The sequence below is a fragment of the Mauremys reevesii genome, linkage group 1 (genome assembly GCF_016161935.1).
Source record: "Mauremys reevesii isolate NIE-2019 linkage group 1, ASM1616193v1, whole genome shotgun sequence".
In the NCBI taxonomy this organism is placed as follows: Eukaryota; Metazoa; Chordata; order Testudines; family Geoemydidae; genus Mauremys; species Mauremys reevesii.
Window position 1 is genome coordinate 338301429 of NC_052623.1, and position 72089 is coordinate 338373517.

A 72089-nucleotide genomic window follows, 5' to 3' on the forward strand; every position below is an offset into this window, starting at 1 on the left:
GGGTTCATAAACATAAACCATGAGTAAAGACCACCTCAAGTAGGTTGGGCAGCGTCCTTTCCCCTCAAGTTCTTAAGTCCAGCAACCCAAAAGTCCCCTTCACATGCCCAACCCTTCCATGCACCCTACTCAAAGTTGCTGCCCCGGTCAGTGCAGACCCAGAGTTCACAGGTGCATCTGCAGAGTTCACTTCCCACCCTGGGTGAGGGGTAAAGTGTGGGGTAAGAGGCATCTTACTCCCTAGTCATGCCTTTCCACTGCCACTCTGCTGTCCGCACGTCACATCTCTCTGCACCAGCCACCTGCTCGCTGCTCCCGCCGGCCAGTCTCTTAGTGATTTTGGCACTGTGCAGGCCAGGCAGAAACATAATCCTGCCACAAGTGAGTTCAGCTGTGGTTAGAAACACAGTCTCACCAAAACCAGTTTCAGTTCCCAGTGAGCTATTTAACATAACAAAAGCAGTTCCTAATAAAGCCTATTTAGCTCTATTCTTTGAACAGTGGGGAGAAATTGCTTGAGCTAGTCTTACAGAAAACCCTGGTTAAGCATATACAGGCCCTTGACAGGGAAGATCTAGCCTCCTGTTCTTACTTTCACAGGGCTCTGACATTCGAGCTCTTAGCTTACTGAGGTTCTTTAAAGTGAAAGTGACTCCCTCCTTTGGGACAGGTTAAGCACAGTCCTTCTTTTCTGTATTCCCACAATAATTACAAACACTGGTAACCATATTTCACTACCCCTGCATTCAATATGAACATAATTTGTGACCCAACACCAACCAAGTTGATTATAATGAACAAAACACGCCTCCATCTGCTGAATATCTAGCAAATCTAAGCAAAGTAGGAGCAAACTGTATTTACATAAACACACCCAGGATCTCTTCCCCCATCCCAGCTAGCTGACAGGGAAGCATTCATTCAGACCCCGCTTACACCTGCATTGTCCATACTTATCATCTTACATTGTGCACACTCACAATCTTATGGAGACCATTAGGAACAAAGATAGAAGGAACAGTCAGTGGAGCTCCCCACAAAAGGAAGGCACTGGGCTAGGCTTCCTAACCAGTTCCCCATATTGCCATCCTGGTGTCCCCATCTTGAGCTGATTTATCACCCTTTTATATACCTTTTTCCATTTCACCCACATACATCCAGGACTACATCTGATGAAGTCTCAGCCACTGTTTTGATTTGGTATTCTGGGAGACCAATTTTAGGGTTTTGGTTGTCCATATTGGTATTCTGGTTGAACATAATCACATTTCTGACTGTTAACCCAACCATTTGTGTCAGTCCCTTTCTCAGTAGTTTTGGTACATCCATGCAGTTATCTCTCATTGGAAAAAGCCCCTAAGAGGCTACCATATGTTTGTGGCTTACCTATTTAGTACATGATGCATTGCTAAACGATCACAAAATACATATTGCTACATTTTGTAACATTAGGTTAGGCACATATCATTTCATAACTCTTGGTCAAGAACATAATATTCATGCTAACTTATACAAATGACCAAATTCTACTAGGCCTCACTCTAAGCCCTGTCCACTTAATGATTAAAACCAAAAGCCAACCCTATTTTTAATATATTGAATTTTGTTACAGCTTCAATAACTTCCATTATTATTCTATAAAAAAGCTTAACAGATAGATTATAATCTACCCCAAGGTATAGACCCTTCAAGATTTGGTCAGGAGTCAACGGTCAACAGGACCCAGGACTAGATCAGGCCTTACAGCCAGATACAACACTCACCCAATGCAAAGACCTCCACTGATATGAGTGGGTATTGGTAATGAATTCTGTTATTCACCAGATGGAATTGTGTTTCTGGAATTTTACTGCCCCACATTTGAAAAACGAGATATCAGTACTATACTTTTCCTGGAAATTCAGAGTAAAGTAAAAGGAGCATGTTGCTAAAACACCCAGTCTTACAATATAGACTAGTGAAGGTACTCACTGAAAGATCACTCAGAAGTAGGTTTCTAATTAGCTGCACCCAGGAAGGTTATATTTATAGGGTCAAATACTGAGGTTCTTACTCAGTAATTACTCTGGCAACACTCTTATTAACTTCCAGGGGGCTTCTAAGATTTGGCCCAGAGGTAAGAAAAATAAATATTGCTGACCAGTGGTTAAGCAACCACAGTGAAAATCACCTGATCTTAACTGGGGGCTTGTTTTCTCTAATGTCAGTGTCAGTAATTAATGAGATGGATGTTAATTATATTTTAAAACAATGTGCTTGACATACAAAAAGGTGGGGCAAGCACACAAATGTTGATCAGAGCTGTCAATTTTATATAACCTTGCTTTAACCCTAAATCTATCCATTACAAAATTTAGCACAAGCAAGGAGACAATAAATCACTTATGAATAGTATTATCTTTGTTAGAGCTGCTGTACAGGAACCTCATGAGTCCAAAATACTAATTTACTGCAATGAAGGCCAATGTGTATCATTGGCATTTTTTAAATGAGGTTTGTACAACTTTTCTTCTTCTCACTGTTGATTCTTCCTTCATCTGCTCAAAGTGGTGGTAGTACCTGGTCATCTGAACAAATAGGTACAGCTGTTTCACAGATGGAGCATGTCATAAACAGATAGTTAAGGGTTAATGCCTCTTTTACCTGTAAAGGGTTAAGAAGTTCGCCTAGCCTAGCTGACATCTGACTAGAGGAACCAATGTGGGAACAAGATGTTTCAAAAGGAAGGAGGGAAGTTCCTTTGTTTAAGTTTCAGTTTCAGCTGGAGTGGAAAAGATCAATTAACCAGCCTCTTATCAGAGTAGTAAGTTTTAGAAAAGAATAAATAGGTTTATGTTTATTTTCTTTTGTACCTTGTCTTTGTGCAATTAGGGGAATTATCAAATTGGGTATTCTTGTGTATATTAAGGTTTTTGCCCAGGGGAACATCCTGTGTTTTAAATCTGTTGTCCGTGAGATCAGCTTTATGCTGTCTCCCAGAGGTTTTTTCTTTTACCTTTCTTTTCTTTAATTAAAAGCCTTCTTTTTAAGAACCTGAATTGATTTTTCCTTGTTTTAAGATCCAAGGGGATTGGATCTGGACTCACCAGGAATTGGTGGGGGAAAGGAGCGGGGATGGTTAAATTCTCCTTGTTTTAAGATCCAAGGGATTTGGATCAGTGTTCACCGGGGACTTGGTGGAGGAGTCTCTCAAGGCTACCCGGGGAGGGGAAGGTTTTGTGGGGGAAGAGAGTTTTCCAGGTAACTCAAAAATCTGGAGGGTGGTAGCAAGACCAGATCTAAGCTGGTAGTTAAGCTTAGAGGTGTTCATGCAGGTCCCCACATCCGTACCCTAAAGTTCAGAGTTGGGGTGAGACCTATGACAGAGCATAATACTATCTAAAAGGGAGAGAGATTCTTCGGAACTGGCTGTCTGGAGAACTTGGATCTAGTCTCTGCTCTGCTACGACTTGGGGAGTGATGTTGGACAAGTCATTTAACCTCTTTGTGCATCAGTTTCCCCATTTGTAAAATGGGGATAGTTATAGTTATACTTACCTACCTTTCTAAAGTACTTTGAAATCTTTGGCTTGGAAGTTCAAAGTATTCTCTGCTTAGAAGAGTCAGGCAGTGAGAGATGCATTCCCAGCAAGGTAGCATGGTCTCTAACCAACCCCTACTTTAATAATGGATTGCACAAACTATATTCAGGAATTACTTTGTCCGCCACTGAATGCAGCCACTGCTGAAGCAGGAGTGAGCATGTCTAGACTGGAAGCTAGTGAATCAGATGCTCCACTGTGTCAGAGTGGCAGCCTTGGAGGCCCAAAGGGAATTATTTCTTGTCACTCTGCCATGGGGAGCAGATGGGGGTGTGAGAATATGCAGGATAACTCTGAGTGGCAGCGGGAGGAAGAAGGTATAGAAAAGGCTCAAAGGTACTAGGAGAGGGTTGGGCCTTGTGGGAATCCACTGGAGCTTGGGGGAAACAACTAGTTTGGAAGGTTCTGAAGGTTCCCTTTAGGGGAATAACAACTTGACATTTGCAGTACTAGGTGGAGGGAGGACTAAGGCAAATTGGAACTCTGATACTACTGCCATGGGAGAATGGTTAGTGGCAGTAAGCCAGGTGGTGCAGCCTGCAGAAAAGGAGTGTCCTCTTCCATCTTTTCATCACCCACCAATCACCCTCCTTCCCCTTCTCCTCAATCTTTCTCCCCATCCTTTTTCTCTGCAGAATCCACTCCCTGCTCCCCATCCATCTTCACCTTTGACCACCAGCTCTCCCAGCTATTGATCCCCCAGCAACATTACCCACACATGTCTCCTAAATCTTACTCTATTTCCAGGTCTCCCAAGATCTTCAAGATCAATGACAATTAATGGGGTTCCATCCATGACTGGGCCATGGGCTGTACCTAAGGGACAAAAAGTTGGGATGCAATGCAGGATAGGGCAGAGCCCTCCTCCACCCCAGCTAATGCTGGGGGGGGGGCTGAGGGGGGATGAATGACTCCTTATCTCTGATGCTTTCTACCATATATTTATGGGGTTTTCTTTTGTCTTGTGATATTTTGCTGCTGTTGTTTCCCTGACATTGTGGTTCCCTTTAGCTGGCAGGACTGATTTGTAGCAGAGAATTGGTTATGCTCTTGATTATCAGCACCCAGACTCCATGGCCCCGATTTGAGCTTCATCTGAGTCTCCCAGGGAAGAGGGGCGATTAATAGTGTCTGTGTCTGTTCTAACAGGAACTAGTTGGGAATTTTTTGACAGAACATTTTTTTTCTTTGGAAAATGCCAATTTGTCGAAAAGGTTTCTCCAGTCCAGGTTGGAATTTCAGCGAAACCTGCCCCAGAGTGGTCAATTGTCTGGTGGTTTGGGCACACCCCTGGGCTGCAGCAAACCCAGGTTCATGCTCCTGCTCTTCCTGAGTTGCAGCAAGTACGTAATGTCCTGTATCCCAGGTGAGTATCCTCGCTACTGGGCTGCAGAGTCAGTCTCTCATATTGGAACTGGTCCACTTTTGTATAAATAATTAACTATTCATTAGGCCAGAGAGAACACACATTGACTCTGTAGTCCAGGGGCTAAGGCACTCATGTGGGAGACCCAGACTCAAGACCCTGTTCCAAATCAGGTAGAGGCGGGACTTCAACCTGTATCTTCCACATCCCAGATGAGTGGCCTAACTTCCCTCTTGTTTTGTCATTAACATTTTCAAAAAGGCCTCATTTTCATCCCGACGTGGAATGAAAATGAACGTCTACCCCTCCAATTTTTTCACAAGACAGAATCATTGTTTTCTAGCCAGCCCTGCACCTCGCTGTCCATGGCCACAAAGAACTGGTCTAACAGCCTGGAACACTTGCATTGCATAGGGGTATCTGTCATTGCCCAGCCATGTTCCCAGTGTCTGGCTCTACACCACCTCCAGATTACCATGTAGCTGGTTAAGTCAGTGTACTGGCTGCTTTGTGCCGCTGGAGTGACCCCCAGGAGTGCACTGATATTATGGGGGAGGGTGCTATGAAAGTGCAGATTATAGAGAAGGAATATCCTTGTGAACAAACATTTTTATATAAGGGATCTTTCCTGCTTGGAGCCTCAGATTGGAGTTTGCCTAGTGGACAGGCTTTGTTGATTCTGTTGAGTGAGTTTGCAATTCTTGTTTGCACTTAATTGTCTTGCTAATTTATTTGTTTTCATTTGTCGGTTTCTTGCTATTTGTATTTGGTTATTAATTGTAAGGTTTTGTGGTTCAATTGTATTATAGTAAAAGAAGCTCTGGAGTGGAATGTGGAAGCTGTTTAACAGTGCACAGCAACAGTGTATAACAGCTGAGGATGGGAAAATTTGAGTAGGCAAAATATAATGTCCTTATTTCAGCTAGGACATTAGGGTTGTAGCAACCCTAGTTTTATAAAAAGTGCCATAGAATCTGTAACGGCACTTACTGACCCATGGCTTTACAGATCTAAAAGACGGCACCTCCTGAAACTGTCTGTTAGCACTGTGATGAGGCCTGGGTTCAGTACTGGCTCAAAGAGAAGAGCATAATAACTTGAAATTTCCCTTGAGGTTTCTCATCCAAGCACTGGCCTGGCAAGATGCTGCCTGGCTTATGAGATCTGACCAGATCACAGCCTGTCCTGGTTTACTTTCACTTCCCACACACACAGTACAGTCATTTAAGTCACTGAACCAGTTACAAATTATTGGCCCTGCAATGTCATGCATCTGTGAAAATGTATTACACTACAATTCCCTGCATTTGCGCTAATGAAAAAGTTTGGCACTTTCTCTAGTAAGTCTTATGAGGACAAAGACTGAGAGGGATCACTGTAACTATTTCAAATGAGAATAATACATTTGATTTTTATCAAATTAAAATGAATAAAACTCTCTGTAGTAATTTGATTTTGTACTGGTCAATGTCCAGTGTGGCTGTTGGAATTCTGAAAATTACTATTCTCGGTAGGTTATAGAGAAATATTTTTAAAAGCATTCTCAAGTAAGCTGGAATTGTCAAAGTAAAAATATAGATTTACATCTTGGTACTAGTCTTGAGAAATTTGAGTCTGAGGGAATTGTTATAAAAGCAATCTAACTGAAGTGTAATAGGCAAGTTTAATTAATATTTGCGCTGCTTATCAGGCACTTAAGTTTTGATTTATGACAAAGGGTATTGTGTGGCCCCAAAAGTGCACCTGTAGTCAGCAAAGGGATAGGGGCCATGTCATACTAGCAGTGTACGTAGTTACAAAACTGTGATGCCTTTGTTTTCCATATACTTCACTTTTACATTTCTAAGAACTACACCTGTTTGCCAAGATGGCAGCCATGTTGTTCTCAGAGTTGCTCCATGCAGGTACAGAGGAGACATATACACTGTGCTCACTATACAAACTGACTTTCTACTTTTACATATGCTAAACTGGAAGTCATTTTACAGTGAAAGTATATAGTTATTCTTTCTATCTGGAATACAAAACACTCTTCTCCACAGATGAGGCCGGAAGGGTCTGAGAAATATGAAGAGTTAGGCTAAAACTGGCCTTGTGAAATTCAGATGCATCATAAACTCCAATAGTGCATCTCAAGTTGTCCAGTGGAGTAGGATGCACAGCCAGAAAACTCATTGTTGTGAGAACCACTGGGGACCCTGCGTTGGTGCATGTCCCTAATTATGGATCTGTATGCAGATAGGTGGTCAGGCAGCTGAAGGCTTTCTGCTGAGCAGACTGCTCAGCACTAGTAACAGCTCATTTTGCTCCTATGCTCTCCTATTTTTATGGAAGCACAGAAATGGAGCAGTTCGATAACAGCAGCAGATTTACACACCTGGATTTTGCAGCACAGGCTGCCCTCTGTAGGCTGGATCTTGTCAACCCACATGGAGGTTGGTGAACCACAGGAAACACATAGCCACATCCTAGGGATCTCAGACACCTCCAGTACCAGCAGAATAGCTTTTTCATGTTATACTGCCATTGGCCAAGCAATTGCTGTGGTTCTTTTAGTTTCTTTTGCAGGGAGCTGTGGCAAGCAGCAAGAAAGTTTGCTATCTTACTTAATCATGCTAACTTTTAACTCTCTTCTAGTTTTTGGTGCAGAGTTGCTCCATGGGAATTGGGCACAGGTGTTTGGGCTGAGATTCCTGAAAGATGGGATTGCCTGCATGCTGTTTGTGACCACCTCTCATCAAGGATTAGCATATATAAGGCAAATAAACAATTTACACAGAGAAAATACCCACACTCCATGTCACTTGATTTCTCCTTGAATAGGAAACTGACCTTCAAGGCCCTGAAATCTGCTGCCATTTGATATGGGGCAACACTGTAATAGATCATGCATTATAGTGTTTGTCAGGGATAATAGGCATATATATATATATATATATATATATATATATATATATATATATATACAGCTCTACCTCGATATAATGCTGTCCTTGGGAGCCAAAAAATCTTACCGTGTTATAGGTGAAACCATGTTATATTTAACTTGCTTTGATCCACCGGACTGTGTTCCCCCCCCCCTCCCCCCCCCCCGGAGCACTGCTTTACCGCGTTATATCTGAATTCACGTTATATCGGGTCGCATTATATCGAAGTAGAGGTGTATATTGTGATACATGTCATGGAAATGCCTACAGATAATTCTTTAGTCAACTCCTGTTCTTATCTTTTCTTTCTGCAGTGGACTTTCATTTTCACCATAGAACTTTTGCTTTACAGTCATCAGTTACTATATTAAAAGACTGTACCCTGTGATCATTTCATCAGTAAGGGAGACAGCAAAGGCCTGAAGGAGAGGATCTGCATGTAGTTGACTGATTTGTATTGGGCCAAACAGGAAACCTAAACTAGACAATATGTTTGTAGCATGAGCTAGTTCTAGGATCCCCCCACCCCCAGCTCTATCTGCTATACATCTTTGTAATTTGCCTAGCACACAGACTCAACCACACATAATTCTTTCATTAAGTGCATCTCAGATATAAATATTTCAATGAGAAATATAGAGGAGGGGAAAATAATTTTGCAAGAAAACAAGCTTACTGCTGTTTTTCTTTGTGAGATTTATGAGACAGCAGACCCTCTTGAATGGCTTTTTAACCAAACGTGCAATTGGTTGTTTGCCCAGAAGCCAGCACACAATAGCTATCAAATATCTACCACAAATTAGTACATTGTTCAATTTTCATTCTAAGTCCCTGACAGTCTCTGGATGAAGCAGCTCAGTAACTATTAACATCATTTGAGGTTTGCTAATGCAAACCGGAGAGATACGGCTAGATGACTCTTTCTGCTCTGCACAGAAGTTTGATTTGTTTACAGCCTTGAGGCAGATGGAACTGGGCAATGGCTAATCCCCTTTGTGAGATTAGGGATGTACAGAAGATATTATCCTCTGAAAATATATTGAGTTAATTTGCAAATAACAACCCAAATACTGCAAGATTTATTTTCTAAAGCTTATTGTTTTAAACCCATCCAGTCCCTTTAAAACTACAAATCCTATGCAGTGATGCTTACTGGCCTTTGACATAGCAATATGTATTAGTGAACAGTATAGTAATGTAGATTGAATAGACCACATACCTTCTTAGGCGATGTATCAAATTTTGTTATTGAGAATTATAAATATATTATATGGATACACCCTTACAAATAATGAAAAGCAGCCCAAAAAAGCTCTGTTACAGCAGTCTTGCATCACCAATATGGTCCATCAGATTAATGTGACCATGTGGTACAGCCTTGGCACCGAATCTCAGATAAAATAAAAATAGGTTGCCTTGAATTCATAAATGAGCATTGCTATTTTTCATGTAAGATGGTGAATTGCTATTTTTCTTTATCATTATAAACCTGATGGATGTTTTAACTGGCAATCAATATGGTGGGCGAGGGACTTTGTTCCAACATAATTTAGGCAGCGTTCAAAGGCATGGAGGCTCTTGCTTGCACCACTCCTGCACCTGCCCCGGGAGAGAGTACTGGCAAGCAATCTGATCATCACGGTCAATTACTTTAGCAGTATGTCATCAAACATGAGAAACTGTGAAGATAATGTCCACTTTCACTGAAGCTTTGCAAAAATAGGAGAATGCTTTTAAAAATATTTCCATTTAACCTACATAAAATAGCAATACATTAAATGGCCTGATTGCTAGAGATGCTGGGCAACCTAACTCCAACTAAAGTCAATAGGAACTGCAGGTGATCCAGGCCTCTAATGCTCAATAAGACCAACTAACTCCCAAGTAGTTCACTATGCAGAAAAAAATCCCATGCATCGGACTGGAAACTCCACAGGTTCCTTTCACAGCCTGGGATGGTGGGGTAGATCCTCTCCGCACACACAAAGAAAGAAAAGTAACCAACCCCAGAGTGCTCCCACTGACCTCAGTGGGAACAGAATCAGTCCTTGCAAATGCAGCATGGTGAAAACTTCCCTTCTCACCCACAGATGTGGTCCCTTCCAGGTCAGGACTCAGGTCTGTTGGCAGGGCTCTGTGGACAGTTTGCGAGGCTGTAGCCAGCCTGTAGAATAAAGAACTAATTTAAAAAATAATAAGAGATAATGAATTGTGTGTATTACTGAGAAGGATACACATGTACACACATTTCATTTGCTTATTTTATTTCTCTTTTTAAATTTTGCCAGGTCTACAGGTGCCATTAGAGTATTGCTTTGTATAGTATCAATCTGAAAGTATTTTTAATAAATGTCTTTGTGGAATACTCATAAAGTTTTGAGTCGTGGGCTCAGGGCCGCCCAGAGGATTCCGGGGGCCCGGGGTCTTCGGCAGCGGGGGGCCCTTCCGTTCCGGGACCCGCCGCCAAAGTGCCCCGAAGACCCGCGGCGGGGACCCCCCCCCCGCGGGTCTTCGGGGCATTTTGGCGGCGGGTCCCGGAACGGAAGGGGCCCCCCGCCGCCGACGACCGGGCTGCGCTTCGGCGGCGGGTCCCGCTCCCCCCCGCCCCCTTACCCGAGCACCGTCTCCGGCGGGGCCTGAGCTTCGTCCCGCTCAGAGCCGCGTGGTGAGGGGGCGGGGCTGTGAGCTCCACGCCGAGCGGAGGCAGTTGCCCCGCCCCCTCCCCACGCCGCTCTGAGTGTGGCGGGGCTCAGAGGCTCGGCCGGAGGCTGAGGCTCCAGGAGAGGGGCGGAGGCGGGAGCCTCCGCTCTTCTCTTGGGGGCCCCTCCGGAGCCCGGGGCCCGGGGCAAATTGCCCCCTTTGCCCCCCCCTCTGGGCGGCCCTGCGTGGGCTAGGAAACACACTGGCGTGACCTATTTGTAATAGTGCTTGTCACCCATCTTTTAGCTTTAAATCAATCTGTCATTTTTTTAAAAGCTTCTCTGTCACACTCTTAAAGTGAAATGTAACTGCCATTGTGTTAGTCTCTATGGGCCAATTCAGGAAAGCACTTAAGCATGTGTTTTATCACCCTTTTTTAACAGGACTGCCTTCCTGAGTTCTCATTCCCTCTTGACAGAGCAGTGTATCTGCACACACACTCATGATGCTCACGTGCCATTAAAGAGGAAATCCGAGTCTTGCATTCTAACTAGGATTGACTTGCTTTTATGATGAATCTCCTAGCAAATATTTCCTCAGGTATAACTTTTAAAATCCCTTCCATTTGAACAATTATGAAAATGCTCTCCAGGTATATTACAACTAGAGCTGGTTGGCAAATGTGGAGTTTTCAAAACATTGAAACCATAAACTTTTGGCTGAAAACCAAAAATTTTAATTCAGAAATGCCATTACAGTATCTCATGGGAGTTGTATTTCAAATGCCTGGTATCCCCATTCTCCTCTACAGGCAAAACGTCCTGGTCAGACTACATCTTCCATGATGCACCATGTTCCCCCTCTTCCCCCCCTCCCCGAGCTACCATTGTGTATCATGGGAGTCCCCAGCTGTGATGCATCATGGGAGATGTAGCCCAGCTGGAGAAACTGTTCATCTCAAATGAGTGTCGATATAACCATTGTAACAAAACACACCACATGTATTTTTGCATTTGCTACAGAAAAAAGTTATTCTAAGAATGTTTGAGAGTTTAAAAAAAGTTTATTGGAACAGTTATTTTTATCACTCCTTGTATAGAGGCAAATGTCTTACCTACAAGGAATTCGGCTGACAAGACAGCATCTAAAAAGGACCTAAAATAGTTCTGAAGTGTCACATATTTAATGCCCATTCCCAAGGCCTTCCACGGCCAAAAGTGGGAAACTGGGAATCTACCTGCTGTCATGGAATAAAGCTCCCATTTCTGTTCCTATAGGGCAGCAAAATATTAGTCTTTAGAGCTAGGACATTTTTATGTAGAGAACATCTTCCATGGTTGCAGGACTAGGTCATGTCCATCCTAGGTCTTGGACAGATATAATTTTGGGGGGAAATTCCACATTTAAGTTGGAGAAGGATTTCTTTGGCAAGATGATTACCCTCTTGTCTGCAATGATGCTATTTGAAACTACTCAGAGGATCTGAATGTTAGATTAAGTTCTGGGGGGATGGATGTGGTGGACAAAGGTTGATGATAAATAAATGTATCAGTTTGCTATGCAATTTATTACATTTATAATCTTTGTTAGCGGTAGCCATCTTACAATACAGAATTTTGTGAGCAAAGATGTTAGTAAAGAGACAAATGCCAATGCTCTCTCACATCCTAATACTTTCCAGGGCCGCCCAGGGGGGGGGGGGACAAGTGGGGCAATTTGCCCCAGGCCCCGGGCCCTGCAGGGGCCCCATGAGCCCTGGCCGAGAATCCCTTCCTTAGCTACTCACCCGGTGGCGGTCCCTTCACTCGCTCCGGGTCTTCGGCGGCACTTCAGCGGCGGGTCCTTCAGTGCTGCCGAAGACGTGGAGCAAGTGAAGAACCGCCGCACATTTGGCGTGCCGCCCGGTGAGTACAAGCGCCGCAGCGGGTGGCGCCTTTTTTTATGTCTGCTCCCCCGGTTTGCCCCAGGCCCCCTGAATCCTCTGGGCGGCCCTGATCCTCTCTCCTGCTTCACGTCACTCAAAGTGTTGATACCTCTTAAGATAATTCACATCATCTGATATGAGTAAGAGTTTTGAGTGAATTTTAATTTTTCAATGAATATGCTTCTTAATACAGCACTTATAGTCACTTATATGCTGGATACATCTCAACATTCTCCTTCCCAACAGCCTGGGATAGATTGACCCTAGCCCTTGCTCAGCTAAATAGGAAGTAAGACCTCCCACTAACTCTCCTGTGCAGTTGAGTAAGGGATATTCCCTGATGCTCCCCACGCAAAGAAGTGGACAGAGAGGAATGGGCCAAGCCTTGGCTGGGCCTCTTCTATTTGCCTGCCAAAGTAGTTGGCCAGGTGCCTGGCGGTGGAAAGTAAGCTGGATCCTGCAAAGATTTGAAGTAGCATATTCCCCTTGACAACAAAGGAGGAGCAAGAGAGAAATGGTGTCCTTCTGAGGCTATGTCTACACTTAAAACGCTACAGCTGCACAATGTAGCCACTACAATGACAGGAGTTCTCCCATCACTGCAATTAATCCACCTCCTCAGGAGGCAGTAACTAGGTCGACGGAAGAATTATTCCATCAACCTAATGCTGTCTACACCAGAAGTTAGGTCGGCTTAACTATGTCTCTTGGGGCGTGGCTTTTTTAGACCCCTGAGAGATGTAGCTAAGCCAACGTAGATTTTCCATGTAGATGAGCCCACATGTCACAATTTGTTCTAGAGGCTCTTCTTGGGGCAGCATAGCTACACACTGCCTCTTACTCTGGGCTCTGTCTAGTGGCTCTGTCTGAACCTATATGAAAAGGAGAGAGAGAGTGACATTACAAAATAGACACAAAACTATACCCTTTTTTTGGGTTTCCCAGTGAATTTGGGGCCTGATTCTCCATTGCCCTGCAGCATAATGTTCCCAGGTTGGAATAGCTTGCTCATTAAACCAGAGAGAACCCTTCGCACCCTGCTTTGCAGGGGTGTCAGTGACCACACAAAGTGTAAGGTAGCAGGAAATTGGGCCCTTTCAGCTCATACTTTCCAAAACTCCAAATCTAATAAAGTTGTCCTTAGAATTATGTCTTATCCGATTCAGCACTTTCAAAAAGACTGAACGATGATCACTCACAGTATTGACAAACATGTTTCGGAAAATCAAATCAATACTTGATTTAGCGACATTCAATTACACATTTCATTTGTAAATTGTTCACTGTAGATTTTATTTACCTTACTATGAAAGACCTCAGCTTTATAGAAAATCAATTCTCTGTCATTTAAATGTTTTCTTATAACTGAGCTTGGTCTCCATTTATTTTTTGTAGTGCTCCTAGTATTAAGGAGATATAATAGACATATCTGTCAAGAATTTACTGTTATTTTGCTGTAGGGATTCTAGACGTTTACCGAAATTATTGTTAAAATGAGTGTTTTAAACTTGTGTAATTTATGTATCCAGAGTGAAAGATTAATAGTAGCTGCCTATATAATATGAAACTCCAATTAAAATAAAAATTAAGGTATCAAAGTTGTCACATGCAAGAATTAGCTTGACTATTAGAAATAGACTCTGGGCCAACTTTTTCCTTTCAGTTATATTGGTGGAAACTCACATAAACTCATCTGAAGTCAGTGGAATTGCTATGAATTGCTGGCTGTATTTTAAAGAAGCCTTATTGAGGGCGCAGGAACAAACCATCCCAAAATGCAGAAAGAACAGCAACTATGGCAGGCGACCAGCTTGGCTTAACAGTGAAATCTTTGGTGAGCTTAAACTCAAAAAGCAAGCTTACAACAAGTGGAAATTTGGATAGATGACTAGTGAGGAGTATAAAAATATTGCTAGAGCATGCAGGTGTGTAAGCAGGAAGGCCAAAGCACAATTGGGAGTTGCAGCTAGCAAGGGATGTGACGGGTAACAAGAAGGGTTTCTACAAGGATGTTAGCAACAAGAAAAAGGTCAGAGAAAGTGTGGAACCCTTTCTGAATGGGGAGGCAACCTAGTGACAGATGATATGGAAAAAGCTGATGTACTCAATGCTTTTTTTGCCTCAGTCTTCAAAGACCAGACTCCTGCACTAGGGAGCACAGTATGAGGAGGAGGTGAGCAGCCCTCAGTGGTGAAAGAACAGGTTAAGGACTATTTAAAAAAGCTGGACATGCACAAGTCCAGGGGTTCAGATCTAATGCATCCAAGGGTGCTGAGGGAGTTGGCTGATGTGATTGCAGAGCCATTGGCCATTATCTTTGAAAATTCGTGGTAATCGGGGGAGGTCCCAGACAAGGGCGGCTCTAGATACCAGCGCGCCAAGCAGGGCGCGCGGCGCGCGCCGGGGGGGGCATTTTTGCTGGGGGGGTGGCGCTCCGCCATGCCTGCGGCGGGACGGGAGCCGAGGGAGGACGACCCGGCATGCAGCGCGCGTCGCGGCCCCGGTCCCCGCCCCGGAGCTCTCCGCGCAGCAGCGACTGAGCGCCGCTCCGCGCTCCCAGCTCCGCCGGACCTGCTGCCTGGGACCTGCCGCTGGCATGCCGGCCGGAGAAGAAGACACCGGACCGAACGCGGGGACGGCGCTGAAGGCGGCGCGGCGCTCCGCGCTGCTAGAGCCCAGCCCCGCCCTGGTCCCAGACAATTGGAAAAAGGCAAATATAGTGCCCATATTTTAAAAAGAGAACACGGGGAACTACAGACCAGTCAGCCTCACTTCAGTCCCTGGCAAAATCATGGAGCAAGTCCTAAAGGAATCCATTTTGAAGCACTTGGAGGAGAGGACGGTGATCAGGAACAGTCAACATGGATTCACCAAGGGCAAGTCATGCCTCACCGACCTGATTGCCTTCTATGATGAGATAACTGGCTCTGTGGATATGGGGAAAGTGGTGGATGTGATATATCTTGACTTTAGCAAAGCTTTTGATATGGTCTCCCACAGTATTCTTGCCAGCAAGTTAAAAAAGTATGGATTGGATGAATGGTGGATAGAAAGCTGGCTAGATTGTTGGGCTCAACAGGTAGTGATCAACGGCTCTACATCTAGTTGGCAGCTGATATCAAGCGGAGTGCCTCAGGGGTTGGTCCTGGAGCTGGTTTTGTTCAACATCTTTATTAATGATCTCAATGATGGGATTAATTGCACCTTCAGCAAGTTCACAGATGACACTAAGATTGGGGGAGAGATAGATATGATGGAGGGTAGGGATAGGGTCCAGAGTGTCCTAGACAAATTGGAGGATTGGGCCAAAAGAAATCTGATGAGGTTCAACAAGGACAAGTGCAGAGTTCTGCTCTTAGGAAGGAAGAATCCCATGCACTGCTACCAGCTGGGGACTGACTGGCTAAGCAGCGGTTCTGCAGAAAGGGACCTGGGGATTACAGTGGATGACAAGCTGGATATAAATCAGCAGTGTGCTCTTGTTGGCAAGAAGGTCAACAGCATATTGGGCTGTATTAGTAGGAGCATTGCCAGCAGGTCGAGGGAAGTGATTATTCCCCTCTATTTGGCACTGGTGAGGCACACCTGGAGTATTGCATCCAGTTTTGGTCCCCCCAATACAGAAAGGATGTGGACAAATTGGAGACAGTCCAGCGGAGGGCAACAAAAATGATTAGGGGGCTAGGGCACATGACTTATGAGGAGAGGCTGAGGGAACTGGGGTTATTTAGTCTGCAGAAGAGAAGAGTGAGGGGGGATTTGATAGCAGCCTTCAATTATCTGAATGGGGGGTTCCAGAGAGGATGGAGCTCAGCTGTTCTCAGTGGTGGCAGATGACAGAACAAGAAGCCCTTGTTCTCAAGTCTCAAGTTGCAGTTGAGGAGGTCTAGGTTGGATATTAGGAAACACTATTTCTCTAGGAGGGTGGTAAAGCACTGGAATGGGTTACCTAGGGAGGTGGTGGAATCTCCATCCTTAGAGGTTTTTAAGGCTCGGCTTGACAAAGCCCTGGCTGGGATGATTTAGTTGGTATTGGTCCTGTTTGAGCAGGGGGTTGGACTAGATGACCTCCTGAGGTCTCTTCCAACCATAATATTCTATGATTCTATGATTTACATGGGGCAAATCAGAGAAGTCTTTGGACCACAGATGAATGGAATTTTGATTTAAATTTTGCAAAATCATAGCAAAACAAGGGGTAACATTTTCCAAAGCACCAAAGTGACTTAGGAACTTAATTGGACTTAGGTTCCTACAGCCCAGATTTTTAAAAGCTTTAAAGAACTTATCCTGCTAGTGGTAGCTGTGGAGTATCTAACTGGGCTTTTTTACAATAGATAGCTTACCAACAGAGGGCGTTATAATATGATAGCATGTATAAGGTAGTGTCTAGGAACTTGGAGAACTCTACTTACAGGACGTGCTTATGGGACTAGGATATGTGGAGGAAGAAGTAAAGTCTGAACATTGTACTGTCTTGGTTCTCTCTCCACTTATGCCTGAATACTGAACTGGCTTCCTAGCGGCTCAGTGAAGAACATGAACTACATGGCCTGAGTCTACTATCCTCTAGATGATTGTTGTGCAAAGCCTTGGCATCTCATAGTTCGGTTTCTTTTTCTGTAACATTAGCTTTTGGACAAATATCTTTGAATGTACCTACAGCTCCCAGTGGAGTCAATGCATGAGAGATTAGCTTTTGCCTCTGTAAAACAAGAATGCTTGAGAAATTTGGACTAAAATTTTATTCTGGTGCAGAAACAGAATCAATTAGGAGCATTTTCTAAAAGCGATGTTTTTAAGCTTGCTGTTAATTAGTGTTGTGTCTGAACCCTGAAATCAACATGTATCATCTTTATTGCCATTGTTTGTAAGTTTGCAATTTGCATCTGTGGATTTAATCAGAATGTTGACTAGTATTAATACAGCCTTTCTTTGTGCAGATAAATAACAAAAGAGGATGAAACATGATGTAACAGGAAAAATTGGCCTCCATAACACATAACATTTTCGTCTATTTCCAACACACTTAAATTGATATAGAAAGGGGTGTAAAATAAATGACATGGTGTCTCCTAATACAAAAGCACTGTTCATTTCCTCTTGCACCAAAGCATTGTAGTCGAGGTGCTCTACCACAGAAGGCAGGACTGACTGCATTGTGGCTTACATCTGTGCTCTTTTTTCTCCCTTGTTCAATTACAGATGCAGTTCCTGGGTAAGGCAAAGTACTGGTAACATTTTAAAATGATGATACGTTTATTTGCATGATTGTTATGGGACCTCTGTAATGCAAGACATGCAAAGTGTGATATCAATGCTTAAATATCAAGGTGATAGGCAGCTCAGAAATACCTGAGACTTGATTCTATCCTTGAGAAAAGAACTAAAAGGTTTTGAGTCTTCATGAAACATAACATCATTGTCCTCAGCCTCTCGTGTTCTGCCCCAAAATAAGACTTGCCTCACACTTATTCTAACTGCAGACAAAGGGGAACATCTGCACATTCACATTAAATACTTCCCCCCTCCGTATGATGTTCAAATCAGCATTCCTTCTCATTTGAAGCTGAAACACTCAGAAATGGCCCCCAGATACTGCTTTTGGGCAGAGAGCTCATATGGGACAGGATTCTTTGTTGCAGAGAATGTGCAACCCCTCTATGGTCCCCTTCATTCCAGCCAACCCCCCCCCCCCCGAGCTGATTCTGTTGCTAGGGGCCCTTCACAACACAGAGGATGACATGAGATTTGGCCCTACTGTTCTCTAGTCTGGTGAGATAAGCCTAGAGGCATTTTTCCTGGTTATTTGCTCTGTGAAAATGAAAGAGTAAGATATTATTATTCTTTAGCGAGAATGTCTATAGGTTCCAATCATGGATCAGGCCCTCTTGTGCTAGGCTCTGTACATAAGCACAATGAAAAATGGTCCTTGCCACAAGGGGCTTACCATTTAAGCAACGGTAGCATTGTAAAAATGTCGGAAATTTGGTGTAAAAGATATTGGCCCAGATTCTGGTCCCTGCTGGGCGGCAGGGTGTTAGGAGATTTTACACCGCTTTGGAGGTGTAACAATCAGCATATGTGGGTTTATGCTGCCCCTTGTTACAGTCCCTAGAATAGAGGCATGCCAGAGATAAGCCCCTAGGGCTGGTCTAATTTAATTGGCTCTGGAGCTGGTTCAGAACTTCGGAGTTGCAAAGGCAGCAATAAGCTGACCCATCTCAGGCGTGTCTCCACTTAACCTGTTACAGCGGCAGCACTGCAGCTGCGCTGCTGTAGCACTTCAGTGTCCTTCTGCAGCTATGTCTATGCTTAAAATGCTACAGCGGCACCGTGTGGAGGCTCACTACAGCGGCAGGAGGGATTCTTCCATCAGTCTACATAAACCACCTCTTCGAAAGATGGCAGCTCGCATAGGTGCTGACTTTTGTTTTTGTAGGCGAGTGCTTTTAAAGGGGTATGTGTGTCTGGGGTGGTGGACGCTCTGCCAGTTTTGGGGGAAGCTATTTTCAGCATATTTATACACTTCTTTCATATTCTAGTTATTGAATGTGTCTATCATTGGTAGCTTTACTATTTTAATAATGATTAAATTATGAACCACATCATTACATTATCCTGAATTACAGGATATTAAAATAATTGGAATCCCCTACAAACTGTCTTCACTAACATCCCAGTTTAAAGAGACTATGTTTCACTGTAGTTTTCTGGATAAAACTCAGCAATCTTATTTACATCTAGTTCCTTGGTATGGTCTTGCTGCACGTTAAGGACAGCTACATTATTCAGTTGCATCTGTCCCGGGGCATAGCCAGGTGGAGAGAACGGGGGGGGGGGAGCGGGGGGCAGAAAAAAAAAGGTGCCACCTTCTGCGGCACTTTTACTGACGGGGTGGCGCTCCAGGTCTTTGGCGGTACTTCAGCGGTGGGATCGTCACTTGCTCCGCGGGTCTTCGGCAGCAGTTCAGCTTTGAAGCTTCAGTGTCGCTGAAGACACCCGGAGTGAGTGAAGGGCCCACCGCCAAAGTACTGCCGAAGACCCGGAGCGCCGCCCCATCAGTAAAAGCACCGCAGCGTGGCACCTTTTTTTTTTCCGCTCCCAGGTGAGTAAAATTAAAAAGGCACCACTTGTGCTCGGTGTGGGAGCGGCCGCTCCCCTGCTTCCCCTCTAGCTACACTACTGATCTGTCCTATTGATGACTGGAGATAATTTTTAAGTCTTCTGAAGCTGGAGGAGGAGCAGTCTGTGGTTCAGGATGATACAGGCACAGTGAAGATTCTTATAAATTTGCATTTCTCTGGAAGCACAGCGCTTCCAGAAGACTGCAAATGACTCCAAGATCTCTTTCTTGATGGGTAACAGCTAATTTAGGCCCTGTCATTTTATATGTATAATTGGGATTATATTTTGCCATGCAATTCTTTGCATTTACCATTGAATTTCATCTGCCATTTTGTTGCCAAGTCACCCAGTTTTGTGAGATCTCTTTGTAGCTCTTCACAGTCTGCTTTGGACTTAACTACCTTGAGTAATTTTGTCCCATCTGAAAATTTTGCTACCTCACTGTTTACCCTTTTTGCAGATCATTTATGAAATGTTGAACAGCACTGGTCCTAGTACAAGCCCCTAGGGGCCACCACTATTTACTTCTCTCCATTCTGAAAATGGGCCATATATTCCTACCCTTTGTTTCCTATCTTTTGACTGGAGTGCCTGGCAATGCGTTCAGAATCATCTAAGGATCCTTAATTTAATTTAATCACAAGCCTTTTCTTATCTTAATCACCCTGCCTCTGTTTATAAACAAACTCCCTGCCCCAAGGGAAGAAGCTGTTAGCAGCACAGAACTCATCACATTCCACACTCAAGCTCTGGCTCCTCGGTGCTGAACACCATCTATTTTTCTCTTTTTCATGGGTGCTTGAGCCCTGGAGCATCCACAGAGTCGGTGCCTATGGTAGGTAAGTTGATGAAAAAATTCTTCCATTGACGTAGCACTGCCTACACAGGGACTTAGTTTGACTTAACTGTGTGACTCAGGGGCATGCATTTTTTCCAGCCCTGAGCAATGTAGCAGGGTCAACGTAACTTTTTAGAATAGATCTGGCCTCACCAAGCTCCATGTGTGTGTGTTGCATCTCCAGAGGGCTGGAAAATCTGGCCCATAGCGAAGGCTTTTTGTTGTTTTAAACTCCTCTATTTTTTACTCCATTTTATTACACATTCCTTTCCAGATGCTGCCTGTGCTGCTCAGAGCTGCTCTGCTGGCCATGGGGGCCCCTGAACATCAATGATGTCGCTCACCACTCCAGTGTCTCTGCCCCACATTCTCTGAGCAGGTGCTGGTTCCTCTGACGTCCGGCATTCCACTAGGAGTAAAACCACCATCAGAACATGGGCATAGCCATTCAGAGCCAGCATCTCTACTCAGGTACAGATTTCAGAGAGACACTAGTGCTTGAATGCTCCTATATCGATGTACTGGATGCATTTAGAAATACTTTCCATGATTACAGGACATTCTGCAGAGCAAAAGGGAGACACTAATGCAATACTTCAATTTTTAAAAGCTTTTCAATGAAGGCGCCTGAAGCTCTTTTAAAAATTTAAAGCTGTTCAAAACTTTGTTAGTCATTTCCAAAGTTGTTAGTACTTTGAAAAAAAATGTAGTTTATCCATTATTTCTGCTGTCTTGTGAAAAGGCTAGTGTCTCTACAATTAAAAACTACAGAAGAAAATCCATTATATTCCTGATTTTGACTTTACTAGCTTTTCAGAACTGTGTGTGCATATTTGCACACCTAATATGAGCATGCAATTTCTGTTTGCACATGCAATTACAATTAATGTACATGCAAATGTCCAGTGAACATATTGCTTTGTGTGAACCATGATGGATGTAGTTTAAGGTGTCTGCAGCCATGGGAAACCCCCCAAAGGGCGCTGGGTTTAAGCCACAGCTAACAAAATTGGCAACAATAAAATAAGAATAACGATCATTAATAATTACGAGCTCTTACATAGCACTTTACATCGGCATATCTCAAAGCACTTAGCAAACCAAGATATCTTTATACATATTTTATATATGGGGAAACTGAGGCACAGCAAGGTGAATGCAGATAGGATTTAGTATATGGAGTCTGAGTGGCTGGGGAGAATACATGGGTGAGGTTAAGGATATTTCTGCACTCCTTAATTGTACATTTGCACACTGTCCAATGAGTTTAACTTAAAGGAAATTTAATTGAATGCCCTGACTTTCAAAAATTTGTGCTTTTTTCAAAGCTACATTACTTTATTAAGGGGGTTTTGATACATATTTAGGATCTGACCTCCACTTTAATGACATTTTTCATCTGGGAGATTTTAATCGTTGCTTGCATTCATCTTACTCATTTTTTACCTTTGCATTCAGTTTCACCACAGTTGGCAGGAATCTATGGCCCATACGTTGAAGCAGACAAGGGTGTGTACAAACAAATTCCCACTGTAATATAAAAGGTGAATGGAAAGACTTGTACAACTATGATGATGTGCAATGTTTGAGAACAGCTGCCTGCAGTTAAGTAAGAGAAATGCAATGAGAACTTACAGTCTTTTATTTAGTCAAGTAATTCAATATGTCCTGTCTTATTCACTGGCGTGTTAAGAATGCAGAACAACAAACCATTCTCATTTGTTTTCCCTGGTGGGAGGAACTGATAAAAGAAAATCAACCAAAATGACTCGCTACTAGTCGATTGGGCTGTAACCCCTTCCAAAAATCATGTTTTTATAGGAAAGAAAAAATAAGGGCCTGATTCTCTCCCCACCACCCCAGCCTATGTACTCACCCTGCCTGAACTGACAGAGGGGTCAGCTGCCCACACTGCACATTCCTGGTTTCCCAGGACCCTGTGGAAGTCTCCATAGTGGCCTTTGTCTGCATATGGAAAAGGGCAGGTGTGAGGTGTGCATCATGCCCTACCCAGCTTGGCAGGAAAGGCACAGGAATGCTAATGCAGCCTGAAGATGTATTAACTTTCTTGAGGAGCTTCTCCATGCTTGAGGAAGCCTCTGGCAGCATTACGGAGCATGCTGTCAGCAACCCGGAGGTCGGGCCACAGAACTAAGGGCATCTTCCTTGCCTGTTGATTTGATCATAACACTTCCCTCTTTGAATCCCTCCACTCACTTCCCGCTATCGCCTCAGATTTAATCTTTTTGTCACCACCTTCAAAGCTCTACATTACTTTGCCTCTCCCTACTGCACCACTCACACTGAGCTTTGTGTTGCCACCTCTTCTCCACCAAGGCTCAGCCCAGCTGTGTGTTTGTCAGCTTCCCGCACATTAGTGTCTGTGCCTGTTTGGTGAGATGGCCTCTCTGAGCTCACTCAGAAAGCTCCTTATCTTGTCCGCATTTAAATCCCTCCCTTAAAGCCCACTCCTCTGATACCACCCAAAGTGGGTTTAGGTGACTTGTATGAAGACTTCCCTATTCGTTTGCCCCCCCTTAATGTAATCTCTGTCTACTCATCTGTTTGTTCTTAGACTGTGAGCTCCTCAAGACAGGGATCATCCTGTCCTGAATGTATGGAAAGTGCTTAGCACATGATGAGTGTCCCCATAAAGAAATAATCCAATAACAGGCCTCCATGTGGATGGCTCTGTGTGACTGGCCAGATCGCAGCGACTCTGAGCAGATCTCTGGGGAAGTTTTTTATGGGCAGGCGCGGATTTGCCATGAAACAAACCATGTGGTGGCACGGGGCCCCCCGTGACAGGGCCCCCCCCAAATGCAGTACAAATATCTGACAACCTGCCCCTGAGTTCTGGCCGGTGGAGCAGCAGCGCTCAGGCAGGCAGGCTGCCTGCATGCCATGCCCGGTGGCCCCACACCACTACCGGAAGCAGCCGGCTGCTGGCATGTCTCTGTGCGCCCCTGGCAGGGGCGGGGAGGCAGCTCTGTGCACTGCCCCTGTCCCGGGCAGCGTACGGGCAGGGCCGGCTTTAGGCCAATTCCACCAATTCCCCCAAATCGGGCCCCGCGCCTAAGAGGGCCCCGCACCCAGTGAGAATCCCTTCCCTGGCTAGAGGCACCTTTTTAATTTTTACTCACCTGGCGGCGCTCCGGGTCTTCAGCGGCACCTCGGCAACGGGTCCTTCAGTGCCGCCGAAGACCTGGAGTGAGTGAAGGACCCGCCGCTGAAGTGCCACCGAAGACTTGGAGCACCGCCAGGTGAGTACAAGCCCCATGTGTTTTTTTACATATATATATATTTTTTAATAGTCATCTCTGCCGGGGCCCCATCGAAACTGATCGAATTGGGCCCCACGCTTCCTAAAGCCGGCCCTGCGTACGGAGACCTGCTACCCCCCACCCCCCAAGGGGTGTGCAGAGATGCGGCAGCAGCAGGGCTAAGGTGGCTCCCTGCCCGCTCTGCCTCCCTCCCTCTGCACCACTTCTCTCCCAGAAGCGCCCGGCATGTCCCTGCAGCCCTTCCCAAGCACCGACTCTGCAGCTCTCATTGGCCGGGAACTGTGGCCAATGGGAGCTGCGGGGGGGGAGGGCAGCGCCTGTGGTCAGCAGTGCATGGAGACCCCCTGCCTCCCTCACTGCCTAGGAGCCACTGCCAGAGGGGTGTGTGCCAGTCACTTTAGGAGCCGCGCTGCTTGAGGTAAGCACCGCTCCCCTGCCCCCCTCCTGCACCCCAACCCCCTACCCCAGCCCAGAGCCCACACCCCTCACCCAAACTTCCTCCCAGAGCCTGATCCCTCACCCCACCCACATCCAACCCCCCTGCCCCAGCCCAGAGCCTGCACCCCTCACCCCCCCCATACCCCAATCCCCTGCCCCAGCCCAGGGCCCACACCCAGCAACCAAACTCCCTCCCAGAGCCCAACCCCCAGACCACCTCCTTCACCCCAACCCCTGCCTCAATCAAGGTACCTCACTTTATTTTCATTTACTTCCCATTACTTATAATATAGGGGGAGGATGAAGAAAAAGAATGAAAACCGGTGGGGAGATAAGAGAGAATGGTGTGGCTGGGGCAGGCCGCTGGGGTGGGTGGGCCTTGGGGCTTCTATGGCCACAGTGGGGGTGGAAAAGGTGTGGGGCCGGTGGGTTAGCCTTCCCGAAGGGGAGGGTTCACCTGCCACCCATGAATATAAGAGAATATTTGAATTTGATAACTTTGAATTTGTACATGTGAGTATTTACTCCAGAAGCATGATATCGTGCACTGCATTTATCCATTCAGGCAACAAAAGCAATAACCTGGGATGTGTGTGTCCAATCAAAACTAACTGAAGTAGCTCAAAATTTGAATATCACTAAGGGCTGCTCTTCATAGAAAAGTTTTACCAGTAATACAGGTACAATTATACTGGTATAGTTAAACTGATGTAGTTATACTGGTGCAATTATACAGGTAGAGTAAAACCAATATAGTGTAAACCCCTTGCGGACACTATTTCAGTATGAGTGGCATTTTAAAATGAAGTTATTTAACTTAAATCCCTTATCAACATAAACTAAACCAAAAAAAGGCCCTCTTATACCATAATAAGAATATCCACACAGGGGGTTATACCAGTATGACTATAATTGGTTTAAATTCACGCCTTATGTATATTGGTAGAATTTCCTGTGTAGACAAATCCTTACATAGAACTGTGTGCAAAACAATCACAGACCAGAATTAGTCATAGTAAAGTTGAGAATATTGGAAGATATTTATGGGCTCACTGCCAGCTTGACTGACTTACCAGGAATTGAACGTGGGACTTCCAGAACTGTAGTCACTACAGCTTGAGCTAAAGAGCCAGCCTTTGTAGCTGAACAGAATGGGAAGCTAAATTATAGTCAAATAACTTATTTGCTATGAATACTTTGCTTAGCTCTTCTGAGATCCATGTTTATATTATTTTAAAAAAATCTTCATTGCCACTGGAAATGGAAAATAATGTAGCCCTCTAGACTTTTATATCTGGGACAGATCACTAAGCTATTTAACAGAAAATTACAGGGCAGGGTGGTGTAGCTGGACTAGTGATATTGTTGTTAAGTACCAGGATCCCTTGATGCTTCTGACTCTTGGTAACAGTTCCTGCAATCCTTATTTTGAAATTACTCCCACCACAGCATTTTCTTGCTAAATGTAGATCTAAAGCAGTTGTTCTTAACTTGTGGCCTCTGGGTCGCTTGCGACCCAATCAGCACACAGCTGCAGCCCATGTGACATCCTCAGTGCCGTACAGATAGTATATGTATTGTGTGAATGCAGCCCACAAGAACCACCTATCTAAAGTGACATATCGGTTTGTCCTGGATCCATATGCACATATTGACTCTGATATCAATGGGAGTTGCACTATGGATTGAGGCCAGTACGTGGTCCTGAGGTTTAAATGTTAACATTCAATGTTAATGTTTTAGGCTTAAGGGGGACAGAAGGTTAAATAATTAAGCAGGTAGGTTTCTTGCTAGGTTTATATTGTATAATGAGGTTATCTTTTCCCCTATATGGGTGGGCGGTGGGTAAGGGTGCTGCTGCCTGTATTGGATATATAACCGACTAAGTGAAGATTTTGGTCACAGATCTGTGATGAATGAAACCCTTGCCAGTATGATGTATCATTCAAAAAGCACAGCTGGCCCACTCTGTTGTCTCAGCTTGTCAAACATAATTGTTTGGTACTGACTGAAAACATTAAGGTGCAAAACACTAAAGGCTAAATTCTGTTCTGATATGTACATGCAACTTTCCTGCCATCAACAATCCTTCAGTCTCGGTGCCAGTTAAATCCCCCAGGAGAACTGCACACTCGTATTGGAGGGCAGATTTAGCATTAAGTAAAGAGTTCAGTCTCTTCTTTTATCTCATATCTTAAATGACTTTCAGTTAGCAGAGAGGCTACGGTGACATTTCCATGAAGTATTAGGGTCAGAGTCTAGAGACCTGACTCGTGCAAGTAGTTCTATTAGCCTTAATTTTCAAAAGTGACCAGTAAATTATCATTGGGATTGTATGGCAGGGTTTCTTGTTATGCGGGGGTGGGTGGGGTGGAGGGATTAAAATCTCATGCTTCAGAGTTTTAGCTGGTTACCTGCAGGGATCAGGAAGGGATTCCCTCTCCTACCCCCATTTAGTCTGTGGTTTTTTGTTTTTTGTCCCCTTCCACTGAAGCATCAGGGAGGACTGCAGCTGGACATGGGACCCTGGACAGGGTGTGCTCAGGGCTTGGAAGCGGCACTGATCATTCTCTCTCTCTTGGGTGCTTGGCTGGCTGGTTCTTGCTCACATGCTCAGGGTCTAATTGATCACCATAAGTGAGGTTGGGAATTTCCCCCCAGATCAGATTGGCAGTGACTTTGGGTTTTTTTCGCCTTCCTCTGCAGCATGGGGTGCCAGTCATTTAACAGGATAATCTGGATATATCTCACTAAATCAATTCCCTGCCATTGCAGGGGCCTCAGGCATTGGCGCATCTTGGTACCTCGTATTCTACACATGGCACACAATAGTTTAGTCTCCTGTGGGATGTAAAACTTTGGTTGGATTCTGGTTGTTGGGCAGTGTGAGTGGTGACTGGGTAATGCTGATAACCTGTGATATACAGGAGGTCAGATAAAATGTCAGGTGATCCATTCTGGCCTTAAACCCTCTGATTTTAAATTGGGGTGTCAATTTTGAGGGGTCCAACTCTGAGAATCAGGCCCCTTTATGGTGCCATCAGTTTAGTACCTAAAAATGAGGCAATCAAAATCACCAGTCACTTTTGAAAACTTAGCCCTTTCGTTTCCTTGCCTGAGTAAAGACTGAAAGGTCTGACTCTCAGTTTGGTATTAATGTGGATGTAACAAGCAATAGGAAGTATCGCAGGAGTCCAATGATCTTACATAAGGAAATCCACTGTTGCTGTCACGTGTCACCAGTGCTATATTCTTCATCTATTTTACATGGCCTACTTTCTTCACAGTATACATCCTAGCCAACCAAGAATTTTTAAAGCCAAATGTATCTGGTGCCATCACGGTTAAGAACATGACCTGTGTGAAGATAAAGTGTTGCAGGGAAAACCTCCGGTCTAAGAAGATGTTGCTATTTTGATTTGCAAACAGCTGGGAAGTCTAATTCCCTTTGGTAGCTTTAACAACATAATTAACCTTCACTTTAGCCTCTATTATGATATTGCTCCTTGACAAAAGAATGTCATAGCATTCTCTCTCCATTGTTTATGTTAGTTCATTATTGCTAGGAGAGGGATCTTTAGATCATTTGTAGACAGCTCCCAGTACTCCTCTCTAGCCTTCAAAGAATGCTGAGTACGTTGTTCTGATCTATTAAAATTCCATTATCGCCTCTGGGTCACAGCAGTGATTATGTAAACGAACAGATCCCAGTTAGGAGACTCAGGTTTATTTTTAAATGTGGCAGCTAAATCTAATGAATGAACAAACTAAATCTGCCAACATGTCATTTTCGTTAATAACTCTGTATGCTATTAGAACCCTGTCACTGGGGAACTGGATAGCTAACAGGAATAGTGAAGAGATATCAGGCTTTTCTTCTGTAACCCATTGGGCTGATTCCAGTCTGAAAGGGTAGCAACCAAATTTTGTTGCCTTCTGATAGCTGTTTGGTGGTCTCAGTCCCAATTCCCAATTGGTCCCATGAGAACCCTCCCCAACCCACAACTGGGGCTAATTTATGCCTGGCAATCAGAACACTCAGGCTATGGTATTATCCTCTTCCCCAAAGAAGTGGTCCCTCGAGGTCAGGGTTGGTTGACAGGGAAAGGTGCTGAAGCTTGTGGTGTTAAGGCTCATACCTTCTGTGGACATCTAGAGGACTTCAACTTGCAGATGCTGTCAGTTCAGATTCCTCACTGGCCCTAAATTCTTCCCACATGCACAAGTACAAAAAAGAATTTCTCAGCGTATAGATCCTGCAAAACTTCACAGGAAATATCACAAAATAGTGAGATCACATTTGATTCTTTCCCCCTTTTTTCTATCTAAGACCTAATACTGGATATGACTTGAGTGCTTAATCTTATTGTAGAAAAACCCTCAGTTCTCAGGAGTGTCCCACTAATTTCATACTTGCAGATAGGTTGGAGGAGATTAGATAGTTTGGGTGAAATTCACACAAAGCTAATACAAAGTCTATGCACTATGAAACAGGCAGCTTGTGGATGGAGCCAAGAACCCAGCTCAGCTCTTTAGAACGTGAGGTCTCTCTCTGTTTTCCCTACAGGAAATGTTATTAAAGTTTAAAGCATAAGAAGACAATGAATTGCAAGTATTACACTGATCTATTTTATCTGGCTTTGGTATGTGAAAAATACACGTGCAAGTATAGATTACTAAAAGCATGTTTTCATGGTCTGTATTTTGGAGCACACGGAACATTTATAAGATAATTTAAATCATTTATAAATGATAAACCTAAAATAAACAAAATTCAAAATTAAATAATATACAGAGATGATCAGGCATGCCTCGCTAGACTCTTCTCCACAGTATCTTATCCTTTATCATCAACCTTTGCTTAAGGTCTTTTAACTTGTTTTCAATCAGCATGACAGTCTATTTCTGTTAATTTATCAATTATGATTCCATGTGACTCAGCCTTAAATGCTTTGCCAAAATCTAAATATATTACCTCAGCCATCTTCCCTCAGAATTCTGTAATTCTATCAAAAAGAACAGTCATGTTTGTCTTGACAAAGTTTTTCCTGTATAAACTTGCAGGGTGAGATTTTGTGTTGTGCCTCCAAGAAGCACAGCATGGAATTCACAGCTCAGGTGGAGGGAAACTAAGGTGGCTTCAAGCCACGTTTGTGCATTCCCAGTTCTGAGTGGCTCTGGAGTACCTCAGACAGTCCAAAGTTATGGAAGCCTTTCTCAAGCTGCCTATGGATCCCACTGTGGCCCCATCCCTACCCTACCTCTAACATTCCCCTTGTGCCAAGGCTTGCAGTGAGGAGCTCAGAGAGCATTGTAAGCTGAACCTACACAATTCTCTCCTGGCTGGATTGGGGGCCCTCATGTCTCTTTGCTGCTGCTGCTGCAGCAGCATAAAATGGCCATATCAGATGGGAGAATGCCTTCCAGGATGCCTATTGCTCATGGCTCCATTACTCTCTGCCCTCTAGTGTGTTGTCCAGTCTAGTGTAAGCAGAGTCTGAATAAGCTCACCCCTGCAATCTAGCGATGAACTGGGGGAGGGGGAAATTCAGGAGCACATTGTATTTGCATAGAAATGCCTGCTCTGCCTCCACGTTCAGCAGATGGAGCTGCTTTGCCAAAGTGATCAATTTTGGCTGGGTTTGGGTTACAATTCACCCTTGTATTTCATTCGTCCTGAGGGGAACTGTCATGGCGAAGGTACCTCTTAACAAGGCAGACAACATCACCAGGCAACTGGTGAAGAAGTGGATGTTTCTTCCCCAGAGAGCCAGCAATGAACTGGTGTACATCTCGCATAGGCAGGGCAGTGCCAGCGTCCCTCATATGGGTGATCTTTGCGACATTGCAGTGATCACTCACACCTTACGCCTTCTGATATGCCCGGATGCCATGGTTAGGAACATCGTGGACAATGCTATGCAGAATGTCATCAAGAAGCAAATTGCAAAAGGATCTCCTCCAACCAAGATGTCACCACCTACCTGAGCGGCTCCCAGGAAGGTGAATTTGGAAGAGACGGGGGAGACTTTGCTTCGCTTTGGATTCATGCCTGCAATGCTACGTGATGACTGGAGAAGCATACTGGCTGCTGCTGGACATGGTGCAAGAAACACCAGGAGCTGGGAGTCCTAGTGCCACAGGCAGGGGTGGCTCTAGGTATTTTGCCACCCCAAGCACGGCAGGCAGGCTGCCTTTGGTGGCTTGTCTGCAGGAGGTCCCTGGTCCCGCGGATTCGGCGGCATGCCTGCGGGAGGTCCGCCAAATCTGCAGGACCAGCGGACCCTCCGCAGGCATGCCGCCGAAGGCAACCTGCCTGCCGCCCTAGCGGCAACCGGCAGAGCGCCCTCCGTGGCTTGCCGCCCCAGGCACGCGCTTGGCATGCTAGTGCCTGGAGCCGCCCCTGGCCACAGGTGAAGAACATGGAGCACACAATCATCACTCCAAGAGCTAGAACTATGCTGGAGAGGACCTTGAAGGATTCCATCTGCTGGCAGTATGTAGAAAACCTGAAATTGAAGCTGGACCAGGGTGAGGCCTTCAAGGTGACGTGAAAGTGGGACGCCAGCAACCACTTCCTCCCCAGGGACAGCTTCACCTGATTTGCCAACTGAAGGTTCATCCACAGGGCCCAGCTCAACTGTGTCCCACTGAACGGATCCTTCTGCCACTGGAATCGGGACAAGCGGTGCAGGAAGTGTAGATATGCCAAGGAGATGCTACCCCACGTCTTGTGTAGCTGCAAGCCCCATTCCAGAGCCTGGCAGCTGCACCACAATGCCATTCAAGATCACCCAGTCAGAGCCATCTCGTCACCCACAGGGAAGGTGACCGTGACCTCCAGCATCCCCGGAACGGACAGCCAACTGCGACCAGACATCATCATCACCAAGGACCAGAAGAAGACCCTCATGATGTACATCATAGTTCCCTTTGAAAACAGGACCCTGGCTTTCTGTGACACCCAGTCTTGAAAGCTGGAGAAATACTCCCCTCTGGTCGACACCTTGAAAGCTAGGGGTTACCAGGTTCAAACTCACGCACTGATCATTGGAGCCCTGGGCACATGGGACCCCAGTAAGGAGCGACTGTTGCAAGAATGCGGAATCGGTCAGTCCTACGCTTATGGTGTCGGACGCCATCAGATGGTCAAGGGACATCTACCTAGAACAGTGGTTCTCAAAGCTGGTCTGCTGCTTGTTCAGGGAAAGCCCCTGGCGGGCCGGGCTGGGCTGGTTTGTTTACCTGCAGTGTCTGCAGGTTCGGCCAATCGTGGCTCCCACTGGCCACGGTTCGCCGCTGCAGGCCAATGGGGGCTGTGGGAAGCGGCAGCCAGCACATCCCTTGGCCCGCACCGCTTCCCGTAGCCCCTATTGGCCTGGAGCAGTGAACCACTGGCCAGGGGGAGCCACGATTGGCCGAACCTGCGGATGCTGCAGGTAAACAAACCAGCCTGGCCTGCCAGAGGCTTTCCCTGAAAAAGCGGTGGACCAGCTTTGAGAACCACTGACCTAGAACACATCACCAGACATCAACAATACCAGGAGAGATGAGCTGGAGTGCCAGTCAGAAGCGAAATTGGAAAGTAACTGAAATACTTCTCTAATGAATTATATCTACTAAAGAACAAGCTATTCTAAATGCTCAATTACTGAGGGACAGTCTACACTCATTTTTATATTTACATTTTAAAACCAGCTCTCTGTATAACTTTTCATGAGTGATGTATCCGAGTATTCAGATTCTGATATCTAAACTGTATCGTTAAATTTATTCACCTAAATTTGGGTTATTACAGATTATGTACTATATGTATTTTATGACGTTTAAACCAGATTTTGTACTTTTGGATAATCTAAGTGCGACACCCAGATGTACAGACACTCTTTCCTTAACCTGTGTATTATATAAATGTAACATTAGCTTTAATAAAAAAAAATTAAATTTGAAAGCAGGGATAGTGAAATATTATTATCCTTATTGTAGGAGTAAAGGGCAGCAGAACTGTATTTAGCATGTGCTGATTGAGAGGGTCACCTGGAACTGAACCTCACTTGTTAAGCAGGGGTAGGGATGCCAAATCTGTGTGAAAGAAAGGAAAGAAAGAAAGAAAGAAAGAGTAGTGAGTGTTCGTGTTCAGTGTTCCCATGTGGAGGTGTGGATGCTGCTTAAGGTGTCCGAGACATCATTTGACTCTCCCCTTCCTAGTGTTTAAAGACAGAGCTGCTTAGAGTCAATTGAGAAACCATTGTTTCTGTTCAGCAATTGCCAAAGCTGACTCACTGATAAGCAGGTCCAGGGACTAAGCCTTAGACCTGGTGTGGGTACAGCGTTGCAATGAAAGACAATGCAGAAGATGCGCTAGCAGTGAGGTTCCCTACTACGCAGTGCATGACCAAGTGCTGAAATTACTAAGAGCTGGGATATGCAGTGAGACCTCAGAACACAGCACTGCAGAAGTGGCAGTGAGTGGGCAGCAGCAGCAGAGATAACAACAGCTGCAGGGGCAGGCAGTGGCAGAGATAGCAGCAGCAGCAGCAATAATCCAGTTGCAGAGGTATGCAGCAGTTGCAGAAACATTGCTCAATTGCTCAGGGCTGGGAGGTCAATCCACGTCAATGCACCTCTGAACTCTGGGTCTTTGCTGACCCAGAACAACCAACTGTGATTGGGGTGCAGTGGAGGGAAAGGGGAGTGGCATGTTAAAGGGACATTAATTCATCAGACTTTTGCACCACAAGGAGGGAAACTGAGGCAAAGGACCCTGCCCAGTGTACTGTGGGGTGGGTGTTTCCTATGGTTATATGCTTTTGAATCATGGTTGTGGTGTTTTCATAAAGAAATGCTGGGTTGACTTTGCTTTTTAATACAAGTTTTCTTTTGCAGGGGTCGGCACCACCATGTTGAGTGATGGACATGTGACAAAATTACCGTATTTACTGAGGGACATTGGGGGAGGAGGGGTTTGTCATTCAGTGACTTCATTTTTTGAAAAATTACCACGGACCTCAACGTTTTTACCACGGACACTTGTATCCATGTACGGAGACCTTGCTGACCCCTGTTTTTTTGTAATACACAGATTTTATGCTTGAAGCATTGCCTCTTGGAGGTGCACATAGGTGGTCTGTAGTTTTCCCAGATTACTGACTGGGGCTTGAGCTGATTCTATTTTGTATAGTAAAGAGGACCCCCTAGATATGAACCCGGCCCTTCTTGCTGCTGACACCACTTGGTAGAAGTTTTAAATGTCCCAAGCAATGTGGCTTCCATCACTTCTCTAGTAAGGTTTCACTGAGTGAAACACAGGTTGTTTTCCATAATGGGCAGCCTAAATTCTCCCTGTCTTAATTCCATCCTGTTATTCCCATTCATTGCCCACTGATCACCCCAAATACTTCACATTCCTTACTTCTTACACCCTTTAAGTGTTTGCAGACATTATCATTTAATGCCTTGGTTATCTCTTAGTCAAGATATACTGTACATAGTTACCTCCTTAATCATTTTTTAAAAGTCAGTCCTGCCAGACTCTCTTCTTCTGCAATGTTAAGAGGAATAACTAATAATCGTTACCTGTCTTTTAGAAATAGCTATGATAGATCAATAGATGAAACAGAGTGCAGCTTAGTAGTTTGTAAAGCACTTTGAGAAGGAAGAGGCTTAGAAATGCAAAGTATTAATCTCCTACAGAATGCATGGAATGCTACTTCTTCAGCTGTGATTTGATGTAGCAGGGCTTAGTGCTGGCTATACCATATTTTGCTATAATAAATGCACGCCATCAAAAATTGGATCTAAAATATGATTTTTGTACCAAAACAATAAAGATTTAAGAATTTTACAGTTGTTTAACTGACGGAATTATAGTTAAGGAAGTGCAAGAGTTTCTATATGGAGCACTTAGTATATTGCCACCTACTACAATGTATTCAAGTGGCATTTGGCATTACCTAGACCTGTGCCAGTGGTGTCTTTCTGGCTGCAGTCTTCAGTTTTCTCATCCATCCATCTCTGGGTTCTTAGTTGTGCCATTCTCAAAAACAGGTGAAGGAATTTCTTCTTCCCATTTGCCACAGAGGCCAGAGAAGCAGGAACCATCAGAGATCTTCCCTTACACAGAGACAAGGAGAAAGGATCCTGGGAGATTTTTTTCTCTCCTGTTTCCTGTGACCAAAAAGAAGATGGGGTCAAGAGGCAGGAGATTCATATGCTACCAGCTCCTGTTGGTAACCAGTAAACTGGAGAAGGTCCTGAGCCAATACCCTGGGTCCAAACACTTTCTAACTCTCAGCATGTTCAAAATCTGGGTCCATTTTACATTCCCTTCTCTGCATTAAACTGCCAGGAAAGGTTTTGTTATTACAGATGGACACTGACAGATATTATGAGACAGCAATGCAGAGTGTCACAGTGGTTGGTGACAAATAACTTTATAATTCCAATATCAGAGGGGTGGCCGTGTTAGTCTGGATCTTTAAAAAGAGAAATAAGAATTATTAGAACTTATTGATTTTAAAGGAATGTGATGCAAATTAGAACCATTCAATGTGATATTTCAGGAGCTCTGATCAATCAAACAGTATCCACATAAAACTGCTTGTTGGAAATGTCACAAATAATTGTTCAAGAACACTTTGCATCTTGTAAATATATGCATATATTTACTCTTTTATGAGCTGCTCAAAAGTTCCCATTCTTCCATTGAACAGGAACCTATGACCTGTTCATTTGGGAATTAAAATGATTATGATGCTGCCTCTTTGTTCTTAGGGCACATAATCAATACCAGAGCTGCGAAAAGCCCTGGTGATAACCTCTCTTTTGACATCTTGTCAATAATCCTGGCATCATGATCAAAAGGGCTGTAGTAAGACTCATAACCTGCATCAGGAGAATAAGGGTACTAACGGTAGGGTGAAAAATAAAAACTCAGTTAAGTTTTATTGCTGTGAAGTAAGCCAAGGGCAACAGACGGCTTGACAAGAACATGCAAAAAATGTTCAGTTAAAGAGATCTCATAACGGGTATCGCAAACAAGTTATTAATGAGAGAGCTTAAATCATTAGTTACGAAACACTGAGTACTCCTCCCTTGTCAGTTTCAAAGGAAAGTGAGATTTAAATTTTTCAAGCACTTTATCAAATACTTCATCTTAGTCATTTTTCTCATCCATCAAGAATTCCACTGACCATTTTCTGGAAGCCTTAAGGGAATATATAAAGCAAAGTTTAAAAATAGATGATACATGGCTTGTATTTCTATAATGCTACTCAAAGCCAATCATTTCACTCTGCAACGAAGAGTCATCTACCCAGGTGTGCTGAACCTCAGTAACTAGAGATATTTGGATTAAGTCGGGGAAGTAGGGAAGCAAGGATGAAGATACACTTGAAAATCCTTTATGCTGACTATAGTACACACACCCATGTCTGTCTCTGTGACCCATCACGCATCAGTAATAGGAAAACCATTTCTGGTGACCATAAAGGGGTGAAGACCTGGCCCCACTGAAATAAATGGCACTGGACTTCAAAGTACCTGAGGCACACTACAAACAATTCATGAAGGCTCACAACAACTCTATGAAGTAGGGAAGTATCATTAAACCTACTTTACGGATTGGGAAATGGAGATCAGGACATTTTCAAACTTGGATGGCTAAATTTAGACACAAAAATCCATATTCTGAGCACCTATTTTGAAAATATCAGCCTAAGTCCTACGGGCAATATGTGGCGGAGCCACGCATAGAACCTAGATAATTTTATCCCTTTCTTAAGCCGTATGCACCAGGCCAAGACTGGGTCTACTCTACAGAGACTATGCAATCACAGCTCCCTAGTGTAGCTGCAGTGTACAGAGACATAAGGAGGAGTTCTGTCAATATTGGAACACCATCTCCCTGAATCATGTTAGCTACGCTGACAGAAACTCTCTTCTTTTGGCATAGCTGTGTCTACACTGGGGAGTTTGTCAGTAGAGCCACTGTGGGGGAAAGGGGCTGGGAGGGTGAACAGTCCTCCTCCCCCTAAGGTTCTAGCACTCGCTCAAAGTGCCAGAAAAAAATATTATCTGGTTACTAAATCACTTAATTGCGCATAATCACTTATGTGCAATTAAGTGATTCGTGCTGGTTTTGTGACAAATAGGAAAAGTGTGATTTTTGCCTGAAGTTAATGGCATTACTGGAGAATTAGTAGAATTCAACAGAAATTTCTTGTCAAATTCTAAGTGTATCAGATTAAAATGCTGTTTGTAGTCACCTGCTTTTCTGCACAGAAAGCAAAAAGTTTGTCTGCATTTATTGATGACAGCAAACTGATTTTCTGAACGTGATTGAAAACAATGAGATTTTTCAACTTTTTGTTTGTAATTCTGCTTTTTTGCAGGAGGGTCTGCACAAGAAGCTGCAGTTTTGCTAAACTTTGCATGAATTCCAACTACAAACATCCATTGTTTCTAGCTTATTAAGCAACAACTTGTAAAAGCTTTCTACTAACAACTGTGCGGCAAGGAAGAGGCCAGATAACTGAGTGATTAAAAAAATAGTTTGACACTCATATGAAGTAGCAAGTGACACATCAGCACAACTCCGAGTCATTATATCTATGACATCAGGAGAATTGTGTGTGGAGTCAAGGAGAACATTGCTTTGGCTACAATGGGTGTCAGCCACATCAAGACCTTCTGTGAGCCAAAAGTGGCTCGTGGCTTGCCTGTTCAACAACACTGTTTTAGACAGACATTCAGACATGGATGTTGGAAGAAAGAGAGGTGTTCAGTGCATTCTGGACTGTTATTTTCATAAGAAAACATGAACTGAGAATGTGACAAGTGAAAATAAACTGCCCCTGCAAGATTCCATGGCAGCTGAGAAAGAAATGCAGTTAACTGAACACTAACCTCAGTCCCAAGATTCAAAATTTACTTCAAGCATTTCTGATAACAAAATAAAAAAAAAAAATCTGTGTCGTACTATCTCCTGTTAGTGACCTAAGTAAAACAAAAAAGTGACAATCCTGTTCAACCAAAGCTAAATACCTACTCTGCTGATAAAAAGAGGATAGATTCTCAGAGAACTACTACAAAGGTCACACATGGATTGAATATTCTGTTAATGAAAATGCGGTTTATTGCTTCGTTTGCGGACGCTTTTCAGGCAATTCCTTGCAAAAGGGTGAAAGGAATGGGAAACAAGTATTTATTGATGTTGTTTTTTCTAAGTGGAAAGACTAGAATCAGGGGCGGCCCTAGACATTTCGCTGCCCCAAGCACGGCGGCGTGCCGCGGGGGGTGCTCTGCCGGTCGCTGGGAGGGAGGCAGGCGGCTCCAGTGGACCTCCCACAGGCGTGCCTGCGGAGGGTCCACTGGTGCCACGGTCCGCTGGTCCCGTGGCTTTGGTGGACGTCCCGCAGGCGTGCCTGCGGGAGGTCCACCGAAGCCGCGGGACCAGTGGACCCGCCGCAGGCATCCCTGCGGGAGGTCCACTGGAGCCGCCTGCCGCCCTCCCGGCGACCAGCAGAGCGTCCCCCGCAGCATGCCGCCTCAGCACGCGCTTGGCGTGCTGGGGCCTGGAGCCGCCCCTGACTAGAATACTCTTTTTCGTAGCATGCAGAAAGTGCACAGCACAAATGCTCGACTGTCTTGTGGAAGGAATTTCATGAGATTCTAGAAAAAGAAAAAGCCTATTTCTTCAAAAAATCCAACAACTAGATAGATAGAATAGGAGTAATTTGAAGTCTCTTCTATGAATAACCAGTTTTCTTGGGGCAGGTCTACATTTAAAATGCTGCATTGGCCTGCTGTAATGCTTTAATGAAGGTGCTATACACTGACAGGAGAGAGCTCTCCCATCAGTGTAGTTAATCCACCTCCTTGAGAGGCAGTAGCTATGTTGACTACAGAAGTAATTCCCTGACATAGCACTGTCTACGTCGGGGGTTAGGTTGGTGTAACTACATCGTTCAAGGGATGTGGATTTTTCACACCCCTGAGTGAAGTAGTTATACCAATGTAAGTCTGTAGTGTAGACTTTCTGCAGACATAATGAATCCAAAGGATCAGGAAATAAAGGAAACTTCATTGGGTTCCTTGAGATGTTATCAGAGACAGATGCAAACCTACATTCAATTATGGTCATTACTTATCTCATGAATATCAAAAAGATCTAACTTGCGGCTTTGGTAAATTGTGGAGAGAAATCAATATTACCTGAGATTGAAGAAGTCAAGGTTTTTGCTGTTTTAATTGTTAAGACTAAAGACATTTCTAAGAAGGAGCAGCTTTCTCTAATTATTCGATACCGTCATGAATGCTTTGTAAAAGAAAGCACTTTTGGTACTTAACACATGCTTAAACATGGTGCTGATTCTTTGACAAACTGTATATATATATATATGACCAAACATTCAGTATGAGACTTGATTGGCAAGTTTGTGGGGGACAATACTATGACAATGCAAGTGTAATGAATGGGTGAGCTAATGGTGTTCAAGCAAGAATAAAATAAAAGGCATCTCATGCTGTGTTCATTCACTGCCATATCCACAAGCTAAACCTTGTTTTAGTCCACACTATCTCAGATACGCCTGAACTTTCAGAATTCTTTACGACTGTACAAGTTTTGCACAGCTTCATGGTCAAAAACAATAGCAGATATGAGTTAATTGTTCAAACTCAAAAACATCTCCAGAAGAAAGTTATTCGGCTAGTGTGAATGACAGCTACCAGGTGGCTTTATTGGTACTGAGTAGTAAATACTATAAAACTATATTATGAAGCCATTCTTGCTATACCAGAAGCAGTCAGTACAGATCATTCAGAAGTTTCAGCTGAGGTAACTGGATTTAAAACTAAGCTAGTCTACTTCTTTTTTATTGTATATATTTATCTTGGAAAAAATACTCAGTGTGATGAGTGGGTAATTAGAGCAACTTCAAAAAAGTGGACTTGTTTTACTATTTGTTACACACTTGATCAAAGGAATGTGAAAAAAACTAGAATCAGCAAGATGTGATGCAGAGTAGGGAAAAACAGCTGAGAATGCAAAAGAATTTGCTGTTGATTTTGGCTTTGAATTGGATTATGGGAATTGTGGTCTAATTCAGAAAGTTTCATGTTGACTATCTGTTCAACAGTACCACTGGACAGAAGAATATTGGTGAAACGAGTCTCAGTGATAGATTTTGAAGAACTTATTTTGATGTTCTTGACCATTTCATTCCTGAGTTCAACAGGTGTTGTATGGACAATCAACAGTTGCTGAAACCTGTGGAGGATTTGATGCATATGCCTTAAACTTCATGGGTTTCAAGAAATAGGAAGATTTTTCACATTTACAATTGACTCATCAATGAAATACTTTTGAGATTGCTAATCTTACTGGCAAAAATGTACATGGCATCAACTGAGAAGGAGAAAAAGAGTAAAGATATTATTTATTTATATAGCAAGTTTAAAACACTGCATAATCCAAAGTATTGAAACTGCTACAGATCACTCTCATACTGCCCATTACTTAAACTTCAAATAACCATTTTTTGTGTGTGCTGAAAAGAATCAAAACTTACATCCGATCAATGTGTGGCTGAGCCATCCAATGCTTATAGCGGTGGAACAGAAAATGGTAAAATCCTTCAACCTTGACAACTTAGGCCATGTCTACACTACCACTTATGTCAGCAAAATTTATGTCACTCAGGGGTGTGAAAAAACACCCCTCCGAGCAACCAAAATGTTGCTGGCATAAGCGGTAATGTGCACAGCACTATGTCGGCAGAGCTTGTCCCAACGACATCGCTACCGCCACTTGTTGGCGATGGTTTAATTATGTTGATGGAAGAGTTCTCTCCCATCTGCATAGAGCAGATACATGAGAGATCTTACAGTGGCACAGCTGCATCAGTAGACCTGTGTCACTGTAAGGTCTCCCAAATAGACAATGGATGATTTCAGTAGACTGCATGATTGTCACTACCCTTTGTTTGATAGAATTATATATATTATATGTAAGCTAGCTAGTCTGAAGTACTATGTAGAAATGTATCAAAAATTGTCCCTAAAGTTATTTTTTATTGTATATTTAAATTCTGATCGGAAACAATTGCCCTCCCCAAGAAATATCTGAATTGGTGCCACTGGGTTTTTTCAGCATAGTTATGTTATCACTAGGTGTGTTTTTTCCAGACCCCTGATCCCTAAGTATTCTGGTGTAAATTTTAAGTGTAACCCAGGCCCAAATCTCCATTCCTCAAACAGTACAAATAGTTCTGGACATAAGCCTTCCATTGTTTCACAAAGATCAAATGTTTATCTCGAGTAAATTGATTGCCAATTAAAGCTATGTCTGCACTGCAAGAAGAGGTCGTGAGTTAGCTAATTCAAGACAGCTGTATCAGTTTCAAAACACACTTTTTCTGCAGTGAAGACAAAGTCTAATTTGTGGTTCTTTACATGTTTATGAAGACAGAGCCCTGGTCTACACTACAGGGTTAGATCGAATTTAGCTGCATTAGGCTGATTTTATAATGAATGCATCTACACAAGCAACCCCATTCCGTCGACCTAAAGAACTCTTAAAATTGACTTCTGTACTCCTCCCCAGAAAGGGGAGTAGCCCTAAAATCGACATTGCTGCAGACACAAATCAATGTTATTGGAGCTATCCCAGAGTGCTCCAATGTGACTGCTCTGAACAGCACTTTCAACTCTGATGCACTAGCCAGGTAGACAGGAAAAGCCCTGGGAACTTTTGAATTTCATTTCCTGTTTGGTCAGCGTTCTGAGCTCAGCAGCACAGATGACCATGCAGTCCCCCCAGAATCACAAATGAGCTCCAGCATACAGCGAACAGGAGACACTGGATCTGATTGCTGTATGGGAAGAAGAATCTGTGAAAGCAGAACTCTGATAAAAAAGAAGAAATGCTAATATATAATGCCAAAATCGCACAGGGCATGATGGACAGAAGCTACAACAGGGACACACAGCAGTACCGCGTGAAAGTCAAGGAGATCAGGCAAGCCTACCAAAAGACAAAGGAGGCAAATAGTCACTCTGGGTCAGAGCCCCATACGTGCCGCTGTTTTGATCAGCTGCATGGCATTCTAGGGGGGATCTTACCACTACTCCACCACTGTCCATGGACACCTGCAAGGGGGAATCTCATGCAATACGGAGGAGAATTTTGTGGATGAGGAAGAGGAGGAGGAGAAGGAGAATGTGCAGCAGACAAGCGGTGAATCTGTACTCCTCAGCAGCCAGGACCTTTTCATCACCCTGGAGCCAATACCCTCCCTGAATGCAGAGAAGGCACCTCTGGTGAGTGCACCTTCGTAACTACAAGTACAGGGTTTAAAAGCAATAGTATTTAATGTTTGATTTGCCCTGAAGACTTGGACTGCATTTGCAGCCAGTACAGCTACCGGAAAAGTCTGTTAATGTGTCTGGGGATGGAGCAGGAATCCTCCAGGGACATCTTCATGAAGCTCTCCTGGAGGTACTCTGAAAGCCTTTACAGAAGGTTTCTGGGGAGGGCTGCCTTATTCATCCTCCATGATAGGACACTACCACACCAAGCCAGTAGCAAGTAGTCCGAAATCATTGCAGTACAAAGCATGGCAGCGAATGGTCCTGGGTTCTGGTCGCATTCAAGCAACATTCGGTCTATATCTTTCTGTGTTAGCCTCAGGAGAGTGATATCATTCATGGTCACCTGGTTGAAATAGGGGAATTTTTGTAAGGGAACAGTAAAAGAACCCCATTCATACTGGGCTGTTTGTGCTTGGCTAAAAGGAATCATACTTCAGAATAGCCACGCGGCAAGGGGAGGGGTGAAGGGATCATCCCAAATAGATACACAGCGGCGTGAGGGGAGGTGTGTGCTGCACATCCACCTAAAAACCGCAGCCCCTCCTTTTAAATGGCAAACCCAACTGGCATTGCTTGCTATGGGAAAGGAGGGTGCTGCAGTCAGGACTGTCCATAGCTGTTCTGTATCATCTTAAATTTTACTCTCCCTTTTTATCCCCCCTCAGGTGCAAATGTTTCTGTGCTCCCGCTATAATCTCCATCCCTGAGGTTATCGCAGATTAAAAAGCGAAAAAACCACACTCACGATGACATGTTTTCTGAGCTCATGCAGTCCTCCCGCACTGGTAGGGCACAGCTGAATGCATGGAGGCATTCAGTGGCAAAGTCCAGGAAAGCATTAAGTGAGCATGATGAGAAGAGCCAGGATGCAATACTGGGGCTAATGGGGGAGCAAACGGACATGCTCAGGTGTCTGGTGGAGCTGCAGGAAAGCCAACAAAAGCAGTTTTGATTTGTAGTGTGTCTACAATAAGCAATGTGGCCTTGTCCTTTCCTCCTCCCCTCTCCCCCACCCCACTCTACCCTACCCTATCCCACCCGGGCTACCTTATCAGTTATCTCACTTTTTAAAAAAATTAATAAAGAAAGAATGCATGATTTCAAAACAATAGTGACTTTATTTCCGTTGCCAGCTGTGATCATAGTGGGGAGGGTGGTTGGCTTACAGGGAATTAAAATCAACAAAGAAGGCAGGTTTGCATCAAGGAGAAACACACACAACTGTCACATGGTAGCCTGGCCAGTCATGAAACTGGTTTTCAAAGCCTCTCTGATGTGCAGCGCACCTTGCTGTGCTCTTCTAATCACCCTGCTGTCTGGCTGTTCAAAATTGACAGCCAGGCGATTTGCCTCAACCTCCCACCCCACCATAAACATCTCCCCCTTACTCTCACAGATGTTATAGAGCACACAGCAAGCAGTAATAACAATGGGAATATTGTTTGCGCTGAGGTCTAACCTAGTCAGCAAACAGCACCAGCGAGCTTTTAAACATCCAAAGGCACATTCTACCACCATTCTGCACTTACTCAGCCTATAGTTGAACTGCTCCTTACTACTGTCCAAGCTGCCTTCATGAGCCATGGGAGCAAGGGGTAGGCTGGGTCTCCAAGGATAACTACTGGCATTTCAACATCCCAACAGTAATTTTCTGGTCTGGGAAGTAAGTCCCTTCTTGCAGCCCGGAGTTCCTAAAGATGCAAGCCATCCCATGCTGATGTCGGTGAAACGTCCTTTGTGATCCACCAGTGCTTGCAGCACCATTGAGAAGTACCCCTTGTGGTTTATGTACTGGTTGGCAAGGTGGTCCGGTGCCAAGATAGGGATATGCGTTCCGTCTATCACCCCACTACAGTTAGGGAACCCCATTGCAGCAAAGCCATCCACTATGACCTGCACATTTCCAAGAGTCACTACCCTTGATAGCAGAACGTCAGTGATTGCATTGGCTACTTGAATCACAGCAGTCCCCACAGTAGATTTGCCCACTCCAAATTGATTCCCGACTGATCGGTAGCAGTCAGGCATTGCAAGCTTCCACAGGGCTATTGCCACTCGCTTCTCAACTGGCAGGGCAGCTCTCATCTTTGTATTTCTGTGCTTCAGGATGGGGGAAAGCAACTCACAGAGTTCCAGGAAAGTGGCCTTATGCATGCAAAAGTTTCACAGCCACTGGGAGTCATCCCATACCTGCAACACTATACGGTCCCACCAGTCTGTGCTTGTTTGCTGTGTCCAGAATGGCGTTCCACTGTATCAACCAGCCCCACTGCCGCCATGATGTGCCAATTGCCACATCCCATGCATTTGGGAACATCTGTGTCCATGTCCTCCTCACAATCGTCCTTGTGCTGCCATCTCTTAGCCAGGTTCTGCACATACTGCAGTATAATGCGTGAGGTGTTTACAATGCTGGCAACAGCAGTGGTGAGCTGAGCGGGCTCCATGCTTGCCGTGCTATGGCGTCTGCACGGGTAACCCAGGAAAAAAACTTGAAATTATTGTCAGCAGTTGCTTTCATGGAGGGAGGGAACACTGACGACATGTACTCAAAACCACCCGTGACAATGTTTTTGCCCCATCAGGCATTGGGAGCTTAACCCAGAATTCCAATGGGCAGTGGAGACTGCGGGAACTGTGGGATAGCTTCCCATAGTGCACCGCTCCGTGAATCGATGCTAGCCATGGTAGTGAGGACACACTCCGCTGACTTAATGCGCTTAGTGGGGACATATACAATTGACTATAAAAATCGATGTCTAAAAATCGACTTCTATAAAATCGATCTAATTTCATAGTGTAGACATACCCTAAGTGAGGATACTCCCCACATGTTTGTGCCAGGATGCAAACATTTGTTCTTTATCTTAAACTGATTCTTAGGGTAAAGGATATGTGTCTGTAGCTGGGACCAAGAATGTGGGACATGTCCACCCTACCCTTTATGAATGTATTAAGTAAAGATAAAAAAATCTAGTGTTGACAGACCCCAAAAGGTGATAATACAAACCCAAACCTGCAAACACGCTCACACCCAAGTACCATAATTCAAATGATCAGTGCCATTAAAGTCAATGTATCTACTCACCATGAATAAAGTGCTTGGAGGATCCAGTCCAGGATCTCAGATGTGTGAACTATGATATAGCTAGCAATGAGAGGAAAGGCAAAAACAAAGTTTCTAAAATATTTTAAAAATCAGTTTTAAATGATGCTGTTTTTATTCACATAGGAAAAGGCTGGTGTTTTGTTTTGTGGTGTGACTGCCATAATGCTTTAGGTATTTCTCTGTTTCAACAAAGTACTTGAAAGGCACATTAATTTGCCAAACAGAAATCACATTAAAAAAATGAAATGGAAGAAACAAAACAAATATTTCTTGACAGCATCAGTGACTGACTATCTCGTATGGTATCTGTTTGTATTTTTGCCTCTGGGAGATAGAAACTGAGCTCTTTGTCATAAAGTACAGAGAGATAATTATTGTTCAATGTAGGGATGATTTGGGGCTGGAATAAAACCCTAAAAAAGTTGATACACAACTGGAGTAAAACCCTAAAGCTCTTTAAAAGGTCTCACATTTTGTATATCTATTCTGTCCTAAAAACATTGAAATATCATCCTCACCAGCAATATAGAATCAAATAATGAATAATAATATTGGCAAAACATTTTTAAAAATAGCTGCTTAATTCTAGGCTCCATACTTAGTCATATAAATAAAGGATCAAATTTGCAAAAATGCTGAATGCCTTCAATTCCCATTGACTTCAGTGCATGCTACTGGGTGCTCAGAACTTTTGAAAAGGTGACCACTTATTTAAGTGACTCAATATGGATGTAAAGTATCAGAGGGGTAGCCGTATTAGTCTGAATCTGTAAAAGCAGCAAAGAGTCCCGTGGCACCTTATAGACTAACAGATGTATTGGAGCATGAGCTTTTGTGGGTGAATACCCATGCATCCGACGAAGTGGGTATTCACCCACGAAAGCTCATGCTCCAATACGTCTGTTAGTCTTTAAGGTGCCACAGGACTCTTTGCTGCTAATATGGATGTAGAAGTCTAACATTAAGCAACTGGTTTTGAAAATCTTGGCCAACAGCCATAATCTAAGTGTGCAAGTTCTTTATCTGCTACCCACTTTTCATGAGTCCCTTATTAACATAAGCAACTGACACACCATTCCCAGCTGTGCCATTTGCAGAAGGCAAGACTTTTGGGTTGCTGTTACAGTGACAGATAATTCAACATTGCTTGATCTTTCAGCTGTTTGTGGACCTACATATGCCTCCTTTCCACATAAACCCATTTTTCTTCCTGTAGGCTATGTAATTTGTATAGTGTATATTTTAGGTGTTGGGATATGTGAAAATATGCCTGCTTGTCTGGCACGGAGGGAGAACAGCCAGGTGAAAAGCTGAGCCAGCGACCTGATCAGGTGAATAACTGGGTCAGCAGTTCAATCAGATGAATATCTTGGTCAGCAACCTGATCAGGTGAACAACTGAGTTTGCAAACTAATCTTAGAATTAGGTAGAAAAGTGTTTATACAGTATAGAATAAATAACTTTGGGACAATGCATTTAAGGCAAGCACCTAAATGTGGGGGTGTGCTTGCATTTAACCCTATGCTGTGGCCTGTTTTGGTGGACTGATCACTTACTGAAGTGGCAAATAAACGACATCCTTCTTCAGCTCAGAGGTCTGTTTCTGAACCCTGTGCATTCTGGGCAGTGGGAAAAAGAACCAGTCAACACTCCTACGTTTTCCTGTTGTGGATATTTTGCATACCACATACAGATTCACTGAGTTAGCAGAAAGGCTGTAGATCGCAAAGCCACGAGTCCCATATCAATTTAAGCTTCTTTCAGTATTAATTTGCTTGCGTTCCTCATTTTGGGTCTGTGTCTCTGGTTTGCTCCTGGGAAGTCTGAAATGTGTAATGTGTAATGACTCCCAAAGGGAGTCATTATAATAATGGAATTTTGCCAAAGTAAGGACATCAAGATTTAGCCCAAATGTAGCTTACTGTGTACAAGTGAATGTTTTTAAAATCAAGTTCAATTTTGGGGAGAAATAATATAAATTATAGGTGAGAATAGATTCTTGATTTTTTTTTGTTGGGTAGAGCATATAATAAACTGGATCCTTAATACAATTCCCATCGCTCCAAGCTGAAGCATCTGCCTTCTAAGATATTCCTGTTCCAAATAAGGATTTTGAACCAGGGATAAAATATTTAAAGGGAGGGAAAGAGATTAAGAGAAATTTAGAAGATGAAATATATTTAAATGAAAACAAGTTGGAAAATCCACCTGTTAGCTGTGAACTGCTTCCTTCGAAGGAAAGGCTCAAATCACTAAACTCAATTTATACTGGGAAGTCACAGGGCACAGCCAGACTCAATTAAAGCTTACTAGAAAGTGACAACTTCTATTTTGAACAGCTCTCTGCAACTCATAGATTAGCTATCATTGGCCTTGGGAGATTCTATTGTGTATGAAAAGCTGCTGCTTACATAGACCTAAAATTATGAGAGCTATCAGGTATTCCAGCATAATTATATTTTCAATTGACTGTACCTAAAAAGATAAACACCTGGTGTTCAGCCATAGCTCTCATTAGAATAATCAGGATAGTATTTCTGTTACTATATACGATGAAAACTACATGTTGTCATCCACTGCAAAATATGTAGAATTAATGTAACAGGCAGAGCTAGGCAAATAGTACCAAAATAGTTTTGTGAACAGTTTCATAAGCAAATGTGAGTTTTCTATGCTGTTAATCACAGGGATGTCCTATTAGTGGGTTGCACGTATGCAGTATCTGCTGGTTTATTCCTAGAAACTGTTGTGAATCCAGAAAGTTTCACAAAGCTGAGCACGAACTATTACTCCTCTGAATAGCTGCACAGTAAAGTGAATTATTTGCTATTGAGCATAATCCCTGTTTAAAAAGTAGAAGACATCCTATAGTATAGTGCCCATCTATAAAAAGGGAAATAAAAACAACCCAGGAAACTACAGATCAGTTAGTTTAACTTCTGTGCCAGGGAAGATAATGGAGCAAGAAATTAAGGAAATCATCTGCAAACACTTGGAAGGTGGTAAGGTGATAGGGAATAGCCAGCATGGATTTGTAAAGAACAAATCGTGTCAAACCAATCTGATAGCTTTCTTTGATAGGATAACGAGTCTTGTGGATAAGGGAGAAGCGGTGGATGTGGTATACCTAGACTTTAGTAAGGCATTTGATATGGTCTCGCATGATATTCTTATCAATAAACTAGGCAAATACAATTTAGATGGGGCTACTATAAGGTGGGTGCATAACTGGCTGGATAACTGTACTCAGAGAGTAGTTATTAATGGTTCCCAATCCTGCTGGAAAGGTATAACAAGTGGGGTTCCGCAGGAGTCTGTTTTGGGACCGGCTCTGTTCAATATCTTCATCAACGACTTAGATGTTGGCATAGAAAGTACGCTTATTAAGTTTGCAGATGATACCAAACTGGGAGGGATTGCAACTGCTTTGGAGGACAGGGTCATAATTCAAAATGATCTGGACAAATTGGAGAAATGGTCTGAGGTAAACAGGATGAAGTTTAATAAAGACAAATGCAAAGTGCTCCACTTAGGAAGGAACAATCAGTTTCACACATACAGAATGGGAAGAGACTGTCTAGGGAGGAGTATGGCAGAAAGGGATCTAGGGGTCATAGTGGACCACAAGCTAAATATGAGTCAACAGTGTGATACTGTTGCAAAAAAAGCAAACGTGATTCTGGGATGCATTAACAGGTGTGTTGTGAGCAAGACACGAGAAGTCATTCTTCCGCTCTACTCTGCGCTGGTTAGGCCTCAACTGGAGTATTGTGTCCAGTTCTGGGCACCGCATTTCAAGAAAGATGTGGAGAAATTGGAGAGGGTCCAGAGAAGAGCAACAAGAATGATTAAAGGTCTTGAGAACATGACCTACGAAGGAAGGCTGAAAGAATTGGGTTTGTTTAGTTTGGAAAAGAGAAGACTGAGAGGGGACATGATAGCAGTTTTCAGGTATCTAAAAGGGTGTCATAAGGAGGAAGGAGAGAACTTGTTCACCTTAGTCTCTAATGATAGAACAAGAAGCAATGGTCTTAAACTGCAGCAAGGGAGATTTAGGTTGGACATTAGGAAAAAGTTCCTAACTGTCAGGATAGTTAAACACTGGAATAAATTGCCTAGGGAGGTTGTGGAATCTCCATCTCTGGAGATATTTAAGAGTAGGTTAGATAAATGTCTATCAGGGATGGTCTAGACAGTATTTGGTCCTGCCATGAGGGCAGGGGACTGGACTCGATGACCTCTCGAGGTCCCTTCCAGTCCTAGAGTCTATGAATCTATGAATCCCTGTGGCTCAGGGGTCCAATCATAGACCAAGAACAACAAGCAGCCAATAAATAAAGTGAATACTTGGTTGTACAAACCATTTGGAAAGTAGTTTCAAAAAAGTACCATGGTAGAAATCAGGATCCATTTGTCAATGATTTATGAGCAGGAAAAAAATTAACTGAGGGCCAGTGCCGGGTTTACAATGGCACCAGTGACTCCATAGAGCCGGGCCCATGCTCAGAAGGGGCCCCGGCCTACTCCACTTGCACTGCGCCCCAAGACCCCGTTCCTCCCCTGACCCACCATTTGCTCCTCTTGGCCTGCCCACCGGCTTGCTGAGGGCTCCTCTACGCCCCCATCAGGACCCCAGTGCACCTCTGGCTCCAGGCCTGTGGGGCCCCGCCTGGCCCCCCAGAGCTGAGCTGCCTGGGACTGGTACAGAAGCCTGGCCAGTCTCAGCCTGGTGGCGGAGGGGGGAGGGACGACAGTGTGGTGGGCTTGGCTGGGCCCCTCCAGGCAAGTGCGTCGTGAGGGACCCCAGCTGGGGCAGGCCTTGGCCTGGTTGATCGCACCACTCCTGAAAGAACAGAGCAATTCCTGGCCCCGGGACCAGCCCTGGTTGCACTGCTGGCTCAGCCCAGCAGACACAGTCACCTCCCAGCAGAGCTGGTGAGTGCAGCTGGGAGGCAGGGCATGGGGGAGTGGGTCTCTGAGGAGTCTGGGGGGGGTGCTGGGCTGTGAGGGGGCAGGGAAGATGTGTGTTTTGGGGCAAAAGAGAGTGGGGCTTCTGTGAGAGGTGCTGGGCCGTTATGGTGGGGCTGTGGGCAGGGGAGTGCTGGGCACGGGTGGTGTTGTGCAGGGCGCTGTGTATTTTTGGGGGAGGTTGAGGGGGGGACACTGGGAACAGTAGGTCTGGCGGACTCTGGTCATAGGGAGTTGGGGAGGTGTTGGGCAGGGGGATCTGTGGCATGGCATGGGCCCCCCCCGAGGGGAAGGGACAGGCTGGCATCACAGGGCCACTGTTCGTCTGGGAACTGCCGGTTTGTAAAAAGTGCCCTCACAGTGGGGTGGGCAGAGTGGGGCTGCCCCTGCCATGCCATGCCCCTGGCTGGCCCCTCGGTCTGGGGACTGACCTCCCCACACCATGCTCCATTGCCTCAATGGGGGCCCTGTCATAGGTTTATTCCCCACTTTGAACTTTAGCATCCAAAAGATGGGGACCTGCATGGATCCTTCTAAGCTTAAATCCTAGCTTAGATCTGGTACTGCTGCCACCAGCCAGAGATTAGTGTCTGGCACACTCTCTGTTCCCCGAAAACTTTCCCTGGGGAACACAGATCCAAACTCCTTGGATCTTAACACAAAGGGAAATAAACCATTCCCCCACCTTTCTCCCTCCCTTAGTTGTTGGGAGATATTACCTTGATTCAACTCCTTGAATCTAAACAAAGAAGGATTCACCTCCCCCCCTCCTTTCTTCCCCCCACCTATCCCTGGTGAGTCAGACTAATCCCCTGGGGTCTCAAACAAGGGAAAAATCAAACAGGTTCTTAAAAAGAAAAGCTTTTAATTAAAGAAAAAAAAGAAAAGGTTAAATTTAACTCTGTAAAATCCGGATGGACGTTTACAGGGTACAGCTTATGAAACTAGAGAGCTAGCAATAGTACAAATACAGCAAAGAGGTAAAATATTGTTCCAGCAACACACATTTGCAAATATAGAAATCAATCAGAAGACTAATCCGCCTTTCTAATACTCACTATACTGAATAGAAGAGAATATTTCAGGAAGCTTGGAGAGCCTGGATATAAGTCTGGCCCCTCTTAGATCCAAAGAGAGAACACCCCCCAAAACAAAGAACACAAACAAAGACTTCCCTCCACCAAGGTTTGAAAGTATCTTGTCCCCTGATTGGTCCTCTGGTCAGGTGTTTGCCAGGTTCACTGAGCTTGTTAACCCTTTACAGGTAAAAGAGACCTTAACCCTTAACTATCTGTTTATGACACGGCCCACAGATATGTTTGGCGCCAGGCCCACAGAAGGTTAATCCGGCTCTGCTGAGGGCCTGATTGTGGCTGACCATTACTCTGGTGTGCAAAGGAGCGGAGGCTGATAACAGCCTTCCCTGCCTTGCATGGCTTACATAAGGGACAGTCACTGTTGCAGAAGGGAAGGAGAATACCTCAAAATAAATGATTCTGGATGCTTTTGTCTGCCCCACGGAGCCATCTGCCACCTGGAGATTGCTAGAGTCCAGTGCACTCTAGCGGTGTCCTCATCCCAGCCCTCTAGCACACCCATGATGCTGGGAGCTTCAGGAAAGTGTGGTGTGGGAGCAGACTAGGGATGTCCCTACACCAGGGGAATACCCAACTGGGGAGATCCAGCTTAGCTTTCTAGCCCCTTTGCTAGGAGCTGTAAAGGAGCCAGATGTCTAAGAGAGAAACTGGCCCAATGTCTTCAAATGTGCCACTATAAGAAAGGAAACACACTATGAATACTCCAGAGCACAGGAGAAACCATCTTCCCAGCTATCTTGGCTAGAGTCCTTTCTTGTGAACTGCCTAGCTGGTCTCTGACCTCCTTGGATTCCATCCAAGCAAGGTCAATAGATGATATGGCTCCTAACAAGCCCCAACTGCCAGTCAAACCCAGGCATTGAACCCCTCTTTCAAGTAGGGATTTTGCAGGTTGCAACAGGTGTACCAGTCCCTGAAGGTTCAGCCCTTGTCCGCTGCCACAGCCTATATTTCTGTATTCAGGAGTCAGACCAGTGGACCACTACTTGACAAAGTGAGGATATGTCTGCCTATGGTCAGTATAGCTGCATAGTGTAGACACAGTATACACCGACTATCAGTGTAGGAACACCACCTCCCTGAATGATGTTAGCTGTGTCAACGGAAGCACTCTTCCATTGACATAGCTGCATCTACACTGGACTGATGTAGCCAGACTGGTATAACTTTCAAGGGAGACCAAGCTCCCTTCCCTTGCAGGTCTGTGCAGATGCAATCTAAGCCCTGTTGTTTTAAAAGAGAAGAGGCTACTGGCAAAGGGGAGTTCTCTGTGGAGGATCTCCTGAGTTTGGAATTTAATTGGACATAGCCCAAGTTTGTTGACTTTCATACCCATCTGTTCTGTTAGGTACTTGCAGATACTGAAAAGCTTGAAGTAGCTCTTAGAGAGGAGGGGAGTTCATGATTATTTGGGTCTGTTTGAGCTGAGTTCTTTGCTTATGTGCTTGAAAATTATATATCTGCATAAGGCCTGAAACACTCAGCAATAAAACCACTAGAAATTGACACCCACAGGCATTGGATTGGGCCTTTGCAACCTAAGACAGATGTTTTGCATACAAATCTTAAGAAGGTAAAAATAATAAAACTGAAAATAAAATCAAGTGTAGCTCTGAGGTGTCCTTGGAAAACAGAAAATTGATAAAGGATAAAATCTATAAAGGATTTGAAGGAGTTCATTTATGCGGGAGCACAGTCTTTGATCCTGCTTATGCAATGGGTCTTTAGACTTGAAAGAATCTTTGCAATAGAACAAATGTTTAAGACTTAAAGTATATTTCAAACCAATAAAATCAATAATTTCATAAAGACGTATTGGAGCATAAGCTTTCATGGGTGAATACCCACTTCGTCAAATGCATGTGACATGAGTCTGATGAAGTGGGTATTCACCCATGAAAGCTTATGCTCCAATACATCTGTTAGTCTATAAGGTGCCACAGGACTCTTTGTCGCTTTTTACAGATCCAGACTAACATGGCTACCCCTCTGATATTTAATAATTTCATAGTTCACACATTCTTAACTGAATTCATTTTACAGCTGTCATGACATTAGTATAGATTGACCAGAGGCGCGTGGCAATTCTCCAGAAAGGGCCATGTTTTTGGAGTTTAAATGCACCCACCCTATGCACATCCACATCATATATTGTTTGAAAGCTTATTTTATGTATGCTTAGATGAGTTCTGATGTGGTGCTGTAAACTTGTAGGTGAAGTGAAACAATGGTCCCCCAAAATGAGAAAGTGTCATTCTTTGCACAGTTCCAGAAACCCTGTAACATGTGTTTGGTTTTTACTGTGTACATTAATTTCAACACCTTAATGTGATGTTTATTGGTCAAAGATACCAAACAGCAATGTATTAAAAGATTTGCACTGGTTTTGCATGGGCAAGTATTTTTTTTCATAAATGAAGCTGTTAAACATATGGCAAAAATGCTGAATATCTACAAATTGCAATACACTAACATGAAATGCTTTCACATAACATAATCTTAATTGTCAATGTATCTCACACATGACTATAATAGTTTTCTGTATTTGTAATTTAAATTTGCTGACCAGATCAGTCTCACACTGAAGGTTGTGCACCAGTACCTATAGGTTGCATGCCCATAGTTTGTACTGCATTGTGGGTAGATATAAATGTATGTGAATTCCTAATGTAATGCTTCTCCTTTTGTAGCATCTAGTCTATCTGTTGAAAGATTTTAATGTGTAATTTCCTATGCTTTCTGTATTAGCCTTTGAAATAGTCTAGAAACTAGCTTTTTAATTCAGACACACACAGATCAGTATTAGTGTTAGAGATGATAATACACAGCTTCATATTATGAATATACAAAATATACAAAAGCTATGAGAGAATTATTCTTAGTCACCCAATAGGACAGGGATTGGCAACCTTTGGCATGTGGCCCATCAGGGAAATCCGCTGGCGGGCCAGGCCATTTTGTTTATTTGCAGCGTCCGCCGGTTTGGCCAATCGCAGGTCCCATTGGCTGCGGTTAGCTGTTCCAGGCCAATGGGGGTTGTGGGAAATGACTGGAAATGGCGTGGGCTGAGGGCTGACCGCCACCTCCCGCAGCCCCCATTGGCCTGGAATGGACCAGGACGCTGCAGGCAAACAAACCGTCCCAGCCTGCCAGCGGATTTTCCTGACGGGCCGTGTGCCAAAGATTGCCAATCCCTGCAATAGGACCTGTGCCTATGTCTTCCATGATGATGGAACAATGATAAGAAAAGACAAAGCTAAATTAGGCTATCAGCTGGAAGCTAAAGCTGAAAGAATCCATGAGCTAAGATCCCGCCACAAAGAAACCACAGAGTGTGTCCACACTGCAATAAAAAATGTGGCATGACTGTGGCTGGCCCAGGTCACCAGGCTCAGACTATGGGGCTGTACAACTGAAGTGTAGACACTGGGGCTCAAGCTGAAACTGAGGCTCTGAGACCCCATAAGGGGAGTGAGTCTCACAGTCTGTGGTCCAGCCTAAGCCTGGACATCTACATTACTATTTTTAGTCCCATAACCTGAGCCCTGTAAGCTTGAGTCAGCTGACCCAAACTCTGAACTTCAGTGCCATGGGCTTGTTATTGCAGTGCAAACATACTCACAGTGTACATTAGGGATGCCATAGCTGTCATACAAAAGATGGCTGGAGACAAATTCCACACATTCGATGAATTGGCTGCCGAGTTCTTGAGGCAGGTCGTAAAAGGATTTGACAAAGCTAATTCTATAACTGAAGTGTCTGACAGATATGACAACAGTAACTCTGTAAAAACTGCAGAAAGAGAGCACCAGACACTTTCACCAGCACTACACTATTTTCCATCTGATAATGCACTTTTGTCAAAATAGAAATGGTTTGTGAAAAAGTGTCAAATTCAACAAAAATGTTAATGAGATAAATATGATCTCAAAACATTTTATATCAATACTGTCAAAATGTTTTATTTTGACAAGGTAAAATATTTAGTTTAGGCTTTCTCATTTCAATTCAGGTAGATGTTTATATTATATTAAAATGTTAATTGCAATATTATATTTATACTATAATATATAATTGTAATATAATATATATAACATTTAATATCTTACATACAGATTATATTTAATGTTATTATGGGTAGATATTATCAAAATAAAACAATCTGATGTTTCCTAATCAACATTTTTCAGAATTTAAATTTTGTGGAATTTTTTGACATTATGACTGATTGTTCCAATCTGAAAGGAAAACAAGTTTCAAAATGTTACAATTTCCTGTGGAACAGAAATTTTGTTTTCTGACCAGCTTTAATTCACAGGGTCTTTGATGCTCTTCTCACATCAGTGTGTACTGGGGTGTCTCTCTTATTATTTAGGTCGTTGTAGCACCTCGCTGATATCAGGACTTCACTGTATATACATATTGTAATGGATAGTTCCTGATCAGCAGAGCTTATAGTTTAAATAGATAAGACAAACACAGGCTGGGAGGGGATCAGAGACACAGTCGTAAGGTGAAGTGACTTGCCCAAGGTGATCAGTCGTAGAGCTAAGAATAGAATCCAATTCTCCCATACAGTAACTTCTCACTTAACGTCATCCTGTTTAACATTGTTTCATTGTTACATGGCTGTTCTATTAGAGAACATGCTCATTTAACGTTGTGCATTGTTCAGTTATAACACCCTTCACTCCCCCCCCCCCCGTCCAGCGCCTCCCACCTGCCAGCGAGTCCCACAGGCCTCCCCGCTCCCTCTCTGTGCTGCCCGCCCACTGCAATCAGCTGTTTCGTGGCATGCAGGGAGGCTGTGAGGAAGGGGGCAGGAGCGAGGACACGGTGCACTCAGGGGAGCGGGAAGAACTGGGTGGGAAGAGGCAGGGTGGGGGTGGAGCAGCGATGGGAAGAGGTGGGCGGGGTGGGGCCTTGGGGAAGTGGTGGAATGGGAGTGGGGCCCGGGGCAGAGCTGGGGGTCGAACACCCCCCGGCAGTTTGAAAAGTCAGTGCTTGTGGCCCCAGAAGCCTATGGCTGTCTCCACCTCTGCAGGGATCTAGAGGTCCAGTGTCTGTTGTGTGTCCTGAGCATACCATGTAACCTGGCAGATTGGTTCCCTTAGGAGACGATTGGTCTCCCCAGCACCCGGGGGGGGGGGAGGAGCAGGCATTTGTGTGATCTGCTGCTCAGAGGCTAGCAGAGAATCCCCAGTGGGTGCTGGGGAAGGATGCAGCACAGTGTCCCTTCCCATGTATTGCTTCTTGCCTGCTCTGCCTGGCTCCCATGTTAAGCCCAAACACACAGAGCTTGCACAGGGAGAACTCTGCAGGAGTGGGGGTTTTGTTGGCTCACATTTACACCATAGCTCTGGGGCCAGAGGATATTCACTTACCCAGTCACAGCTGTGAATCAAACCGCACAAAACTGGCATAAAGAAATTTACCAAGGGAAAAAAAAAAGGAAAGAAAAACAACAATCTCCAGATGTGTTTTTTCGAGGTGGGAAAGTTCAGCACGAACAGCAAGAGGAGCAGCAGAACGGTCCACCCTCTTCCACCCTCCAACTCCACCACCTCAGCCAAGCTTCACAATCATCATTGCTGAGTACAGTATTAAACTGTTTGTTTAAAATTGTTTAAAACTTATACTGTATATGTATATAATGTTTTTTTTAATCTAGTGAAAAATATTTCCCTGGAACCTAACCCCCCCATTTATATTAATTCTTATGGGAAAATTGGATTTGCTTAATACTGTTTCACTTAAAGTTGCATTTTTCAGGAACATAACGACAACGTTAAGCGAGAAGTTACTGTAGCCCCAACACTAGCCCACACTGCCCCCTGTGGAGTAACTCCTTTGATATCAATACAGTTACACCAAGTAAAATTGGTGAGTTAAAGGAGAATCAGATCCACTTAATTTAGAGAAATCCCTTCCTCTGCTGTCTAGTTAAAAAAAAAAAACCTTTTAGTTCTAGTCACTGGTTTAGTTATAGTCACTGATATAATCTTTCTGGGAAATGTGGATTTCAGCTGAACAATTTCTATTTTTGCTTGAGCTTCTGGTGTTCTATAATTTATATGTATAATAGCTACTGCTTTATCATGCTTGACAACAAAGTATGGGGAACCAGATCTTAATGCATGTCATTTTATTAGTGATAGATATGTTAAGGCCCCTTGTATAATGTACATCTAGATAGTCTGATAGAGATGTATTGAGAATAGTTACATTTCAGCATTTAATTTGTAATCTGCAAGAGCAGATTTCTAAGTATTTTGGCTTTTTTCCTGTAGATTGGCAGGGAGAAATTAGAATCACCACATTCTTTGGAGCTCATAGAGTATGTATAGGCCATCTTTAGCTGAAGTTAATTTATATATAGGTGCTCTGTTTGTACAAGCATATTGGGAAGATCGCTGGCTAACGTTGGTGAGCTAGGTAGGTAATCTTCACTAGCTGAGAAGAATTCCATCTTGAAATCTCATTAACTTGTTGTGAGTGGCGATCCTCAAAGTTTATCTATTAGCACTAAAAATGGTGCATTCATATATGATAAGCCTGTTACACATGCCAACAAAAGCAAAGACAATCACACAGTTAAATAGTCATTGTCACTTTATTATCATCTCTAAGGTTTTGGTTGATAGTTTTTGCCGTGCCTTTGTTTTAACACCCTCTTGGTCACTGTACACACAGAAATGACAACATTTAACACGGGCAGCATTGTATCCACTATCTCCAGACATTGATTTTACAGCCATGCATGCATCCATAACCCCCTCCTCTCCAGAAACATTTCCACAGAAAAAAAAAAAAGCCGCCGCACCATACACCTCCTCTGCTTGCACTGCTGCTGCTATCCAGCATGTCCCTTGATATCTGCTCAAGATATCGTAATTCCCTGGCCGGCGCGGCGCTGTGCCTGAACAGGCGCCCTCCCAAACACTGATGAGGGGTCCTGCAATTCACCTGTGCATGCTGCTGGGGGCTTGCTTTGCGCGCGTGAGGGGCATGGTTACCTGTAACCTGTAACTGATTAACTCCACACACTCCACCAGGCTGGAGCAGATTTTTTATTTTTTTTTTTTTTTTTCCGGGGCATTTAAAGGGCGGGTCACCTGAGGCAAGAGCAGTAGAGTGCAGACTGAGTGCAGAGTGGCTGGGATCTTAGAAGTTGGATAAAAACAGTTTAGCAGACGGAGCAATAGCCAGTAGCTGCTGAAGGGTTCACATCTGAGTGGCCAGCAGAAATGTGGGAAGGATCCTCAGCTGTACTGATTGGCATGCACAAGGGGCAGAGGAATTCTCGCTCCACTATGATGAATGCCCAGAAAGGAAGACCCACGCCCTGATGCGGAGAAGTAGGGAGAGTGTGCTTACATCTAGAGGAGAGAAGAAGCCACTAAGGATCACATTCTCTCAGTGTCTGTGTCCCAGAACAGGCCATTACAAGGCTGTAGTCGACAGTATCTTTTCTTGGACCCTCCTAATCTATCCACTGTACTGGAAAAAAGAACAGCCTTTAGGGTTTTTCATCCTCCGAGCCTTATTTCTACTCAGCCAGGGTCAGCCAGCTGACAGCCCACATACACTCATTCGTTTTCCCCCCTGGCCTGAATTACAACATCCAGAAGCTAGTTGCCTTTCTTTCCCTTGGAAGAGTTTAACATCGACCACTGTGTAAATGAGAGAAGAGAGCCAGGGGCTGCCTGAAGAAACTGTGAGTCAGGGCTTCCCGTAGGGGGAAAATAAGCCCCTTTTGACCCTGAAACACAGCCGATTTATCTGGATGGAGGATCCACGGACTTGGCCTGTGAGTTGCCCAAATATTAGAGCTGAATGTGCAATAAAAAATGGAGTAAAATGGTGTCCCTTGTCTACTGGCCTGCTCTGGGGCAGTGTGCAGCTGCGATGTCTTAAACAAGAGCTCAGAGCTGCATTGTGCGCCCTAGTGCTATGGCAGCCAGTGGCGAGGCTGTGCAGAGCTTTATATTCTTTTAATAGGAGCTCATCCAAGTCTCAGTGAGGCAGCTGATATGGCTGCAGAAGCACCCGTGCACTTCTGTTGCCAATGTGTTCTTGCCACTGTACTGTCCTTTAGGCCCAGCACACAGAAGGATCATGGCCACCATGCTGCCTTGCCAAGGCAGAACTTGGATGGCTAGATTTGTCCCAAGAAGGACAGATGCTGCAGGGTGTCTGGAAGTGGGTGAAATGCTTCTCTCTCCATTGTGTTACACAGAATGCCCCAAATTACATGCATGTGTAACAGAACCATAGTGCAACAGCAGAGTCATGTCATAACTGATATATGTCGCTGCCAGGATGCTGTTGACATCATTTGCGTAACCATTTTAGCTGTGAGGCTAATACAGCCTAGGGCATTACTTGACTTGGAAAAAGGTTGGGTTTAGGTCAGGCTTAGCTAACACTACCTAGCAAAACCTGACCTAAACTCAACCACTTTAACTTGGTTAAACCTTGACTTGCAAAAATCAAGCTAAAAGTGATACTCTGCAGCGATACGAGGGAAAGTGTTGAGTTTATGTCCTGCTTAGCAAGCCCATGTTAGCTTAGCCTGACCTAAACTAGACCAGTTTTCCTAGTCTAAGGAAGTCTAGAGTTGTATTATATCATTGGGTTTGTTTCAATTCTGCAAATAACTCTTCATTTGGATGGCATGGCACAGTGTTTTCCAGGGGCTTTCCATATCTGTGTAAACATGCCCACTTTTCACTGTAGCCCACAGATTCAGGTTAGCTCCTTGGGATCAAAGACAGGCAAGCAGAGAGGGGATGATGTCAAGTGAGTCAAATGACTGTCATTGACATTCTGGAGGCAATTAAACCCATAGTGTACAGCTTAAACTATGGTGTGATTTAGCTTAATGAGAGATGCTGAGGACATTGGTATAACCTTGCAGAGTGCTGAACCACTTCCCAAGCGACGCTGAGTCATTTCAACCAGGGCCGCCCAGATGATTCAGGAATTGCCTCCGAAGACCCGGCACTTTGGCGGCGGGTCCCAGGGCGGCAGGACATCCCCCCACCGCGGGGTCTTCGGGGCACTTTGGCGGCAGGTCCTGGAGTGGAAGGAGCCCCCGTCACTGAATTGCCGCTGAAGACCCGGAGAGTAGGAAGCTCCAGGCGCCTGGGCCCCGCGAGAGTTTTTCAGGGCCCCCAGAGTGAGTGAAGGACCCCACTCCAGGGGCCTCAAAAAAACTCTCGTGGGGGCCCATGTGGGGCCCGGGGCCTGGGGCAAATTGCCCCACTCGCCTCCCCCTCTGGGCAGCCCAGATTTCAACTCCCATTGCCTTCAGTGGGAGCTTTGGATACCCAGCGCCTCTCAGAATTTAGCCCGGCTTTACTCCGATGAATATCCTTATTGTAAAATGGGCTGTGCTGCATAATATTTGTAATCTAATACCAGGTTGTTGTTTTTTACAGTGTTGGAAGAGAAGCTTATGAAAATAAATGTTTGCTAAATAACATTAGTGTGTTCAGTCTTCAAATAAGCAGGAATGACTGGAAACCATAAGCTGTATTTTATATAAAAGGAAAATTATTTTCCTTTTAAAGTAATATTTTTGGAGGAGAATGCTGAAAATCATAAGACAGCCGCAAGCATGTTTCCACTCAGGGATATAAAATGAAGAGCAATGTATATCTGAAAATATATAAAATAAGCACTGCTGCTTCTCTACCCCAGCCTCAGCCACTCTAGCACGTCCTGCGCTCTGAGGACTAAATTATGCCTGTGCACTTTGCCCACCCAGAGCAAGTGAGCAGAGAGTAGGTGGGTAATGAGAGGAGCCTTTCGCCCACTCTTCCCCACTTTGGCCAGCAAAGCTGAGCCCATTTGTCAGTGGCTGGGAAGGAAGATAATTTGCTGCTGGGATAGGCTAGCAGCAAATTACTACTCCCCTTGAGCAAGGGCAGAAAGAGAGAGCGGAAATTGTGTTTCTGAGGTATCCTAGGGTGGTGTAGTTTATGCCTGCACCTTGCTCAGAGCTGTGCCTAAATGCACAATCTAGTCCTAAGGCACTCCACACAAGGGAAGCCACAGACATCAAGAGATGTGAATGGAGAACCATTCTACTCAAAGGGCCGGATTATGATATTCTCTCTCATACTGAGTAATACATTACTCTGTCACTAGTGCTACCTATTTCAAAGGGAATTACTGGCAGAGTAAAATACTACTCGCCAAGCAAGGACATCAGAACCTGGCATTTGTTGTCTCTCTGGGCCAGGTTGTACTATCCTTATTCAGGCTGAGCATTCCTTACTGCTCACGCTGCAGTAGCCTTTGCTATCAACAGTGCACAGTTTATACATAAACTAGAGCTGATCAAAACTTTGGTGACAGCACCATTTTCATGCAGAAAACGCTGCTTTGATGATATTGGAAGATTTCATAGGAACATTGATTTTATTGGTTTTTTGGGGGTACTGGAGGTGTGTGTGTACTGGGATGAGTACCTGGGGGGTGCTGGAGGGGGTACCTGTGCTGGGGCACTCATTGGAGGTGGGGGGCAGTGTTACTTCCTGCCATGGTGGCAAGGTGACTGGCACAAGGCAAAGACCCCACACCAGCCATCAGTCAGTGCCTCCCGGCAGTACCCCCTCCCAGGACTGGGAACTGGGGTTGCAAGGAAATGGGCCAATCAGCTGTGGATGCAGGGGAAGGACCAGTCAGGAAACTGACCAATTGGGGCTCTTTCTGAGCTGCAACATCTGCTCTGCAAAAAAACAGGACTTTGACTCTCATTTCAAAAATCCACCTGGAAAGAGAGGGGACTACCAAAAAAGAGGTCATGTTCGGGAAAACCCAGACACATGGTAACCTTAATAAAGCCTCAGGCTAACAATTTCTTATGGAATCCATGACTATATTGAGAGGAGACTGCCTACATTTTCTATTCACATTTTTGTTCAGTAACACATTTGATTGAACTGTAATAACTACTCTCAAAAAGAACCTTGCCAGACCACATTCTTGTTCATTGTTTCTCTCTTTTAATAAAAAGAGCAAGCCTTGAAATATGTCAGGGGATAGTAACCCATAAACACTTCCAGGGTTATGTTCTCCTCCTTTGTATTGTCTGTGTAAATAGACCATTGAAGATCAATTAACTAAAAAGGTCTTTCATCATCTCTGGAATTCCAACTTTGTTCACGTCAGTATTTACAAAAGGTCTCACTGAAGCAGCAGATTCTTGAAGGGTTAATTGAAATTCAGAAACTACTTTATACTGATTCAGCAGACTTTGCTCCAAACTTCAAAGGAAATACAATTTACCACTTTGTTCTTTTATTTGTATATTTTTAAGTAATCATTTTGCTCCCAGCAAAGGAAGTGAAATGTAGGAGGTCCCCGGATCTAGTCAAGATAAACGTTGAGAGTCACTAGTTTTGTGAAGTTAATAAAAAAGTAAAAATCCCCTTTCATGTTTGCTTTTTATTTAATTGTATTTTTACTTAATTTCTTAAAATGTATTTACTTATTTATTGTACAGCACCATTAGCTTTTCAAACAAAACAAAACAATGGCCCAGAGGACTCTGAAAGATTTACCATGTACTAATCCCAGATTTATTCTACTCAAAACCTTACATTAACATAAGAAAATGGAATATTTGCTCCAGGAACAACTCTGATCCATGCCTTTTGAAGGCAATAGAAAGGCTCCCATTGACCTGAGTGGATCAGTACCTGTGATAAATGAAGGGGTGGGGGGTAGTTCCCTTTTATGGACACCCAGCCAGCTAGTGAGCTACAAAATCCCTTTTAGTAGCTGTTCTCTACTTGCTTTACCTGTAAAGGGTTAAAAAGTCTGACTGCATGCATAGGTAAAAGGAAGTGAGTGGGTACCTGGCCAAAAGAGTGTACCTTCCTGGGTTCTCACAGGGTTTTTTATGCACTTGGTGGTGGCAGCATCTACCCATCCAAGGTCAGAGAAAAGCTGTAACCTTGGGAGTTTCATACAAGCCTGGAGTGGCCAGTATTAATTTTTAGAATCCTTGCGGTCCCCCACCTTCTGCACTCAAAGTGCCAGAGTGGGGTATCAGCCCTGACAGTACCCTAGTGAAATGTTTATGTAGATTATCTGCCCTACATATAGTAAATTACTTGACACACCCAGCACAATACACAATGTTTCAGGACTTCACTACTTCATCCAGCCTCAGCACTGGGTAGGGTGACCAGATAGCAAGTGTGAAAAATCGGGACAAGGTGATGGGTAATAAGCACCTATATAAGAAAAAGCCCTGAATATTGGGACTGTCCCCATAAAATTGGGACATCTAGTTACCCTAGTGCTGGAGGCTGGACTTGATGACTTCTTCAGGTCCCTTTCAGCCATACATTTCTATGATTCCTTTGTCTTCTATGCTTTAGAAAGGTGGGACCGTTATAGAATGTCAGCACAATGCATGATGCTTTAGGTTGGTATCTTGGTGGTGTCTGTACTTTGGCAAAATGTGAGAAGAGGTTTGTGGGAGACCTCTTGGGGGACAGAAGATTTTAAACCTGGTTGAGGGGATTGATCTAAATCTTCCAAAAGTTTCAGGTTTAGTTTGGTGTGTCCTGAGCTCCAGGTTGACCTTCACTTTCAAAAAGTCGTCCACTGGTCCCTGGTACAGAGTGCTTAAAATGAGAGTTATATGAGGATATTTATGTGGAAAACAAAGATAATATATTCTAGCTTTTCTCTGACTGAACAAAAGGAAAAAAAAGTAACCTTTTCCTTTTATTGTTATTTATTGTTTGTATTACTACATCACCTAGGAGACCTTGTTCTAGATAGAAATCCTATACTATATATTAGTAGAATAAATTACTAAATTTTCCACTTTTTAGTCATGCGGATTTTACCATTACAGCTTTCAGGATGAGTGGAAAGCTGTAATTATACATTTCCTGGTATATTTAATCTTGTGTGGGTGTACGATTTGCTTCACCTTTTCTCAACCTGTGATTCTTGAAAACTAGAAATGGTGCAATTAGTAATACTGTTATTGGATTCATTATTTTTGCTCTTCTGTTTTTTATAAATACAGGTTTAATTATCCAACTCATAATTTTTAATAACTGACATTAAAGTGTAACTCTGCAGTGAAAAGGGATTATGTAAAAATTACATCTTTTTACTCAACAGATCTGCTGTTTGTGAGTGCACACAAGTTACTTCAGTGATTAAGGCTGGGACTTTCAACATAGCACCAAGATCCCATTGAATTTAAATGAGACTTGAGCACATAAATCCCTTAGGATCTTTTGAAAATCCCAACTCAAAGTACGTTTTTACTGCTTTTTTAATGCTCCTCTCACTTTCAGTGGTGGTAACAGTGTACATACACTTTGCACTTATTTTGCCATTGTATAAATGAGTACACAGGATGCAGACTGGTGAATCCAAAGCCGGGTGAGTTTGCAACAATGGCCATTAGAGAGAAAAAAAGAACAAAAAGTCAAAATTTCCATGAAACAAAAATCCCCCCCTCTCCCTGCAAAAAACGGTTTTGGAAACATATAAATGACACTATTGAAGCACTTCGTTTTGATAAAGATGAAGCACTTGGTTTCAATAAAGTTGACATAATATGATCTTTTTCCAGGGGTGTCCAAGCTGCGGCTCATGAGCCACATGCGGCTCTTTTAGGCTTGCGGAGTCCCCCTATCCATCCTCATTCTCTGCCTAGTAGACTGTGTGTGGAGGCGGGGTGGGGAGACTTAGGACTTCTGCTCTGCAGCAGGGTGGTGGGGCTAGGGCAGGGGTGGCAAACTTCTTGGCCTGAGGGCCACATTGGAGTTGTGCAACTGTATGGAGGGCTGGGTAGGGAAGGCTGTGCCTCCCCAAACAGCCTGGCCCCTGACCCCTATCGCCCCCTCCCACTTCCTGCCCCCTGACTGCCCCCCTCAGAACTCCCAACCCATCCAACCCCCCTGCTCCTTGTCCCCTGACCCCCCCAGGATCCCCTACCCCTAACTACCCCCCGGGATTCCACCCCCTTATCCAACCCCCCTGCTTCCTGTTCCCTGACTGCCCCAACCCCTATCCACACCCCTGCCCTCTGACAGCCCGCCCAGGACTCCCACCCCCTATCCAACCACCCTCTGCTCCTCATCCCCTAACCACCCCCTCCCGGGACCCCCTGCCCCTAACTGCCCCCCGGGATCCTACCCCCTTATCCAACCCCCCGCTCCCTCTTCCTTGACTGCTCTCCTGACCCCTCTCCACATCCCTGCCCCCCAACAGACCTGTGAGACTCCCACTCCCAACCCTCTCAGTTCCCCATCCCCTGACTGCCCCTCCACAACCTCCACCCCATCCAACTGCCCCCTCCTCCCTGATTGCCCCACAGAACCCCCTCCTCCCTTACCCAACCCCCTGCTCCCTGCCCCCTTACCAGGGGGAGGGGGGACAGCGGGGGAGGGACCGGGGACTAGGCACCCCTGCTGGGAGCTCAGGGGCCAGGCAGGATGGTCCTGCAGGCCGGATGTGGCCCGCGGGCCATAGTTTGCCCACGTCTGGGCTAGGGGCTTCTGCTAGAGATGACTGTTGCCTGCTGGGGGGAAGCGGGACACAATTTAAAGATTCCCCTCAATAGCTTGAGTCATGCCCCCAAGCTCTTTTTACATTGATGAGGCTAAAATCAGCTCAGGCTGATATCTCTGCAGAGTATTCTGGTGGTGGGAGAACAAGTCCCTTGAGTTCTATTCCCAGTTTTGACACTGACTTACTCTATGACCCTGGGTCATTTCACTTTTCTGTGCCTAAGGTCTGGCCTACACTACAGAGTTAGGTCTACGCAAGGCAGCTTACGTCAACCTAACTATGGAAGTGTCTATGCTTAAATTTTGCTCCCGCCGACATAACTGCCCAGCTACGCCAACTTAATAACTCCACCTCCATGAGTGGTAGCAAGGTCGATGTAATTAGGTTAATGCAGTGTCAATGTAGACACTGCGTTACTCACATTGACTGTTACTGGCTTTCAGGAACTGTCCCACAATGCCCCACATTGACAGTACAATCGATACAAGCAATCCTGGAGATCCCAACACCACAAGCAAAGTATAGACACTCACATGTGATATAATTACTACAGTGATTATATTAGCACAAAGTATTATTATGGTTTCAAGCCTTGTCAGCCAATCAATACTAACTTGCTTCTTAAGCACATAAGCTAAAACTGTTAATAAAATGGTGAAAGAAAAAAGATTTTTTTGACAGAGCTCCCATTTGATTTATTTTGGTGTTCAATATAATGAACTGGTTATCTTAATTCTCAATGAATTAAAGTGACTAAAATTTAATCAGAAGAGTTTATCAAGATCAGTGATAAATAAGATTATTAAACCTAATGTCCCAGCCTCATTTGCTTTTCACACATAAATTCACAAGAGCCTATGCAACATGGGTATTTAATAACATTGTGCTAACAGCTATAAACACTATTTGTAAAGCTGACATTTTTTTACAAATCTTAGAGCAAAATCAAGCCCAAGCCAAAATCAGTAAATATGTGGTTTTGTCTCCTCATCGTAGAAGCCTGTGGAAAATCACTGCATTGTGGAGGAGGGGTGTGAGGAAAGTGTGTGGATCAGCATTAGCAAGAAAGCCCAGAGCTTTTAAGCAGCTAGTGCAGCTATATGTCCAAAAGCCAGCCACTAAAAAACTCAGCGTTCACTGCCCCAGGTGGTGGAGCTTAAGTGATGCATCGGCTTTGTGCTGGCTGTCTGAGCAAGGAGGAATTTCACCATAGGTAACTAAGGGCTTCAGGTTCAGACTGGGGTGGCAAAGCCCTGCAAGAAAAGGAACAAAGGGAGGCTTCTCAGAGACCACATCCTGCGGCAGAGACGAGTAGCATTTCTATTCGAGCGGGTTGCAATTTTTTTGCTGTTGAAAAATGGCTGTTTTTCCTAAATTGGGATTTTCACTGGGGAAAAAAGGTCGTTTTTTTTCTCCTGAATCTTTTTTTTTTTAAATGAAATTAGAAAATAGGGAAGATACTTGAGTTTTTTTGTTTTCTACCCTTTTCTGCCCCTTGTTTCCCCCTTTCATTTCTCCCTCGCCCTTTATAGGGGCAAAATGAAAAGGGGTAAAGGATGATTATGAAAAAACAGGAAAGAGATTGAGAAAAAGGAAACGCAAAAATAAATAAATAAACCAACCCAAAACATTTTAAAAAAAAGCAAATTTTCTAACCCTAAAAATGTTGATAACAAAATCTATAATTTGTTGCTACCAGCAGGTAGATAGACCAACTATGGTATGAAAGGCATAGCAAATGCATTTTATATGAATGCACTACAATTTACATTAGTGTAAAAAGTAGGTCACCAAAAAAAAATACATATACTACTTTGTACTAACAACCTTTTTCCCATTCCACTTAGAAGTAAGATTGCCTTCTCCCCAGGAATTCCTTAGTGCTGATGTGCAACAAGAAGTCAATCCTGCAGTCCTTATTCAGGCAGCACTCCCATTTAGGTAACAAGTCTTGCTAACTTAACAAAAACAGCTCACTAGCCTCAACACACACTATAGGAGGATTTAGTGGTTAGGGCAGAGTTCTGCAAGACATAGCTGAGGCTCCCAGAATTCCTAGGGAAGACTGAAGCTAGTTGGGCCCCTAGCATGGGAAAAGCCTTGGGTTGCTCTAAGCTTTTAATTTTATGCCAGGAAGGGAAATAATTGGAGACAAGTGGTACACTCCAATCACATCCTTCCCCCTACAGTACCTGCATACTTCTACTGGAGGAAGAAAAAACAATGAACTATACAACACTGCCTTTATGGTATAACTTACTGATAGAGTAAAAATGGACTATAGAGTGCAAGCGAAAGCAAAAGCTTTTTCTTTATTGTAACATAAACCCTTAATTTGCCACTATATTCAGACACGTGTACAAGCACATGAAATAGATTTAATTAGCGACACTGATTTCAGATTGCTGGAAATCATCAAAATACAACACCAAAGCCAAACTCAAGATTTATCAGAGTTGCGTACTTTCAACAGTACTTTATAGTGCAGAATACTGGGGAATGAGAAAGTCTGACATGGCCAAACTGTCTTCATTCCATACAACCTGCCTCAGAAAAATCCTCTGTATCTTTTGACCCAGAACAATCTCAAACCAAGATCTGTTGATACAGTGCAGCCAAGAGAATATGAGCAGCTTCATTGCCAGAAGGCGTTGGAGATGGATTGGCCATGTGCTTCGGCTGGAAATCGGTTCCATCATCAGAATAGCATTAAGATGGACACTTGAAGGCAAGTGAAAACAAGGCCACCCAAAAACAACATGGCAAAGAGCTGTGGATGCTGAGCTGAAAAACCTGGGGCACAGTTGGGGAACCACTGACTTGCCAGAAACAGACAGGCATGGAGGAGCTTTGTCGCTGCCCTAAACGCCAGAGGCGTAATGGAAACATGATGATGATGACTATTTCAGATTACTATTATGATTCAAACTATTTGTTCTACATGTTCAACAAAAAATATTATTAGTGAACAACTGGAGAAAGTAACATTGCAAATAATACAATTTATCTGAACGTTCCAGGAATCATTTAACTCCCCATGAAGCAGGCAAGCTTCACAGTCCCTTTAACCACACCAGTCAGACTAACAGTATAGAACACATGAAAAACCTTGTACTAACTGTGTTTAATGTAACAATTTAATTAAACAGAAGCCAAATGAAAGTGCTTAATTTAATTGGAGGAAGAAACACCTATAACCCACAGACATCCTTTCAAAGTGTCCACTGTTAAATATCCTATATTCTATTTTCTAATTTAATCTAGCATTGCCACACTTGAGCGCTTTGCTTTTGCTTCGATGCAGTTCATTAAACTTAGGAAATTGAAAATTTTAAGCGGTTTTGATGCTTCATTTTTGTAAGTCCTTATTTGCATAGAAAGCAACACCTTGATCCAATTTTGACCATATTAATATTTTCTGTAGCTAGTTTACCAGGTAGCCTCATAACAGGGAACCACATTCTTCCACGGTGTTTGGAGATTTCCGAATGAATTTGATCCAGGTTGTAATAATTATCTGGAATTAATACTTCCTCCGTAATAGAAAGCAAGGTGAGCCTGGCTTCACGCATCTTTACAAACTCAATAAAATCTCTGCAGGTAACCTCACAGTCACCAAGTCCCATGGCTGTTAGGTTCTTACAGCATTCAGCAGTGCAAATGAGTTCATCATTCAGTGGCTGAAGTCCATTAGCACACACCACCAATTCGATCAACCTGGGGCAGTTCATTCCAGTATGACCTGGCATAGCTTTGCTTACTGCATGACCAAGTAAAGGTGTGTAACGGGAGTTTTCTCTTTGAAAAATGTATCAAATTCCTCTTGTATAAAAAGGAGTAGATCACAAAATTGACTTTAGGGGAGTGCTTAACAAGGGCATCCCAACTTTGCTTTTAACTGTATGATATTCAATTTGTCCTGGATTTTCATTCACAACATCTATGCAAAGATGTTCAAGGTCAATATGTTTCTCATACAAAGGGGCCAGCAGCAGTTCATCACTTACTTTGTAATAATTCCAAGCCAGTTGCCTAAGGCCACGACACTGGTCATCAGCACAAATAATTCCAGCAGGTGACGCACGAGGACAGCTGCTCATTTTTAGCAGTTTTAGAGTATCATTATTATTAGAAACAAGAACGGATCATCAATTGGTGTGTCATCAGTTTTGATGGATGATAATGCCTTGGAGTTTACAAAAACTACTGTCAGCGCTGATGCAAAACAAGCCGTAGAGACATTAATAAACCTTGGCTTCACTGATGAAATCAAACCTAATGTCTTGATGGAACAATTCACCAACTGAGAAAGGATGTCACAGGCAGCTTCTGCAGACTCACTACTACTATCAACCTTGAAGCTGACATACTGCAGATGATAGCATAATTATGATGATAATTTGCTGAAGGAGATCAGGGTGAGTGGACTTTAAAACAGAAGTAGCTGGTTGATTAAGCTCAACTTCAAACTTCCTTCACAAGTGAGGGATATGAAAAACTTCATTTCACCTTTGGCAAACAGAAGATGCCCATGCTCGATCTACTAAAGGCAGGTACTGAAAAATATGTATAATTACATGGTGTGGCAGGATTCCCCAGTTCATCAAGGTTTGCAGGCGAGACTTGCCAAATGCTGATCTGTACAAACAAATTTTCTGCTTTTTTGTTCTATGTGGTGTTTGTAGAACTGGGTTCTCAACTTTAACGATCCACCTGATTCTCTTCATCCTGAGAGCAAACAATTTCAGGTACTAGAGAGATGTGATGTACTTAAGCTACAAAGCTTTCTGTATATTTTCAAGTACAGTAGATCACTCAGCAGGCATGGGTTACATTATGAAATCAAAAGGTGGGAGTTTTTTGTTTGCAAAACTCCCTGATATCCTGGGAGACTTGGTTAGTCTTCTCCTCACCCTAAAGGACCTGCAATGGGGTTTCCATAAATCATTTCTCCTCTGCACTTCTTCCCAGTGGCCTGGTCTCTACAGCAGCAAGCAGAGGAGAAGGTCTGGGTTTAAGGCTGGGGCTAGTTACTGGCCTGCTGAGCTTCCTGGAGTACTGCCTCAGCTCTGCTGTTATTTTTTTTGTGAGTGGAAGGGATGATTATTTTCACACACACCCCCAAGTTCCCTGGCTGCTTTCCTCAGGAGGTGGGGGTGGGGGTGCTCAGAAGTGCTCCTTCCCAGTCCTCCCATATCTCCTTGCCATTCCTGAGTGGGGAGATGTTTCTCCTCCCCAGTCACTTTCAGGTTCCTTTTTTTGTGGGAGAAGGGAGCCTGCTGACTTCCTGCTGTCTCCCCTCTTTGGTGTGTGTGTAGGCAGGTGGTTCCAATGCTGCCACAGATGATTTTGGATTGGAATAGGAAGGCAACAGGTTTGTCTTTCTCCTCTCTCCAGGTCTGTTAGGGCTATTGCTGTTTGAGGGAGCTGCAACCACTGCTGCAGTGTTAGCTGTCCTCTCCTCTGTCACCATGTGCAAGTCTCTCTGCAAACAAGGGGAGGGCTAGTCAGGGATCTCTAAATTTCAAAGCAGTGAAGATATAATTTATCTATTTTTTCATTTTTTTATGAAAAATGGATTCTCTGGGATATATGAGTGACTCCATACTTCGGAGAGATTTACGACTGTGCTTCTTATGACTGGCTAAATTATATGCATATTTAAATTAGCTGTTTAGTGTGTATGTGTGAGCAACTACCTTCAGGTCAATAGAATCAGAGCTGCTCATCTGTGAGTCATTAGTATTATACTCCTAACTGAGATTCTCCCTTCGCTAGCGAGGTTGGTTCTTCCTGGTATAGGTGGGCCTGAGTTTTCAAAATGCTTTGGGAAAAAGAATAGATTTATTTACATCTATTGACTTAATTTTGTATTACTATATATTGTTTTTTTCTTTTCCTCCTCCTGTTTTCTTTTCAAAATGGCTGAAATCCTGTATTATTTTCCTATCATTTTTGAACATTTTTAAAAACAGAAAAACAAATCAAAATGAAAAATCAGCCACTCTCAAACCCTGAAAAATGATAACAATTTTGAATTTTCTACATGGTTTTCACCCTCTTTGAACCAGCTATAATAACAAAATGGTCAGAAAATGCACTGTACATAACAATATTCCCAGATGAAAGAAGGGCCTGAATGAAGCCCATATCTATCTGTTCATTTATTTCAACACGAATTAAGTAGATCATCTGACCTAGATGGGTTGAATAGGCTTTTTTTTCATAATGGAGGTATGATAAAAGGACAGGGATATGAGGATTCTTTTCATTAGAAAAATAGGAGATAAAGAGGGAACATAACAGAAGAACATAAAACTCCAAAGAGTATAAAAAGAGAATGCCTCAGAGCTATTCAATGAGAGGGTAGACTTGTGAACAACACGTCACACACTGAAACTTCAAAAGGGCTGGCCATAAGGGAAATTAGGAAAAACATTTTACTGAGTGTGTAACTATTGTGTGGAGAGAACTAACAAAATCAGAAATAGAGACTTATTCTTGATACTCTGATTGCACTTACATCCACGTAGCTCCATTATGGGCCAGATTCTCAGCAGATGTAAACAGCAGAGGTGGCTGGGAATTTTTTGATTAGCTGCTTTTAAATTAGAAAATGCTCATTAATCAAAAACAAAACTTTTTTGTCGGAAAGGGCCAGTTTCAACATAATTTCTCTACTAAATTTTTTTAAACACAGTTTTGATGTTGAAATTAAAAATTCTGGTTCTCTGGTTTGGAATAACTTTGTGTTTAAATATGTATGGTAGTAATAGTTTTTTAAAAGGTTGAAATAAAAAACATTTTGATTAATCGCTACAAAATCTGGATTTTCAGTTCACAAAAAAATTTGAGAT

The 72089-nt window shown here is 43.8% G+C and overlaps 1 long non-coding RNA gene and 1 pseudogene across 3 annotated transcripts; one reads left to right on the forward strand and one right to left on the reverse strand.

Moving 5' to 3' along the window:
- Positions 1 to 2758: 2758 nt before the first annotated feature.
- LOC120384951 lies at positions 2759 to 37318 on the forward strand. Of its 3 annotated transcripts, none has more exons than XR_005589182.1 (4): positions 2759 to 2803; positions 20679 to 20875; positions 21863 to 21913; positions 36519 to 37318. It is a non-coding gene; the product is annotated as an uncharacterized LOC120384951 (long non-coding RNA). The 3 variants fall into 3 exon arrangements; XR_005589184.1 differs by lacking the exon at positions 36519 to 37318 and adding an exon at positions 33013 to 33931; XR_005589183.1 differs by lacking the exon at positions 2759 to 2803 and adding an exon at positions 18149 to 18213.
- Positions 37319 to 68597: 31279 nt separating this feature from the next.
- LOC120379042 lies at positions 68598 to 69959 on the reverse strand (annotated as a pseudogene).
- Positions 69960 to 72089: the final 2130 nt, after the last annotated feature.